The sequence below is a fragment of the Mchenga conophoros genome, linkage group LG6 (assembly GCF_057382185.1).
Source record: "Mchenga conophoros isolate Kocher_MC1m ecotype Shallow Benthic linkage group LG6, M_conophoros_male_GT1.1, whole genome shotgun sequence".
Classification (NCBI taxonomy): Eukaryota; Metazoa; Chordata; class Actinopteri; order Cichliformes; family Cichlidae; genus Mchenga; species Mchenga conophoros.
Window position 1 is genome coordinate 26,264,503 of NC_140531.1, and position 63,256 is coordinate 26,327,758.

At 41.8% G+C, this 63,256-nt stretch overlaps 3 protein-coding genes across 6 annotated transcripts; all 3 read right to left on the reverse strand.

Annotated features, from left to right (window-relative positions):
* Positions 1-14,737: 14,737 nt before the first annotated feature.
* septin3 (septin 3) lies at positions 14,738-35,063 on the reverse strand. 3 transcript variants are annotated; one of them, XM_085277090.1, is made up of 10 exons: positions 34,928-35,063; positions 28,394-28,795; positions 28,180-28,308; positions 24,002-24,083; positions 23,679-23,816; positions 22,627-22,744; positions 19,673-19,768; positions 19,348-19,444; positions 19,198-19,249; positions 14,738-16,915 (listed from the first exon to the last, which is right to left on the reverse strand). In XM_085277090.1, exons 2-10 carry the CDS (start codon positions 28,791-28,793, stop codon positions 16,786-16,788), a joined length of 1,242 nt encoding a protein of 413 aa, XP_085133216.1. In that variant the 5' UTR covers positions 28,794-28,795; positions 34,928-35,063; the 3' UTR covers positions 14,738-16,785. The 3 variants fall into 3 exon arrangements, with proteins under 3 accessions (XP_085133216.1, XP_085133214.1, XP_085133215.1); XM_085277088.1 differs by lacking the exon at positions 34,928-35,063 and adding an exon at positions 32,906-33,005; XM_085277089.1 differs by lacking the exon at positions 34,928-35,063 and adding an exon at positions 32,766-32,956.
* A 120-nt stretch (positions 35,064-35,183) lies between these two features.
* On the reverse strand, positions 35,184-37,444 carry LOC146572732 (uncharacterized). Its single transcript, XM_085278504.1, has 2 exons — positions 37,239-37,444; positions 35,184-37,152 (listed from the first exon to the last, which is right to left on the reverse strand). Exons 1-2 carry the CDS (start codon positions 37,442-37,444, stop codon positions 35,184-35,186), a joined length of 2,175 nt encoding a protein of 724 aa, XP_085134630.1.
* A 3,609-nt stretch (positions 37,445-41,053) lies between these two features.
* LOC146572733 (serine hydrolase-like protein) lies at positions 41,054-51,055 on the reverse strand. Of its 2 annotated transcripts, none has more exons than XM_085277092.1 (12): positions 50,896-50,982; positions 50,619-50,762; positions 48,790-48,903; positions 48,638-48,679; positions 47,622-47,641; positions 47,440-47,514; positions 47,189-47,295; positions 46,768-46,847; positions 46,639-46,673; positions 46,458-46,534; positions 46,230-46,314; positions 41,054-42,927 (listed from the first exon to the last, which is right to left on the reverse strand). In XM_085277092.1, exons 1-12 carry the CDS (start codon positions 50,951-50,953, stop codon positions 42,808-42,810), a joined length of 957 nt encoding a protein of 318 aa, XP_085133218.1. In that variant the 5' UTR covers positions 50,954-50,982; the 3' UTR covers positions 41,054-42,807. The 2 variants fall into 2 exon arrangements, with proteins under 2 accessions (XP_085133218.1, XP_085133219.1); XM_085277093.1 differs by having other exon boundaries at positions 41,718-42,927; positions 50,932-51,055.
* Between the last annotated feature and the right edge of the window lie 12,201 nt (positions 51,056-63,256).

Sequence of the window (63,256 nt, forward strand, 5' to 3'; positions counted from 1 at the left end):
AATGGACCACTGACTCGGGTAAGAAGACTGGCGGGGGGCTGTGCATCTATATTAACAACCTTTGGTGCACGAACGTCACGGTAACGGAAAAACTGTGCAGTACAGAGGTAGAACTGTTGGTGTTAAAGTGCCGTCCATTCTATCTCCCTCGGGAATTTTCTGCCGTTTACATCTGCGCTGTTTACATTCCACCAGATGCTAATGCTAAGCTACCGTTAGCACAATTGAGCAGCAGCATCAATAACAGCCTGGTAGCACACCCGGACAGTGTCTTTATTGCGGCTGGGGATTTTAACCACGCGGACCTGAAATCTGTACTTCACAATTTCCACCGTAATGTGAAGTGTGCTACCAGAGGAGATAGAACGTTGGACCAGGTGTACACCAACATGGCGAATGCGTACAGAGCCCAGGCTTATCCCCACCTGGGTCTGTCAGACCATCTCTCCCTTCTGCTACACCCAATATACACACAAAAGATCAAGAGCACTGGGATTACAACCAAAACCGTGAGAACATGGCCGCAGGATGCTATTCCGATGCTTCAGGACTGTTTCCACTGCACAGACTGGGATGTATTCAAGGTGCAGGACACTGACAATCGTGTCGCATTGGACAGTTATACCTCCACTGTCTTGGACTACATCTGTTTCTGTGTGGACAATGTAACAACTTGGAAACGATTCCGTGTGTTCCTTAATAATCCACCCTGGATGACACACAGAGTTCAACAACTTATTCGAACAAGGAACAACGCTTTCAAATCCGGGGACCAGGAGGCATACAGTGCTGCCAGGGCCAACCTGAGAAGAGGCATCAAGACTGCCAAGCAGCAGCACAGGAGGCGTATCGAGGCCAGGTTTGAGAACAACACAAACCCAAGGCAGGTCTGGGAGGGCATCAGGGCTATCACGGACTACAAAAGAAGAACACCATCACCCTCAGCCGACAGTTCTACTCTGGCTGAGGATCTAAATCTCTTTTATGCCCGTTTTGACAGGGAGAACACCGACCCTGTCCTGTCCCCTCTCCCCTCAACCGACCCTGCTCCGGTCCTGAGCACTCATGAGCTGAGGCGTGTGTTCCGGAGCATTAACACCAGGAAGGCGGCCGGGCCGGATGGAGTGCTGGGCCGGGTGCTAAAAGACTGTGCTGCGGACCTGGCGGACGTCTTCACCTCTATATATAACACCTCGTTGTCCTGTTCACTGGTACCATCCTGTTTCAAAGCAGCAACCATCGTTCCCATCCCAAAACAGTCAAATGTCACATGTCTGAACGATTTCAGACCTGTGGCACTCACCCCCATTCCCGCCAAATGCCTGGAGAGACTGGTCATTAAACACATCAGAGCTGCTTTTCCACCATCCCTGGACTCGCACCAGTTTGCATACAGGGAGAACCGGTCAACCGAGGATGCGATCGCCACAGTGCTGCACACATTACTGAAGCACTTGGAACACAGGAACACCTATGCACGGCTCCTCTTTGTAGACTACAGCTCGGCTTTTAATACCATTCGGCCATACAAACTCCGTCCCAAACTCCACCAACTGGGACTTAACTCCTCTCTGTGCAACTGGATTGTGGACTTCCTCACTAACCGTAGACAGAGTGTCAGAGTGGGTAAGAACACCTCTTCCACCCTTGTGGTCAACACCGGTGCCCCTCAGGGGTGTGTTCTGAGCCCTCTGCTATACACTCTCTTCACCCATGACTGTATTTCCTCCTGCGCGTCCAATCTCATTGTTAAGTTTGCAGATGACACTACAGTTCTCGGACTTATATCCAACAATGATGAGACAAACTATAGGACAGAGGTGCAACAACTAGAGTCATGGTGCCACGACAATAACTTGGTCTTAAACACCAAAAAGACCAAGGAGATCATTGTAGATTTCCGGAAGAGGGGTCATAACAACCATCTGCCTCTCTTCATTGGCAGTGAGGCGGTGGAGAGGGTGAGCAGTTTTAAATTCTTGGGGGTAACTGTGACCGAGGACCTGTCCTGGGGCAACCATATCACCTCAGTTGTACGGAAGGCCCAACAGCGCCTCTACTACCTGAGGAGACTGCGGAGCGCACACATTCCCAGATCTCTGATGTTGAACTTCTACAACTGTGCCATCAGCAGCGTTCTGACGTATGGATTTCTAGTGTGGTTCCCCAGCTGCACCAAGGCCGATCAGCAAGCACTCCAGCGGGTGGTGAAAGAAGCTGGCAGAATTATTGGAACAAGTCTGCCAGAGATCAGTAATATCTTCCCCACTCGCTGTCTGAGGAGGGTGCACAGTATCCTGCGGGACCAACATCACCCTGCGCGCCACCTTTTCCATCTGCTGCCCTCAGGGAGAAGGTACAGGTCTATACAGGCCAGAACATCCAGACTGGCCAACAGCCTGTATCCACAGGCTGTGAGGCTCCTGAACTCTCTGCCCCCCTCTCACGGACAATAACCATATCCAACTTCTTAATAGCAATGAACTGGTCTGCATTGGTGCATCATATCTTTATTCTCTTCCCCCTCCTGCCCCCCCCTCTTTCTTAAATAGATAACTATCATATCTGATATCATATCTCACAGTACAATAATATTGAATGGGTTGCATTGTTGTATTTTGTCATGTTTCTCAGGTCTTTGTCTGAATTTCTACGAACATTATTGCTAAGGATTGTCTTATTGCATTGGAGTCACACTGGGTTAAATATGTACACTTGGGTTTTAAGGGGTATTTATTATTTTCTTCTTTTTTTTGGGTTGTATGGAAGCCCCAAACGCAATTTCATTGTTCTTGACAATGACAATAAATAAATAAATACTAAATAAATACTAAATAATACTGATCAGTGGTCCATTGTGGCATCAATCAGACCACTGGTATAATAAAGCATAATCACAATGGACCACTGATCAATGGTCCATTGTGGCATCAATCAGACCACTCTCATGTAGCTGGGAAGAAGGCAAGAAAAGAACAGTTGCTTTGGACACAACCCTCCACACCTAGCCTTGGAAAAAGAGCCATGTGTCAGGTCAAACACAAATGCAAGAACAATCATGCCACTGTGCGATGTGTTCACTGCTACAGATACACATGTGGTAAATGCAGACTACAGATACCATGGCAGTGCCAGGATTGTGAGTGATTGCTGAAAATGTTGAAATGTACTCACTCACTTTTTATTATTATTTGTAAATATGTGTACAAATGGTTGGTTTTTTGTACTGTTTTTATCAATAAATCTCAGCAACAAAGGACATACACCCATGTGTGTTGATTTCTCCCTAAGATGGCAAACTGAAACACTCCAAGTTGGTGACTTTTGGAGATTTATTTCCCTGGATGATTGAGAATGCATCAAGACGAACACAAAAGGAAGTTCACAGCTTTTAGCAGCTCCCCCACCCCCTCATTCACACACCCCCACTCCCCTCCAGAATTCCCAGGTAACAACCTAAATTACATATGAATGACTAGCCAATTTAGCTTCCACTTGGCTGAAGCTAAAGCCTAGCTAAAAGCCTACCAGCCATTTGGCTGGAAGGTGGGTTTTTAAAGGTAGAAAGGTAGAAGCCTGACCGGCTGGTGTTAATATGCAAATTGTTATGACCATTGACTAATGGTCATGAGTACCAATCACAGCAGCGTAAGATGGTGTAAGATGTACCCTTTGGCCCCTTCCTCAATAGAGATTGAAAATGTGACGTCATTCAGGGGTAAAACCGCAAAGGATTCTGGGAACTCGTGGCAAGAGGTACTAGCGCACGCAGGCTTTCAATTGAAATCAGTTACACAGTGATAAAAAGAAACACAAAAAATGGCAAGAAGCTGTTGTATTATTAACTGCAATAGCCGGTCGCATGACAGCCACGGGAAGCCGACGGGTAAAGAGATCAGTTGTTGTCAGATTATGTCGTTGAAGAGAAATTGTTCGAGCCATGTTTCCGAAGTAACAAAGAGGCGACGGATGGCCTGGATTGCAGCCATTCGAAGACCAAATATAACATCCCAGAACACTCCAGCTCACATGTTAGTCTGCTCCAAGCATTCCCACAAAGGTAAGTGTTTTGTAGTAGTTAATACGTCATTTTTCTTAACATAATTGTTGATATAGTTTACAAGCAAGTCTGGCGCTGAACAGAAATTGTCGCGCTATGCTCCTTTGTTTATTGTGCATAAATAGTGAATTGTCCTGACACAATATTGCGTTTCGCTTCTGTTTTTACCATGGTACATTGACAAAAACATATACTTTTATTCACAGTATAAAACAGTTTTTTTTGTATCACTAATTGCCCAGTACGATTACAGCATACAATATTATTGTCACTGCTACATTTCTGTAATGCGTACCAGAAATTATTTCCACTACTAATTAATTACAGTTGAGCTCAAAGGTCCTATTAATAAATGGTTAACGAATGTGTATTTAGGAAGACGATTTGTGACACTGGTAAACTTACGTTTGTTCGTACGATGGTCTTTCATTCTACACGGTGCATTTCAAGGTCCTGTACCCATCTGTCAGTAAACTGTACCTGGGCTTGTTGCAGTGACCTGAACTTCATGAATGTATGCACTCACTCCAAGAACCGTATAATTATAAATATGAGCGTGGTGAAAGTTGGGCAGCACGCTAAGGTATTTTGTCCACTATGTGTGCTCGTAAGGGTCTAACCCTTTCACTCCTTTGATTTTTTTCCTCGTATCTTTTCTTTGACTTTTCATCAAGTCTGTCTTTGTATGGACCGGCATTGTTCTCCTTCGTTTTGTACATACCTTTTTTGGGGGGCAAAGAAAAAGCAAGAAGGTATTGGAACCGGAGAATGAACGTTTTGCGGTGCTGCAAATGCGGTATGCAATGCGCGAAAGTCACGTGGTCTGTCAATCTCTATTCAGAGATCGTCTTGGCCTTTTCACAAATCCCTCCTCAAATTCCTGCTCAAACCAGCATTCCCGTCATTGAAAGAGTGGCCACTGGCCTGTAGGCGTTATTAGGCTGCGAAGTCCTGCCCTGACGAGTTAGCTTTCTGTGTTGTACCATCCGCTTAGCCAGAGGTTGTTTGGTTTCCCTGATGTATAAATAATGGCCCTGAATATGCTCCAACAAGCCTGATCCTCAGAGGGCCCACTCTGCAACACAGTGATCCACAAGTATCAAGTGTCAGAAAACTGCACCATATGATTGGTGATTTTAATACTGTCATAATTTGGTTTATACACTACCGGTCAAAAGTTTTATTATTATTTCACACACTTGGCTGCAGCTCTCCCACTACAAGCCGCACACATCACCCACACACTCAGGCGGCGTGATGAGCCGATGCAGCTCCGGTGGGTCTGCTTCTACTGCAACCGCGCCACAACCACACCCGCCACATACCCCCATCGCCCAACTGAGGCCAGGGAGCCATCCGTCCGAACTTACTCCCCCGTGCACGAGCAGGAGAGGGAATCACCCCAGACCGTCGGTGCCCCCGGTCCCCGGCCCAGCGACAGGGATGTGTCCATTCAGGAGGCCAAACGCGTATCCAGCAGTGACGGCGAAGCTGGTCCGTAGGTCGGCTGCGTGGCAGGTGGACGTGGCACGGCAGACTCGGTCGTGAGCCCCAGCTCACAGGTGGCTGGACCGACGTCCGGCGTGCAGGATCAACTGGCGCACCGGCCTCTGATGAAGATGAAGCTGGTCTCGCCAGCAAGCCAGACTTGGCTTGGGGGGGCTGTCGCATGCCTCGCCCTCGGGCTCCGGTCGAGCAGGCTTCCCTGCTCCTGGCTGGAGCGACCCTGTGTGCCACCCCTCCACCACTACCACTCCCGGCTGGAGCAGTCACTCGCGCGGCCCCTTCTCCACCGCCGGCAGGCACGGACCCTCACACAGCTCCTCCATCTCCAGCAGGAGCAGGTCCTCGCGCACCTCGTCCACCTCCGGCAGGCATGGACCCTCGTTCACCTCCGGCAGGATTCATTTGTGGCTTTGGGTCTGCCAGACCTCTTCCTGTCAGAGTTTGCTGCAGTTTCCGAGTGTCTTTTGATGGTGAGGGAAGTTGACAACTTGACTTTCTTTGTAATTTCTCTGTAGGAAAGACCTACACAAGACCTAAGTGTTGTGATGGTCTGTCTCGCTTCCATTGTTACTTACCTTTTTCTCACCATTTTTGTAGCAACACACTACTTTCTGCAGTACAATACTGTTCAATTGATGCTCACAAGGGTATGGTACCACAGTGTGTTCCAACACTGCTTTTATTCAGAGGGGATTATTAGTAGGGATGGGTACCGGTGTCCGGTGCCATGACATAAACGGTAGTAACCAGACCGAAAAGCAGCGCACATTTTGGTGCTTTAGTTCGGTGCTTTTTTTTCCTGAGCTGTGATACACTTCTAGCCAATCATTTTACGTTTCCGAGGATAGTAGGCGGGTCCAGGTACGTACGCAAAATATGCAAAGTCAGCAGCCTGCAACAAGTGCTTTAAGCTGATACTGTGATACTGTCAAAGGAGGTAACACCTCGAATCCGATGAAACACCTGGCGACGAATACCGTTTTTTTTTTAAAAGCCGAGAAATGCGCTGTATTTGATAGCTTGCTGCGAGACCTCACACCGAGCACATCTACTGCGGGTGTGGTGCCTGTTATCAGACCCGGAGTTAGCAACATCCCCAGAAACACGAAGAGGAGAGTCCTGGCCCCTAGCCCTGCCACTGTAGCAGAAATGATGATGGCAGCAGCAGCAGCCGTTCTTCTCTGCGTGAGTAGCTTAATGTTGTTCGTGTGTAATTTACGTTGAGTAGGCTAACCACGTTATTACATTAATGCAGGTAAGGTGAATTAGCAAACACAGTCATAGCTACATGCAGCTGTCTTCTTGTTTGATGGCAGATACTCCCTTCACCCTGGCCAAAAAAGGCTAAAATGACCAAAGAAAAAGAGGGAAACGGCTAAACATGAGAGGTTTTTGGATAAAGTTTGTGTTTTTTCCATTGTTTAAGCACTGCTTCCAGCCAAGAGTGATACCATATATGCCCCATAGCTGCAGAAAAGGCTAACATTGTTATCTTTTTACAAAAACCAGCTGAACATGAGAGGTTTTTGGACAAAGTTTGTGTTCTCCATTCTTTAAGCACTGGTTTGAGCACCGTTTAAGCACCGGCACCGTTTCAAAAGTACCGATTTGGCACCGGTATCGGATAAAACCTAAACGATACCCATCCCTAGTTATTAGTAATCCAGAAAAGTTTTTTGGAAAAAAAAAATTAATCCAGTTGGACACCTGTAGCAATTAGTAGCGCCAGCTTTCAAGGCTTAATCAACCTCCATTGCTGCAGAACAGTTTTAAACATATTAATACATTTTTAGTTCCCTTTTTGCATAATTCTGAAATGTACATTATTTTTCAGTTTTGGGTAACCTTACCTTTTTTTTTAACCTCTGGCAATTCACCACTTACCTTTGTACCATTTCAAGCTATTCATTGGACTTGAATTGCAATAAATAACTAGAAAAATTAGGGCGTTCTAAAACGTTTGACTGTTTGTAGCTCAAAGACTGTGTGCGTGTGTGTATAATATATACCAGCGTGTTTGAATACAATATTTAAAGCGTGTGAAGCCATTCCAAAAACGAAAGTCATGACTGTATATGGTTCACAATTGTCCAAAATTTGCTGAACAAAGACAGTTCTTGTACCTTTGCCTCTGTACACGACCACAGCAAATCAGTCAAAATGTTTCTAAAGTGGCGACTTTCTGCTTTAATTCAAGTAGTTTAACAAAAGTATTTTATTGTTTCATTAATTGTGTAAAGAATTACAGTCACAGTCTCCCATTTTCAGGTGCTCAAATAATTAAACAATAGATTGACAAGCAGTTTCAAGGCCAGGTGAGCCCTGTTCCCTTGTAATATCATAATTTTTATATTTTTAAATGTCATAATTTAACAGATCATTTTGTATACTTCAAAGTCAATCACTGCCTGAAGTCACCAAATACCAAATTTCCTCTCTTAAATGCTCTGCTTGGCCTTTGTTGCTTCTGCCTTTAGTTGCTGGTTTCAGCCTTCAGTTTTGTCTTCATTAACTGAAAAAAAGCATGCTCTGCTTGTCTGCGAAGGTTCTCAGTCATCCAGGTCATCGTAGTCTAAGGAGCTTGAAAAGTAAAGCGTCTGAACTTCATAAAGTTTCTTCAAGACCTCTCATCTGACAACCTTCTTCAGTTCTAACTAGACTTGTAGTCAAGACTGCCTAATCTGAGACCAAGACAAGACCAGAGGGTATCGAGACCAAGACAAGACCAAGTTGAGACGAGACCAAGACTCTGCTACGTTTACTGGTGTCAGGCATATTTATGTGTTTTTGCTTTCGCACAGCCCTCCTCACCGCTGTCTACTGTCTCACTCACTTACTGAGAGGACAGACGCATGCTCCACTTGACTGTCGCGTCTCTCATCCTCTCTGTTTTTCACATAATGATATTATGATATTATCCTATATCCTCGCATGTGATTGGCCACAATATGAAGGGATTGGAGCATAGCTGAACCACTGTGTGAGAGCTGAGCAGCGAAAGGAAATTAATTGAGGGTAGAAATGACTGAAAGATTAATAGGCTCTGTTTTGAGTTTTGTTCAAAAAGGAATGACTTCATATAGGGAAAAAAAATTACATATGCAGGACACCTTAAACTAGTTTTTTTTAATTAAGCAGCAAGGCAGAACAAAGTCGGGACTGTATCAAGACACAGGGAATAAACCCCAATTCAACCAGACCCAGAACTGATCTGGAATTAAAACAGGACTACAACAGTTCAAAATCAGGAGTACTTAGGATTTAACCAAAACAGAACCAGAATCAAAACTAGATGATACTAGCACTAAAAATCATCATAGACCTGCACTACACTTATTTTTTTTAATTCTACCAAAGTCCACTATTTAGATTCAGTAAAGTTTATATAATTAAAAAATATAATTAGCCTTGTTGTGCAAACAAGCCTGCATAACTTAATAAATGTAGAATTTGAAAAGTAACAAATGGTATCTAAAAAGTTACAGTAGGTACTAGATACATGTTCTGATGAGTTTTGGCAAACAACCATTTGACTAACATGTGTGTCTCACCTGCTCTTGTTCCATCTCTGTTCTGTCCTCTCTCTCCCTCTCTGTTCCTCTCTCTCCCTCTCTGTTCCTCTCTCTCCCTCTTTGTGCTGACAATCAAGCCAAACACCAACATCATCAAATATACAGTGGAAACCAGATATTTACATACTCTTCAGATAAAAACACAAACACTTTTTTAATTGTAACATCAAATCAGACTAAATGTTTATTTTTTTAGATTGATAAATATAAAAAACATATTTGTTAACTTTAAGAGTAAAGAAAGAAATTTTTATGTATTTCTTAATTGCAAATGGCACCAAATTGTATTCAAAATTGAGCCACACTTATGGAGCTCCACAGTTCTTTTCCTGGTGTTTTGGTTGACATCTCTTGATTTTCCCATGTCACAGAAACAGGCTCTGTGTTTTGCCTTATATGCATCCACAGGTGTGCCACCAATTTACTCACATGGACTCTACTAACCTATCAGACTTTTTTTTTTTTTTTTTTTTTTTTTTTTGTGCCTGTCCCGTTTGGCTCTCTTGCCATCAGAATTGTTGTCTAAAGGCAAAGAAAGATGCCCAACGGATTTACTTTACCAAATTGACCATCCCAGCCTTGCCGTAATGGTCCATTTGATTCACCTTTTATTGTTTATTTTATTTTCACTTACTGAATACGGGACAGACTTGACTGGGGGAAAGAAGGGGAGAAAGAAAGAGGGAAAGAGAAACAGCTGAGAAGAGGGACGGGGGGGAAGGGCAAAAGACAAAAACCAACAGAACGGGCAGAAATTTTTTTTTTAAAAAATGCATATATCAATCACCTGGATCACCTGCTGAGAAAGAAAAAAGAAAACAAGCAGAAGAGAACAAGAGTAATAGAATAAACAACATCACAATGATATATGGGAATATGACAGTAAATACTAAATATTAAACATTATTGTGCAGCACATAAGATCAACAGAACACAGTGTGCTTTGAGGTAGGAGCCAAAAAGGGTGTAGTTTGTGGGTGTGATCACCCGTGTGTACACCTGTGAGCATGGACGCGTTTGTTTTTTTTGTTTTTTTTAAAAGGTTCCTTCAAGTAATGATCTGCTAGAGGGTGTGGGGGGGCCACAGCCCCGTCCTCCAGGGTATGAAGCAGGTATGGAGGAGATCAAAACTCCAGACATCCAGAGGCCCCCAGAACACAAGAGACCAAGAAAGACCAACAGAGGGGCAGCCGCGCCACTGTCCCAGAAAGAGCTGAGCAGAGTCCCAGATGAGGGCTCACCCAGCAGCCGCGGAGCAGAAGCCAGGGGGAGTTGCAGTGACGCGCCCGTGAGCTCCGCCGGCAGCCAGCCGTGCCTGAGTAACCGAGCCCCAGGCTGAGAGGCCGGGGGCACCCCACCTCCGAAGTGGCCCGAGCGAGCCCCAGGCTCCAGGCCCCGATAAGCGGCCGCCAAGGAGTGAGCTGGTGTGTACCTGGACGCCCATCCCCGGACACAAAGAACCACCAACGCACCGATGTCTGAGGGAGTCCGCCACTGGCAGGGGAAGTGGTGGTGGGGGGAGATAGGCCTCCAAACCTTGGAGGGCCTGAGATGTCCCCAGAGAGGTGGCGTCTGATACCCAACCTGACATATAGACACAGACATACAGGCACACACAGATACAAACATCCATTCCCACCCTCATGCTCTCATATGCACTTACTCCACACTCAACCAACGTGGATACAGACATAAAGAGACGCTGTACACACGATCACACTCCCCAAGCGTACTCTACAAACCGGGTCTAGGTACCCTTGCCCCTGGAGGGGGGAACTGCACCCAGACCCAGGTGGTGTTACCCTTTTCCCTGCAGTGGGGGGAGGCAGACCGCCCCGACTCCGCAGCAGCAGGAAGGCCCCACACTCCAGACCGCAGTCGGACGGCCAACTCCTCCTCCTAGCCCCCCCGCTCCAGCAGGTCGCAGAGAACGGGGGTGAGAGAAGACTCCAAACCTCCCTCCACCCGCTCATTGTAGTGTTGATGCATGTGTGTTCTAAGGTGCATTTAAAACCCAGGAGGGCATGGAGCTACCTGCCAGAGAGCAGCAGGTAAGCGCATAGCCCCTCCTGCTAGCCCTCAATGTCTACGTGGATTTAAAATTGAGAGGTGGGCAACGACGCCAGGGGTGGGGTGTACACCCTGATGGTACTTTGGATTCCGTGTATCGTGCCCACCCCCAAGATCCTATATGTATGTGTAATGAGAGTGTGAGTAATGTGAACGTCTAAGTTGTGGGATAAAATTGAGGCAGAGGCAGCCAGAAGGGGACAGGGGGGGGGGGTTTAACAGTAAAAAAAAAAAGTTTTTATGTTTTCTCCCTAAAGTGTATGTAAATATCTGGTTTCAACTGTGAATATACTGCTGTGTATTGAAATTCCTCTTGTTTTGCATAGATATACTGAACAACATACAAAGCATAATATATAAAATAACATCTATCTGAGTTTTTTCTTTGGAAGAAGCTCCTTATGTCCATTGTTGTATTCATCAGTACACAGTTGAAACCGATTTAGAGAGTTTGTTTAGCTGTTGAGGGTAACAACTGAAAATATGAAATGTGAGCTAAGACTCTCTAAAAAATCAGCATTGATGTTGTTCGGCTTTTTATTTATCCATTTGTTGATTCACTCAAAGAGCAAGTAACGCAACCAAGTGATCAGTTTGATATCAATCTTTTGTGATACACCATCATATTTACATTATTTAATCCCGTCCACACGTAAACGCAGAAATGAAGGAAATCGCTGCTATGAACATGCCAAAGCAACAGGTGGCGATATATTCCTAACCATGCAGAAATGTTGGCCAATGAGAAGTCTAGTAGCCTCGGTGGGAAATAGTAAACAAGGATGGGGCATAGAAGCAGAACCGAGTCGTATGTGTGGAGGGACAGTAACTGTGTGTGTGTATGTAAGCATTTAAACACTGCAGAGAGTACAATTAACAGTAACAGTATTATAGAAATTCATTTCACCGAAACAATAACGTGGCGCACAGTGTGACGTCAAAAAAGGCGCACACCTTTGACACTGCGTTTTCTGCGTTTTCTCTGTTTTTCTCGTCCACATGTAAATGCAAAAACGGAGTTTTCAAAAATATCCACCCTGGCCGGAGTTTTTAAAAATCTCTGTTTTCAGTGACCAAAAACGCCGTTTACGTGTGGACGAAAGGTGCAAACGCATAGAAAAATCTGCGTTTTCAAAAATACCCGGGTACGTGTGGACAAGACCAAGACAAAAGTCCGTTGAGACCAAGACAAGACCAAGACCACATAAAAGTGGTCTTGAGACCAAGACATGTCTGTAGACATTCAATTCTAGTTCTAACAGCAAATGGTGGAGAGTCCCAGATTTTAAGCCCTATGGGAGTGTCCCCCCCAAGGGGGTCATGGACCCCCTATTGATCCTCTACATAATCACACGAGCCAAGGTGTGAAAACGGGTGTAGGTCACAATCAGCCAAGGTTTCAGGTGAAACCATTGTGAAACCTACCCCCACCCTATCATGTGATTTCCTGAGGCCAGATGGCCCAGGATGTGAGTGGGCATTAAGGCGTCTGAGAAGGGATCTCAAAACTGGATTATAGATGGCAAACAGTTGGTGTCGTAAATCAGCGCCTCTGTTTAAAGATGGTCGTTCACAGTGGACATAGATGGCTTCTTTCACTCCTCTTTCAAACCATCTGTGTTCTCTGTCCAAATTATGAACATTGGCGTCCTTGAAAGACTGACCTTTGTCCTTTAGATGCAGATGGACAGCTGAGTCTTGTCCCGTTGAGGTGGCTCTTCTATGTTGTGCCAGGTGAAACGTCTTCATGAAACTTAAAGAAGTCCAGACGCTTTTCGTTTCCAAGCTCCTTAGACCACACTTTGCTTGGCTGAGATCAGATCAGGTGACTGAATTGGCCTTTTTCTTTGCCTTGAGAAACTCTCGGGTGTCACATGAAGGCTGTGTGCAGGCAGGAGTGGTGGTAAGGAGGATGTGCAGACACTCGGAGACAGAAAGTCAACTCAAACTTAGATTTATTGCTAGATGGCAAAACAGAAAATTGACTAAACTGAGAATACAGAAACTAAACTGAAAACACAAAAAAACTAAGCAGGCAGACAGAACACACAGCATGAAATGAGGGTTGATGAAGATCACAACAGAGACAAAGGAAAACACAGGGCTTAAACATGTGATGTGAATGACAATAAAGCTTCCTTGAATTCTTGAATCCTTGAAAGCTCTGTGCAGTCAGTTTTGCAGCATTTGGTGGAATCAGCAGAGAGTATGGTCCTTGCTTCTTCTATTGGCAGTCACATGATAAATAACTACTAGTGATCAAAAACTGGAAGCTGCAAATGCCCGTGCCACACTGCCTCGACTATGTTTGACAGATGACGTGATATGCTTCATTAAGACCTGTTTCTCTCATTTTGCACACTTTTCTCTTCGCATCATTCTGGTAGTTCATCTTGGTTTCATCTGTCCAAATATATTTTTTTTAATTTTCATTTACAAACTTGTGAAGGCTTTTATGTTTTTTTTTTAACCATTGGTCTGCACCTTGCTGTAAACCTCCTTTATTTCAAGGTGTCTGTTGATATTAGAGTTTGACAATGACACCTCCTCAAGTTTTGGACTTGATTAGATAATATAATATTGTTTTTAATGGTGTAAATAATTTTGTCACCATGCATGTACTGCTGAGCTGTTCAGTACGTTAATTCTTTTTAAGAATACATATTGTTGTCTTGATGCTCATCCAGTTAAGCAGCGGTCCCCAACCCTTTTGGCACCACGGATCGGTTTATGCCCGACAATATTTTCACGGACCGGCCTTTAAGGCGGATAGATACAACAAAATAAAACCAGTACCGGTACCGGAAAAAGGAGATTTATTCATAACACACGTGAAAAGACCCAGGAAAACCGAGTTAACGATAAAAACGATAACAAAATAACGCTGAAAACCGATAAAAACCCTGAAAACCATACATTTCACACCTGAGCCTCAACTCTCGCAGCCCGGTACCAAACGATTCACGGACCGGTACCGTTTCGAGGCCTGGGGGTTGGGGACCGCTGCAGTTAAGGACATCCTAGACAGCTGATTCTCTTCATTTGGACGGAGTGTTTTCAGTAGGAGAAATGTGTCGTCACTCATCCAAGTTTTTTCTTCAGTCTTTTTCTGTTTAATGATGATCTTCTTCGGTTGCACTTGAGATTATTTTTGGATTCATATTTAAAATTGCAATGAAAAGCTATAAAATAAAAATTAATCACTTTGAATTGACTTCATGTCTGCTTTATTTCTGATGAAACAACAAGGGAGCACCTGGCCATGAACTGCTTGTGAGTCAATTGTCCCATTAATTTTTAACCTCTGAAATTGTAAAACCTCTCAAATTAAAGCTGAAAGTCTGCATGTCAATCGCATATTGATTGATTTACAATCCACAGTGGTGGTGTACACTAAAACTATAAAAAGAGCATCTTTTTCCAATAAATTATGGACTTCACTGACACAGTATGTAACATCATTATAAACAACAAAGACAACAACACACAGTTGGTTATGTGAACATTCAGAAGAGAAATCATGACAAAATTCTAAGAACTTGATCATGTGTTTTTATTAAATAAAGAATAAGTTACAATAATAAGACATAATGTAAAAATAACTCCATACAAGACAGGAAATCATACATCGGTGTGTCACAGCAACTTTGTGAGAAGTTGTTAAATAAATGTACATTGCGAGTTTTCACTGAGTGACAGGGCTGGGTGATACGTGTGTGCGTGGGGGCCATCAGCTTAGTTTGGGGGTAAGACAGCAGCGCTTTACCTTATGATATATCAATTAAATTTACACATCACACATTCAGAAACACAGTAACTGTTAGTGGATGTGAAGTTGCAGGAATGAGTCAACCGACTGGCTGTAATCAAACAGGCAATATTAACACAAGCATGCACACAAACACAGGAACAATGGTTCATTAACACTGCTTCAGATTTCTGCTCGAAAACCTCTGACTGCACTAAAATCACGGACAACTACTACCATACTGTTGCACACACTTGATTTCAAAATCATACAAATACATATGATTGATTAAAAAGGCTGAATGGATTTAAAAAAAGATTGAGATATGTTAAAAGATTTGTAGTTTGTGTTCTAATGCAGACAGCCTGTGGCAGAATATCATATTTAGTTCCTGAAGAAAACCTGGCAAACCCCTTGGCAATGTTATAATATTATGAAAAGGGTGATATTATCAAAGTTTTTTGTAAACCCAATGTCTTTGCTGCTGACAGCAGAAGAGTAAACTTCATCAGAACTGGATGTGACATATTTGAGAAAAAAATCTCAGCAGTCAGAACATCTGGGGCAGATGGAGCTGCTCCGTTAAACTTCTTTAATGTGGCAGCATGCTGCCACCAAGTGGTGCACAGCAGGAATTGAATATTAATACAAATATATCAAAAATATTTCAATTCTCCTGCTCTCCTGTGTGCAAAAAAAGATGCGATGACCAAACCAGTGATGGGATTTCTTTCGGGTTTAATATAATATTTTATTGAATGGCTACTTGCCATGAATGGTAATGATAAAGAAAAAAACAACAACCAAAAATATTTAAACAAAACAACGTTTGCACTGATAGTAGTGGCTCTCAAAGACCAAAAACAAGTCATTCCAGCTGGGAAAGCTTGTATATGCAATTTGTTATAATTCCTGCATCTATTGCCTGTCAACTATTTAAACAGGAAACATCTAACAAAAATCAGTCTGAACCTTGATAAAATATGCATGGTGGAACTCCAAGAGCACAGCTCATTGCTGCAAGTGAACACAGATGCAGTTTCCTGTATGAGCACTGTGCTGAAACAAAACACGGTGAGCTGCATCTGCATGAACAGCTAAATTTGTGTTTGTTACCGTGAATCACTGAATCGGCAGCGAGCAGTCACTCACCATGTGGACTCCTTATAAACTGCATTTTACATGTGACTAATGCTGCAACTCTCAAAAGAAAGTTCATTATTTTCCTTCGTGGACTCGGTTATTAAAGAAGGCAGCACAGCTTGTAATGTTCGTTAAACCCTCTTGACAGTAAAGCCGCTGGGATTCTTCCTTTAAATGAACAGCTGCTGCTCAGAATTTAAAATCGGCAATTTCAACAGAGCCAGCCGCAGAGCCGGCTAATGCACCGTTGCTACACAGGAATTATGATTTTAATATTTAGAGCAAATCACTTTGTTTGTCTAAACTCGGCTGTCAGTTGCTACACAACACACAGGCTTAAAAATCAGCCTCCCGTACACGAGAGACACGAGCACTTTCCATGTACACTCTGAACAATGAGAAAAGGCGCTGGCAGTGGAAAAAACGTTACCGGCACTAAGTCTCTTTTACATTATGTCTTTCCTCCAAAGACTCACTGGGATGAATGGAAAATGGTAACAGAGGGGTTTGATATGCTTGGTGGGGAAGAATATGAAGAAAAGGATGGGTGGAGTTTGGGGATTAAATGACACCAATTCTTAACACATTAATTTTCTTTTCCACGCATGCAGCAATGCTGTGGTGATAAGGATTATAGTATTTTGTAGATTCATCTATTGGACTCATTGTTTTCACTCTCTCTCTGACTACAGGTTGCTCTCCTGGGTATCAGCGGATGATATGGGGTGCAGACCTCCGTTCTCATTCAGTCTCTTGGCACGGTACGTTTCATAGTGAATGTTATGAGTGACTTCCTTCAGATCCTGCAGGTGAGACCTTCAAAAGATGAATGTAAATACAGAGAGTGGGCGAGTTATTAGTTAAGTACGTTCATTTGACAGAGGAAGGGATAAGAGTTACTGTGTTTTGAAATACAGTATTGTTGTTCTTGTGTTGTGGTAATAAAATGGTAAAATCCTCCACAACAGCAAACACAAGAAACAAACGTTTTCTCACAATCAAAGAAAATTGCATAGTCTTATATTCAAAAACCGCTTTGAAAACATTTCACATTTATTATAATAAAAATGCTTTAATTTTTTTTAGAGAGGAAATAACTTTAATCGCTTTATCAAATAGCTGATCAGGACCCATCTTCATAAAACTATAATTAATTAATGTAATTTATTTTAAATGTGAATATTTGCTCTTTCTGTGATGTTAAACTATCCCAGTTTATCAGAACAAAAGTCCACCCTACAAATTTTAACTGTTTTTCTGACGTTTCAGAGACCAAATGGTCACTTAAATAAAATTTATACTCACTGGCCACGTTGTTAGGTACACCTGCTCAACTGCTTGTTAACACAAATATCTACCGTAATTGTTGGGCTATAAGCCGCTACTTTTTACACCAGCTTTGAACCCTGCGGCTTTTAGTCAGGTGCGGCTTTTCTATGGATTGTCCATGATTTTTGTCATATCGTAAGACGATTTGTTTTGTTTGTTCCGGTGTTGTACGGCACTACGTTGCCTGGCGGAAGGGCATGTGATCAGACACACAGTATCGGGTTCAAGAGTGGTATGTTGGTCACATGTCCATCCGCCAGGCAACATAGTGCCGTAAAAGTAGCGCGAAAAACAAACTTCAAAGTAGTGCTATGCGTTCAGCGGGAGTCGTGGATGATGTGCGGCGATAAACGTGCGAAAAGCAAGTTATGCCCAACTCCACCGGTGGAATCTGACAGCGTGGAAAAGTGTAAAAACATCCATGATCACCAACGGATTTCGAAGGGCTGGACTGCTGCATGATGGAGAGGAGGACACCGCCACGGCCCTTCAGAGGGTGTTCGACTCTGACACTGACAACAAAGGAAAGAAGCTGAGAGTGGATGACGTAGCCATCCTGAGCCTGTTCGTATCCGACACTGGAGAAGAGGACTTTGGTGGTTTTAGTGCGCAGGAAGATGGTGGTGAATGACTGACTTTTCTTCTTGTTAAAGCCGTGTCACTGCACCTGAGCCTAAAAGGTAGTCCAATCTATTTTTCTGGTGTGCTGTAGGTTATTGTTATGTACTACATTTGTTACTCATTTATGAAGCACAGTACATGTTTCCTACTTGTAATTACCACTACTTGTACATATACCTAAAAAGTTATGCAAATATGTACCCATAACTTGTTTTTCAAAATATTAATAAAAGTGGTGTGTCTCCAAACAGCCATCTCTTTCCTGACAATTCGATTTGTGCATATTCTCTTACATATGATAAGTCAATATTGAAACACCTGCGGCTTTTAGTCAGGTGCGGCTAATGTATGTACAAAACAGGATTTTCCCCTGATTTTAGCTTGTGCGGCTAATATTCAGGTGCGCTTTGTAGTCCGGGAAATACGGTAATTAGCTAATCACATGGCAGCAATTCAATGCATCCAGGCACGTAGAAGTTCAAATTGAGGATCAGAAATCATAACTAGAGTTTACAGAGAGTAGTCTGAAAGCAAGAAAATATCCAGTGAGTGGAAATTCTCTAAGAGAAAAAGGTTTGTTGATGTCAGAGAACAGAGGAGAGTGGCCAGACTGCTTCAAGCTGGTAGGAATGCAACATTAACTCAATTAAATAATTGTTACAACCCAGGTATGCAGAAGAGCATCTCTTAATGCACAGCACACTGAATCTTGAAGCAGATGGGGTACAGCAGCAGAAGAGCACTCTAGGTGTCACTTCAGCAATGCTAGAAACAGGAAACTGATGCTGCAGTTTGCAGGGGCTTACAAAACAATGGAAAATTAAAAAATGTCATCTGGTCTGAAGAGGACTGATTTCTGCTGTGACATTCAGATGCTAGAGTCAGAATTTTGGCCTTAACATCCTGAAAGCATGGATACTCTGCCTTGTATCATCAGTTCAGTCAGACGGTGTTGGGCAACCCAATACTAGCACTGTGTACCTAATAAAGTGACCAGTTACTGGCGATCAATACATTTGTGTTACTGTTAAAATGCTGAGAAAGTTTACTAATAGAGAAAAGTGATTTTTTTCTTTGTTTTATTTCATTTCTTTATTCCACTTTTTTTGCATTATTATTTAAAAAAATGCTTTAAAAGAAAGTTTTACCTGATCAGAAAATCTCTCAGCTGAGCAAACTCACAATGGTTTGGATTTTCAACTGCACAAAGCAGAAAAACAGAGACAGAAATCCATCAACATCAGTCCTGTGTAAAAAACCAAACAGAGAAACTCGTTCATGGAGAGCGTTTGACTCACCCTCCACAATTCCCCACGCTGTCTTCCTCCCCAGAACCCGTTTGCCGTTCACTTGATATTCTTTGTCACTCCCCACCACAGCAAAGGGCATCGCCTCCTGTGAACAGAGACATTTGAACATGGTTCAGTGTACCGAAGAGAGCTACGCGAGGTTTATGAGATGAAACAAATGCACCACATGCCCAAGTGCCCTGGCATTCTGCTTAGAGGACTCGCTGCATGTTTGTGAAAGAGGCTGGGTTAAAGCTGAGTATCAAAGATTCATTCTAATGCCAAGGAAGAAAATCGCTCCACAAATATCGCGTGAGACAAAAAAGCGACTTACTCTGATTTTATCGTTGTCACTCTTGTCTTCCATGTCATCATCAAACTCTTTTTGTGGGTAAAATTCAATCCCGCTCATCTCCAGCTCCTTCCTTACCTGGAGTGCAGACAAAAGCAAGGAAAAATGAATAAAAAAAAAAACATTAGTCACAACGGTACCCAACACTGCACAAAGGACCAAAAGTCTTTTTTAATTAATTCATTCAGTTTTTCTCTACTGGGAAACAGCCAGGACAGACTTTTACCAGCCCCTTGTGTATTTTTACTGGCCTACAAACAGGAAAATGATTTCATACATTGCTAGCTTAATTTATAAACCTACCATAGATTAATAATCTATTAGTAGATTTATATTTAATATTATAAATCTATGTCAGAAATGTAATTAGTAACTGAAACTTTAAAATAAATGTAGTGGAGTAAACACCGAATCCTGGGGTGGATGACTACTATCAGCAAAGCATACAAGAAATCTGGGAAACTGAATTGAATTGAATTTCTTAGCAAATTAAACTAATAGTTTATCTGCACACAGATGTTCTTTTTAACTCCTTCTTAATTCTGTTGCGTTGGATGGACAGGAACAGGTAAAAATACTGCATTTCTTCACATTTAAAACTATCTGAACAATCGGTTTGATGATTGATGACAAACAGCAGAACTCTCTGCCTGGGAGGGATGTGAGATGGGCAAATGAACTGAATCATTTCTTCAACAGATTTGACTCAGCCATGAGGCAGTCTGCAACATCGGCTGCAGACTCACCCACCCCCACTGCTGCTGTTCCACCTCAGACACTTCACACCTCCTCTATTCACCCTGCTCACTCCCCCCCACCCCCAACAACAGCATCCAATACACACTCAACACAAGGCTCCAGCCTGTCTCTCTCAACCACCCAGGTTAGGAGGGAACTGAGGAGGATTAATGGCAAGAAGGCAGCGGGTCCAGATGGCATCAGCTCGAGGGTCGTCAGGTCCTGCGCGGACCAACTGTGTGGGGTGATGGAGCACCTCTTCAACCTGAGCCTGAGGTTGGGAAGAGTTCCACAGCTCTGGAAAACCTCCTGTGTTGTACCAGTGCCAAAGACTTCACGCCCCAAGGACCTCAACAGCTACAGGCCGGTGGCTCTGACATCCCACCTGATGAAGACCCTGGAGCGGTTGGTCCTGGCTCAGCTTCGGCGCCTAATAAGCTCATCACTGGACCCACTTCAGTTTGCCTACCAGCCTGGCATTGGAGCGGATGATGCCGTCATTCACCTCCTACATCGTTCCGTCGCTCACCTGGAGACCGCTGGAAGCACTGTGAGAATCATGTTCTTTGATTTCTCCAGTGCCTTCAACACCATTCTTCCCTCGGTTCTAAAGGACAAGCTGGAGAACTCTGGAGTGGACCATCACCTCACTACCTGGATCCTGGACTACCTCACCGACCGACCACAGTATGTGAGGACTCAGGGCTGTGTGTCGGACAGGGTCGTCTGCAGTACGGGGGCCCCACAGGGAACGGTTCTGGCTCCGTTCCTCTTCACCATCTACACTGCAGACTTCTCCCACAATTCCACCCAGTGCTTCCTGCAGAAGTTCTCTGATGACTCTGCAATAGTCGGCCTCATCACTGATGGGGACGACAAGGAGTACAGAGGTCTGACCCAAGACTTTGTGGACTGGTGCCAGCTGAACTACCTCCAGATCAACGCCAGTAAAACCAAGGAACTGGTGGTAGACTTCCGCAGGCACAAGCATTCTCCACTGCAACCACTGAACATCCAGGGTATGGACATTGAGGCTGTGGACAGCTACAGGTACCTTGGTGTTCATCTGAACAATAGACTGGACTGGACTCATAACTCAGACGCCCTCTACAGGAAAGGGCAGAGCAGGCTGTACCTGCTGCGGAGACTCAGGTCGTTTGGAGTGGAGGGCCCACTCCTGAAGACCTTCTATGACTCTGTTGTGGCTTCTGCTATCTTTTATGGTGTGGTCTGCTGGGGCGGCAGCATCTCTGCTGGGGACAGGAAGAGACTGAACAGGGTGATCCGAAGGGCCAGCTCTGTTCTAGGATGCCCTCTGGACCCAGTGGAGGTGGTGAGTGACAGGAGAACGGCGGCTAAGCTGTCATCCCTGATGGACAACATCTCCCACCCCATGCAGCAGACTGTGACAGCACTGAGCAGCTCCTTCAGTGGGAGACTGCGGCACCCACGGTGTGGGACGGAGAGATTTCGCAGGTCTTTCCTCCCCACTGCTGTCAGACTCCATAATAAAGACTTTAACTGATCAAGCACACACATCCATACATATGCAATAATACTAAGTGCAATAATCCTTTCTGTCATCGTTGTATTTTTACTCAGTTGTATATAGTATTTGTATTTGTATTCTATTTTTATCTTATTGTATATTTATTTTATTTTATTCTACTGTATATAGTATTTTATTCTATTCTGTACAGTTGTGTACTGTATTTATTCTTATTGTATTCTAATTTTTGCCTCATAACTTTTGCACTGTCCACTTCCTGCTGTGACAAAACAAATTTCCCACGTGTGGGACTAATAAAGGTTATCTTATCTTATCTTATCTTATCTTATCTTATCTTATTGTTGGTATTTTCAGGTGTATGACTTGACAGGTAAATCACTGTCTCTGGGCCAAATTGCTAGTGGCTGGCAAACAGTTCGCCCCACATTCTGTGTTTACTGGCCTTGGGATCATTGAATAAGACTTAAAAATTAGTGCCTGAGAACATGAAGTAATCAGAAAAAAGTTCACTGAAGGTCACTGAGGTTCTGGATGAGAAGTCAAATCACTGAGAAAACTTTTTAGCTGTAGAGTTTAGTAACTTGGATCCACTGCTGGTATAAAATGTTTATTACAGCAGCTTTGCACACTCATCAGTAAATATCTATGAAGAAAGACATTTTGAAGTCAGATTATTGGTGAAACTCACCCTCTGCTTGAACTCCTGTCTCTCCTCAATGGTCAGTGTATCTGCTTTGGCAATGACGGGAATAATGTTGACCGAGTGACTCAGGCGCTTCATGAACTCAGTATCTAGCTGTCGAAGACTGAAGCAGAAGGACAAATAATTACAGTGAGTCATGAGGGCAGATATAGGAGATGTGGAAGCTCATAAACACTGAATAAAAGAAGGAGGCGTCTGGAATTCATTTGTCATTTCTCATACGTCTCATTACCTTTCCTTGGCCTTGCAGCGATTACAAAAGACTTACAGTGAGAATCTTTTTTTTTCAAGTGGGCTTATCATTGAACAAAGGTTGTGTCCCAGCTCTTGTTTGCTTGCACATAAGACATCCTGTCGGTCTCAATTACCCTGGCTAAGAAAGATGAGATACGCTGGCAGTAATACACAAAAGACTGTATCCACTTATTCATTAGAAAGCAATTTCACACTTGTCAGCAGGAGCTAATTGTGAAAAGGAGAGAGAGGTGTGTGCTGTCTGCAATATAAAGTAGCACACTCAATTTAAGGCTTTGATAAAGTGAAATTAAATGTTTTTTGAATAAAGAGACATTAACACTGTGAGCTTTGTGCGTGTGTGTCTCACCAGCCAGCCAGCCAGGACTTTAATGATGTTAAATAGCGTGTTTCTAAGCGATTTGAAGAAAAAGAGCGAACATGTGTAGATTCAGTCCAGACGGTTCTCATATTTCCTCTGTTTTCCGAGGTCGTCATTTAGGAACGTGGTGGGTAGCCGAAAACGTAATATGGTGACGATTTGTCACCTAGCGTAAAATGTTACGCTTTGGGAGTGAGAACGGGTTGCAGCAGCAGCATACAGTGTGTGAATGTGTGTGTGAATGGGTGAATGACTGAATGTCTAAAGCACTTTGGGGTCCTTAAGGACCAAGTAAAGCGCTATACAAATACAGGCCATTTACCATTTACAGATTACTTAAAAAACCCCACATCCCTTAAAGAATCAGATACTTAAAGATGGTCTGATTGATTTACTTCCATACAGCCAAAGCTTAACTTACGAGTGTCCGGTTGGGGAGATAAAATAGAGACAGCAGTGCACCCTGGTGTCCGGGATTCGCTTCTTTCTGGTGATGTTGACCTCCTCCTTCAGGAACTTCTCATACTGCTCATTGATGTATTTGGAGATGGGCTCCCAGCTGTGGATACAACAGAAGCAAAACATCACCGAGGCAGGAAAAAACATGTTTGAGGGAGCACTGATTCACTCCTAAACCTTGAATACAGTTTTTAAAGATGAAAGGTGGAGATTTGTCCTCGGTGATATAAGGCAGTTATTATGACATTTATGATGCTTTAACAGTGCCGGAGCTGGAAATCTCACCAGTTGTCGTTATTGATTTGGTCTCCGAAGCCCGGAGTGTCGACAACTGTCAGCTTCATCTTCACACCACCCTCTTCAATAACTAAAAAACAAAAAAAAAACAAAAACATGTTCACACAAAGAAATCAGCAAAATAAATAATAACAGCTTCAAGTCTTCTGGGAAGGTTTTGCAGAAGGTATAGGCCTGTGTTTATGGGAATATGTAACCATTCTTCCAGAAGCACATTTGTGAGGCAGTGCACTTGACATGCAAATCTTTCTCTTCTTTTTTGAACAATGGCCATAGATACAAGTGATACAGTGAGAGATAAACATCATATTTAGAAGTTATTTTAAAACTTAATTATATAATAAACAAATTATTTGGAAAAATAAGGTACATGATTTTCACCTTGAAATTTTCCAGATTATGTACCAAGTAGTGGAACTAAACCTCAGAGATTTAGGATGTTCTACTATAAAAATAAAAAAATCTACAAGTGGCTACAAGAAATTCGTTTGTCCAGGATCAATCAATCTATCGCCTGAAGCCAGAGTCAAAACCGACCCAAAAACTCCACATACAGAGGCCCAAGCCAATCAGTGAGATGATTTCACTAACCACTATGCTGCCCATAATTTAAAATCTCACAGAGCTGCAAAATTTCATCACAGGATTTGCAGGTAAGGTAGTGCATGCACCTCCATGAAATGCCTGCCAGGAAATAGCTTCTGCTTTTCAAAGAGAGCATCAGAGAAAACTGACTGTTAACCAGTGGCAATAAAGGCAAAGACCAGCTCTTTTAGATAAACAAGACAGTGGCGAAAGCAGTTTAGGAGATGTCCGGGGTCTGGGTAGCGTCTGCATCATTTCAAAGTGTTCTTCAGGATGTGACGCAGTCTGTGCAACTACCAATTCCTGCACAGCCAACATCCTCTAACATCCAATAACTGAAGGAATTTCACATAGAAAGTTGCAGAAAGCAATTACACACCTACAAGAAGTTATTTATGCTGAAGGGGGCAAAGGTAGTGTCTAAACCAAGGATGTACTTACCTTTACCACAGAAGAAGAACACATTTAATGTTTTTATTTAAAAATAAATAAAAACTTGAATATTCAACATAATGACTGAATGTTCGTGTTTGCCATAATCACACAAACAGCAAATACAATATTAATAGCATGGCCAGAATTTTTTATGCTTCGTCTCCTGGCATAATAATATCAGGGTACTGTCATCCGCAGGCAATGGGAGCATGATCACGTAAACTGTAGCAGCCCACAGGCTTGACATGTCCCTACAGTTTCCTCGGGAGCTCATAAGTCGTCAAGGACGTGCAAATGGCAGCTAGGTCCCAGAAGGCATAATGAGCACAGGCTTGAATGCTACATAGTGAGCTGTCTGCCACAGTGAGGATTTGATACTAATAGTGGGGGAGGGGCACCAAAATACGACATTTTCAAATGTTATACAGAGTAGCTGTAAATAGCGATTCGTTTGGGCTGCACTGTGGATAATTTAAAACTTTATTCAAATCAAGCACACGGCTGACTGTCACTGCTTGCCCCTGTTACCTGAGTGGAAAGCTTCTCAGTTACACAGATGTTCTACAAGAACAGCTTTCTGATTCCTCATCCTGTAACTTTGAAAGTGAGCCACAAATTGAGCTATGTTTACATCTTTGCATAAGCTGTCAGGCTGATCTACGGTTGTTACCATGGAGACATAACTCTGAGCTCTGAGGTTATCTCGCATTTTACTCACAAATACTTTGGGCTTTAAATTGGGTCATGGTTGGTCCTAGCTTTGATCAGGCTCCACAAACTGAGTTCAGCGATGTGGTGCTTTGTGACTCCTGTGAAATATGACCGACTGCCCGCACTCTCAGAAACTTCACTGAGGTTAAGTAAGACCCTTTTAAACCCCCAGTCAGTCAAACACAAGTGAAATGAAAGCACACGCAGCACGCCAGCAGATCTTAAAATGATAGTGAGCAACACCCTGCAATATGTTGGCCCTGTGAGGTCAAATGCACTGGAGCTTAAAAAAACACTGTTATCACTCATCTGCCTGCTATCCTGGGTGTTCAGCTGCTATGATCTATACTTTTCAACACATCCACTTTTCCAATGCTGTCAAAGTCAATACTGATATCATTGCTCTTTCCCAATCATCTTCTTGCTTGCCTTCAGCGAACCAATAAGCCTGCATTCTGCATACTTTAAATCTCGGCAACCCACTTCCTCACCATTTCAGAGCTCCATCCAAGCCGTCATCTTCATCCTCACCACCACCAGTGTCTGGACTCTGGATGCTGGCATTCTGCTGCTATGATGGGTCTAATTGCCAAATATTATAACTGATTCTGTATCTCAAAAAAAATCATGTTTAATTCTTCCAAAGGATTTCTTCTTAATTAATCTGTGTATTGGAGAAACAATTACAGACAGAAAGACAGAATAAACTATAAGCAGCAGCAGACCAAACAAATCTGCCATACAATCTAAACGTTGGATAAGAAAATAACACAAAAAAGTTTTAATACAAAATTGAAGCTCCTTTTTAATCTGTCAAACTCCAAACAGTCCATCATAAACGAGATGTAAAAAAAGTGTAGAAATATCAGAAGCCTGTTTTACTTGATGTTGTGTTATAAAACATGATGACCCAGCCTTAAAAGGTAAGCTCACAACTTCCCAAGTCTATCCTAAAACACTATAGCTATTTTGTTTTGCTGAAGTTATTCCACCACTATCACTGTACTTTCAAAGTAAACAGGGCGGCAGCAGAAATCTGCAGTCTTTAGTAGCAAAAACATATTCAAAGGATTATCTTAAGTGTGCATGAAACTCCAGCAGCCTGAGATTGACAAATCCAATGGATATCCACAAGGCAAAGTATTTTCTTTTTTGCAACAGAACACAAAATATCCAAACAAACAGTTTTAGTTTTCTTTTTTTTTAAGTTGGCTTGAACATCAAAGTCAACCACAAACAGGAGAGGAAGCATAAAATAACAATAAAGATAAAACAGTTTGTTTTGTATATTCTTACTATTGTCTTTGTTGCAGAGGCTAAGCTAAAGGACAAACAAGCACAAACAGCAGTGACCACATTAGAGGTTCTTCCACATGCTTTTAACACTGCCTCCTGGTGACAGCATGCAGCAACAACATGTAGACATGTGTGCAAATCTCTGCATTGAACATCGACTACTCAAGTACCATGCCAGGATCATTCAGCACCACCTGACCTCTACACCTCTGCTGCCAATCAGCTACTATCAGATCTTTAGCCTTGGTTTTCCATCATATTTCTTGCTACATGTTCCTGTCAGCTTGTTTTGTAAATGTTATTATTATCTATTTATTTATTTTTGGATATTGTACCTTTATAATAATAATGCATACTTTATTAATACCGTAGGGGATTGCTTAGTCCTCTGCACTTAACCCATTCATTCAGTGAAGCAGTACGCAACTACCAATCCAGCGCCCAGGGAGCAGTGTGTAGAGACCCTTGCTCAATAGTACCTCAGGGTAGCCGTTCAGTGGATTTGAACCCCCAAGCTTCCGATCATGGGGCGAATACTCTACCTACTGAGCAATCCCTGCCCTTGATTTTGTGCCTGTCTTTAATGAAAAACGTTTCTACATTGTAAATATTGCCTGGAAACCCACAGTGTGCCCAACTGTGCACTGGCACATGACAGCAGAAAACTGAGCAGAGATCTGTTTGCTGTTTTTCAGCCATCTCTGAACTGAATTTCAGCATCTGTTCATTTTTAGAGATTTCACCAACAGACAGCGATGAAAACCTAACCTTCTTTTGACTTTGTCTGTACAGCTACAAAACGCAAATAAGGTAGGTCTCAGCATTGATTTATTTATATGACACATAAGAGAGTTATTACAGAGCAGCTTGAAAAATTAATTCATGACAATTAAATTCCCAGCACACGGACAGTCGAAAACAACAAGTGATCAAAAGTGCCTGCAGGAGAGGCAGAAGTTGGCCCATCCTTCAGCTGCTTAGATTTCTTGGCAGCTTCCAGGGTGCACTGATGAACTATAAGTAGGCTATGTGGGACTTTTAAGAACATGGCCAAAGATTGTTCATTTTCTCTCTTTAATTAAGTGCTATATAAATGCCTGGCTCTAAAGAAAGAGCAGCCTCTCTGTCCTTGCACTCACCATGAGACACTGCCTTGATCTCCACAGTTTTGGGGATCTTCTCATCACGAGCCCATCCTGCACTCCTCCTGCTCACTTGGGACTTGAATAAGGTGTTCACCAGGGTTGACTTTCCCAGACCACTGTGACCTGAAGTGAAAGGCAGAAGAATTAAGGTTGGAGCACCATACAGGAAGAAAGTGTCCAAGCATAAAGCAAGTCTACTGTGACGTACCTACTACCATGATATTGAAGTCAAAACCCGTCTTCATGGTCTTCTTCCTCATCTGCTCAATGATGGTGTCGATACCAATGTATCCCAGCAGAGTGGATCCCCCGCTGGAGCTGTGGGAGCCACCATGACCATGACCGCCGCTGTGTGGTGCAGCGTGACTTCCAGCGTGACTAACGCTGTGTCCTATGCCATGACCCACGCTGTGACTGCCACCATGGCTCGGACCATGACTTCCAATGGGAACTGGAATGGCGCTCGGTGGGGGAGCAGAGATGCCGCCTCCTCCGACACCCAGGCCCTGGGGTGGGAAGGGGCTAGAAGGAGAAGGAGCCCCCACGTTTGGGGGTTTGGCAGGGACAGCTGGTTTGGGTCTAACCTCTGGAGGAACGATGTCTGACATGTCTACAGAAAAGGAAGGAAGATGAAAATAAGTCACACTGAAAAAATGACGAGGAAGTAGGTCAGTGGATCAGCCGAGGCCTCTCCTCTAGTTACTCGTTCTACATTGAAGAAATGGGTTATTGCAGCAGGCTTCGATCACCCAAACAACAGAAAAATCCTCACATTCATCTAGTCAGGCAAACACTGCTTTGTATAATTGGTGTAGTTGTATAATTTGCTTCCCAGATTTTGATGGTTATGATGAAAGGTGCTTGTAAAACAAACGTTTTATCTGTTTATTTTAAAAATATGAAGCTGGAGCTATACAAACATTATGAGGTGAGCAAAATCAGATGTTTACAATAAAGTTTTCCTTGAAGAGCGCCTACTGTGCTCATGTCCAACTCCATGCTGTTATTCTTAGACTCTACTAGAGTAGCTTTGCATGATTCACAGTTCAGAATAATGTTTCTTTACTTTAAAGTGAGTCTCAATTACCTCTTATTTCATCCACTGTATGAAATACTATTTTAGCCCTATTCTCTCCCATAAAGTCTTCTTCTCATTGGCTGCCCCTTGTAAACAAAAGGGATTTCTGTTCTCATGTCTGAGATGAGCATATTAGGAACATCTTCTGTTTTTGACATTATACCGAGGCATTGAAAAAGGACTGAAAAGGAGAATACGTTATGATCACAGTTTATGAACTCCTCCCCTTCCTCCTTCCTAAAAAAATCTGGTACTGACTGGAGCTGTGGTACTCAAGGCTAGCAGACACATGGAGTTTACGTATGAAAAATGTAATTAATGCATAACTGTCACTTTCAAATTTCATAACCATGTGAATTGTATTAATGAATGAATGAATGAACTAGCTGATTAAAATAAAAGTTAAGAGAAGTTGAAGAGACTTAAATGTGGCTAACATTTATTTTTCTTTGTCAGTTATGTAATAAAGTAAATATCTTTGAGTTTTCAATTAAACAAATCAAGACATCTGAAGGTCCCAACATGGACACAGATGTACATTTCAGGAGGGATCCAGTCCACTGCCTCATCCGACCCAAACCCCACACAACAAAAGCACAAAAGAAAGCTGATGACTGAGAAGAAAAACTGCTATAACATCATTTGTTTCTTTTTTACCAACAGATAGATGTTATGTCTGCGCTCATATTTCACACACATCCATATACAAAAAGAAAAGCTGAAGAATATGACAGAGATGGAAGGAAAAGGGAGAGGGAGGTCCAAGTCTGAAAGCAAAATAGCTCTGAGACACAGTATTTGAGTTTAGCAGCATAGTTTCTAGTTTAAAAATAAGATTCATCTTCGGATTAATGCTGCCTGTGCTTTTTGAGTTTGCTTCAAAGGTTGAGATAAACCTTATTCCTAAAAGTGTGCAGAATGTTTTGAACATAAGCAGAAATCTTGATGAAACACAGATCAGCTGTTAAAGTCCAGGGGTTAATAAATCAATTTATAAAAAGATGACTCATGCACAGTTTGAGCTTGAACATAACATATGAGACAGAACTGAATCAACTCGTTATGCTCACATCTAACCACAAGAGTCCACACGGCCCTAAGCATTTAACTCAGCAGGTAGGAAATCAAATGAGAATAGCTGAGAATAATGACTGGAGAGTTAAGCTGTTATTATTTTATTAAGTTATCACATATTACACAGACAGTGTAAACAGTAAAATCCACTATTGGTGTGCAGAAGTGCCTGACAGAACCTGAAATTAGGGCACTGTGAATAATTTAATTGATTCCTGGAAATCTAGCATTTATAATCGGGGAAGTTCTTGCACTAATGAGTAACAACTACCCCGAAAGACTGCAGAGGTGGGGCAGCATCTGACCTGACCTGAGTTACAAAAGCGCTGCTCTAACCTCCAGCCTTCATCACACCCAGGTTGCCCATCTATTATTTCTATCTGCTCAACACAGCAGAGTATGTCTCAGCCCTGATCACCCCCCAAGTGTAGAAATCAATGCCTGACTGAACAAACTCAGGTCTTCTTAATAAAGGTGTCCTCCAGTCAAAACAATGAAAAATCATTTACATTTCATTTTAACCCCCAAAACTGAACTAACTGTTCTTTTCTTTCACCTTTTCAATGTTTATACAGTGGAATTACAAATACCTGTGAAAGCAACTCTGATGTTGATTCGAAGATTATTTTCTTTTTTAAAATAAAAGAAATTATTATATTTTACAGTGTGATACTTAATAAATAGTTGATACTATAGGGGCAAAGATAATAGCCAGCATTCTTAATATTACGTTTTTTTTTTCAATAAAACTACCATATTTACAGCAATTCAGAACGCCTAAAAGTGTAGAAATCTAACATAAAACAGAAACATATATAGAAATGTCCCTGTCTAAAAAGGCTTTATTTATTAGTTAGCCTAGCAAACTTGCATTTAACCAAAAATCCATCCAACAATGGACACACTTTGCTTGACAAATATACCCCCTAATTCAGAGGAAGCTAAAGGCTCAGTCAAGAGTAAAAATAGGACGACAACCTCCTTGTATAAATTCCCAAAGCTTGAGCCTGTTGTACATTCACAACTACTTTTGATCTCAAGGTAAATGCACAGGTTGTCTAATACGAGGCAAACTTTCTGCAAACAGTCACAGTCTGACTTGAACTGACTGCAGTCACTCTTAAAGAGATTGTCAAAGGTTTGCTGTCTAATTGATAAATGCAGATACATTGCCAACATGTTATTATCGGTCTGAATGAGTTGATGTCAATTTGCACAACTCAAGGGGACTCGACTTAGCTGGCTGTCAGTCAGTTCTGGTTATTCCTATAGACCTGGAAGGTTGTTGAGCTTAAATGTAATAGTTAAATGTGAATTCCTGCTGATTTAAACAACAGTTAAATGATGTATTATTGCAGATCGCAGATGTAACTGCCAACTTCACTCCATTCAATCCCAGACTGATCCCAAACTGATAGCAGACTGACTCTATCTGATATTGACAAAGTTTAACTTTGAGGGCATGATTGGCAATTTTTGTTATTGCAATGCTCAGCGTAGATGTTAAAAATCGCAATGATACTGTATCGTGAGTTGAGTATTGTAATTATATCGTCTGGTGAGTCCCACCTCAAGTTTTAATCATTAAAAACGAATGAAAACGAAACTAAAATTTGCACTTTGGAAAAAAGCAAAACAGGAAACTAATTGGAAAAAACAGATATAATAATTCTGGCAGAGAACCACGGATGAAATTACAATCAGCTGTCTTGTCTTTGGGTTGGCAGCAGAAACGTCAAACATGGGACACAAAAATCTCAAAAGCCTGGCCAGAAATGCAAAAAAAACCTCTGCGAGCAAGGCTTTGACACCAGTCGGGTCTAAGCAAGAAAAGATGTTTTTGTGAGCTCAGCCTTTAAGTGAAGCAAGCAGTGCAGGCAGATGGTAACAGTAACAGGCAGCAGGCCGAGCCAAGATGTTGATGAGCTTAGTCCTTCAGGGTGTACAGCCTGCTGCCATGCTTTAAGTCACAGTCCTAGATACATGAGTCCTGATCATACATACAGGTCACTGAGGCAGAGGCTGTCACTTTGATTCATTCACTGGCCATGCAGCTCTGCCCCCTCCCTGCCTGCCCTCACAAGCCCACACTGCAATGCAATTATTTCGAGCTACACACTACAGCAAATGTAGGAAACTGAAGCGTACGATATCTGAGGATGCTCTGGCTACATGAAGGCTAAAACTCCCTTTTTTAAAATCCCTGTTTGAAAAAATAATAAAATGGCCAAGCTCATGAAAGTTAAGAGCAAACGTGCTTTAGCATATAACATGAATAAAAGCGTCCTTTTCTGCGTGTTTTAAGTGACTACCCAACGTTAGCTCTACCAAAGCCTGTCGCCCTCATTGTTTCTCTCACCAGTCACGCTGGATAATAACGTTAACGGCTAGCTGCTAGCGTGCACCCGCTAACGGTCGTCACACTCACCAGCTCCCGTTCAACTGACCAAACGAGCTCGTGGAGACAGCGGGCGACCTACAGGCGCTCTGAATTCGAGAAGCCGTAATATCTATCCACCACACTGATAACAATAACAGGAACGCTCATGTAAAGAGGAGTCCGGGTACCTCTCCTTCCCTCTGGCCGTGAGCCCCCTCCTTTTCCGTTACCAAGGCGACAAGAGGACAGGGAGTGGGGAGATGCAGCGCACATGCGCAATATGACTTTATCTCAAAGGGACTTTTTTTTTGGGTACAGTGTCTTCTGTCAGAGCTAGAGTATTTATAGCGAGCAATTTGAATTGTGTTATAATCAGTGTCAAGTCCAGACATGGGAGATGATCTTTAACAGTGTTGGTGGATAAAGAAGATGGATCCTTTACTAATAATGTTGTGAAAAAGTACTTGCCCAATTCCTGATTTATTTTCTCTCTCTCTCTTTTTTTTTCCATATGTGCAACATTTGTCACACTTGCCTCTTAAATCGTGAATTATCTGTTTTTAATTCTGTGGCCTGATTACTGCCAGACCTGCTGAATTGAGAAATCACTTAAACAGAACCTGCCTGACAAAGTGATGTAGGCTAAAAGATCTAAAAAAGAAACACGCAATGCGACAGTCTACAGAAACAGATTTGAAACAAAGTCATTGACATCTATCGGTCTGGAAATGGTTACAGAGCCATTTCTAGGGCTTTGGGATTCCAGCAAATGATGGTGAGAGCCATTATCCACAAAAGGAGAAAACTTGGAACCTTCCCAGGAGTAACTGACCAACCAAAATTACTCCAAGAGTGCATTGGTGACTCAATTGGTGACCTAAACTGAGACAGTTTAGGTCAGTGTTCGCGCTTCAACAATAAGGGACTGGGGAAATATATGTATCCATGGGAGAGTTCCAAGGAGAAAAAGGTCGCACAGGCTCGTTTGACATTTGTTAAAAAACAAACAAACACCCAAACATCTTGATGATCCCCAAGACTTTTGGCAAAATATTCTGTGGACTGTGGACTTTTGGAAGGTCTGAGTTCCAACAACATGCCAACAGTCAAACATGGTGGTGATAGTGTGATGTTCTGGGGCTGCGTTGCTGCTTCACGACCTGGACAACTTGCAGTAATTAATGCAACCATGAATTCTGCTCTCTGTTTTTCTATATAGTCTTTACAATACTCATTTTTGGGTCACTTTAGGAAAAGTCATCAAATTTCAAGCTAAAAGAATGATATTGGATTTTTTTGATTTTTTTTGCTGCGGTCACTATCAAAATGAGTCAAATTTGACCCTAAACAGTGTGTACGGGTTAATGTAGATGCAAAGCTTAACAAAAACATTACTGCTATGTGGGACATTATTACTGCTGCATTATCGTTCAAGCAGAAAGAGCTTATAGCTTTAATGGCTTTGCACTGGTACATAAACAGGCTCCTAAAGTTTGAAGTCTTATCTGCAAAGTAACAACTGCATGTCTGCTAAATGCACTGTTTAAAATGTAGAAAGAAGTGCAGTATAGAGAAGTTTTCCCCCAAATACATTTTGTCACAGCAGGAAAACTACAGTGCTGAATAATTAAACTAATGATGGCTGAATATGTAGACGTTGTCTGTATGTGCCGCGCTTCCTTTTCTGTGAAGAGACACACTATCAGCTGTGACATGCCGTGAACTAAAGCACTTCAAATTTAATGCAAATGTGCTCTGATGTATCCTGCCACCGGTGGAAGCTCAGTGTGTAATGATTAACAGCGAGTGTAACGGGGCTTTCTGAGCGGTGGAATCCCACGAGAGACCCTGAATCTGAGGGTCTTGTAAGACAGAAAATATATTAACAGATCTAACTGCAAGAAATCTACTAATGAAGACTCCAGATGAAGCTGTTAGTTTAAATTTTCTTTGCTCTGTCAAATACGCCTGGTAGTTTTTCCCTTGTTGGGCCTCAGAAGCTCTCATTTTAACTCATAGGCATACAACATCCAGGCAGTGCTGAGGTACTATGTGTGCTTTGTTTTTTAATCTCTACCCTGCTATGTTACGACATGATTTAAGTTTGACACATCTGTTAGTCTGTACTTCCCAGTGTTTGTGTGATATTGTGTTGTTATTACTCTTTAGGTGTTAGAGGAAGAAAAATACAGCTGCAGCACTGTACTCACACTTTATCTCCGAGCTGCTCTCCTTTCGTCCCGCCTTCCTTTCTGCATGTTTTCAGCGTGTTTTAGTGTAAAACTGCTTTGGCACGTCTTCCTGTGCTATTCACTTTGAAACAGTCTGCTAACCAACTTTGTCACATCTCTCCTCGCCACGTCTGTTACTCTACTGATAAGAAGCGCTGCCTTTAGTCCCTCTGCTATCCTCTTTAACCACCCCCTCATCAGAGTTCCCACCCCCCCTTAGAAGTTAGAAAATTATTCAACTCCCACTCCAAATAAAAGCAGGGGCATCAAAGAGGCGCTGTTGCTGGGTTTGTTCTGTTAAAATCTTGCAGGTGACTTGGATATATTTGTACTCACCCACATAAATTGAGCCTGGGTAATACATCGTGACGTAATAGGGGTCTTCTGATTCCTCTGAGAAAAATACTTTGCCTGTTTCAGAGTCATTCAGCTGATTTAGTAGACTGGAAGCTGTTGTTGCTGTTGTTGTCTTTTCCAGGCTCTGGTATACTCTGTCAAAGACCCCCTTTGAGCTTAGGCCAAAACTGTCTGTGCTGAATGGGCAGTGTGCTACAGACGGGGGCCAGCTTGCAACATATTTCTCTGAGGGATGTTCTGGTAGCTTTGCTGGCACCCCACGGAGGTCAGGTGGTGCTAACATGTCTGTTTGATTCAGTCCTGTGCTGCTGACCTTCATCTGTTTTTCAGGAGGAGACTGTTCCTGATCTAAGCCACATCTGTGTGACTGAAGGTCAGGTTTCAAAAAGGATCCCCTTTGTGAGGTGGTGCACACACCAGAGGGAGGGTGGGAGGCCTCCTGGGTCTGAGGTGCCACCTGACATGTCTTAAGCTGATTTAACCTGTGTGTGCACTGGGAAGCCTCCATTTTCTGATCAGCTTCTCTTGACTGGCAGCTGTAATCCTTTGATAAACAGTGAGACTGACTCACTGCACATCTTACATCCACAGTTTGACTCTGTGCCTTCGACGGGAACCTGAGGGGTCTCTGTGGGGACTTGATGTTTTGAGATGCACCAGTTTCATGAAAGATTTTATGAGAGTTTCCTGCAATTGTCTGATTATTGTTTTCTTCCTGCTGTTTCCTGGGACGAGAAGCTGATAGAAATGCTGCTTCTGGTCTTGTTTCACTGTGCAGGTCGAACCGTCTCCTCCTTGCCTCGATGCTTGGCGAAACGCCTGACTGATTAAAAAGAGGCTCAGTGGAAAAGGATGTTTGAGAAGTCACGGGTAAAGCTGCTTTTTTCTCAGAATACAGTTGCTCGTATGGTGGGTAAGCTGAGGTAAAATGTAAGGTCTGAGAGTAATTGCTCTTCTGAGGGTAGTTTTTATATTTTCTTTGAGGACCTGACAGAGTGGCCGGTCCATCAAACACTGACGGAGACTCCTGGTGATCAACGTTAGCAGACTTAATGCCTTTAGAGTTAGTGGATATTTGTGTTCCTGTCATTCTACTGGGTTGAAATTCCTGGTGCTGATTGATGTTCCACTTTGGTTTAGGTAATGCAGTAATGTCTGTACTCCTTTGCAGAGCCTTTGCTTCATCTTTGGCAGTATTGTCTTTTTTACTTAGTCCAAGTTTGCTTTGCAGAAAGCAAGGATTCGAAGATGTGACCGGGCGTCTGTAGGATTCTGAGTAAGTCTGATGTTGAGACTCTCTGTTCATACGACCTTTTCTCATCTCAGGGTGAGTAAAGTCCAGTAAAGCATCCTGGTCAAGAATTTCATGCTTTATCTCATTTGATGTCTCCGCTTTGACATTACAGATGGGAATCGATTTAGCACGTCTTTCTTTTGCAATAGGAGAAGGCTGTTTTACTGGTGGATCGTCTGAGCTCGTCCCTTGGCAAAGGGACATTGGAGATGGGCTTAGCCTGGGTGTTGGGACTGTCAGAGTTGGAGATACACTTGGCTTTGGTGCTGGCTGGTGCAGTAATGGAGAAAGATCACTCGCCTGTGAGGCGGGAAGATGAAGAGAATCACTTGGCTTTGGTTTGACAGTGGGAAGAGTGAGAGAGGAATTTGGCTTAGGAGAAGGAGAAATGGAGGTGCTGGGTTTTGCAGAGAGAGACTGAGAGCTGCATGTTTGAGGTTTGGTCCTTGGGAGGGTTGAAGCTCTTTCTCCATGGTTTCTCTGTGAAAGCTGACATGATTTACTCCTCGAGGGCGGGCTTGGTGTCTTGGATGTCCAAATTGAATCAAATGATCTGGAAAGAAAAAAATGTACCAATAATTACTAGATTATGTAGCACAAAAAATCCAAGACAGAAAAACAAACCTCACATTAATTTACCTGTCCGCCGTGTACAGCTTTGTGTTGTGTTTTTCAAAGATAAGTCCCTTCTCATCAAATGATGGGATGTGAATGGCTTTCTTCTTAATGACGGGAGAAGAAAGAGGCAGAGGAGGTGACAAACACACTTTTGGATGCTCCTTTGTTTGTCTGCTGGAGTCAGGCACTCGTGGGATCAAAGGTGCCAGACGGTTAAAAACACTCATTCTGTTTTAGCAAGACAAAGATGCAAAGAAAGACTAATCACATGATGAGAATGAAGAAACTAAGAAAAAATATAACTTGTTTTATATGAATAGAATAGAATAGAATAGAATAGAATAGAATTCAACTTTATGCCAAACATCATTTCTATAAACACTGTCCAAATTAATAGAAAATGTGGGAATAACATTCTTAAAAAAATACTCAAATTAACTGAAGTGCAAGTTTCAATTAGATTTTTTCCTATTGAATTTTACTTAACAAGCAGCACTTCACAATATTAGACCATACAGTGTTAGAGGTAGGACCCAAAAATCAGATAATCAATGTAGAGAGAAACACGGCAACAGCGGGGAGGAAGAACTCTCCACTTAAGGAGAAGCGAGGAAAGAGAAACATAGAGAGACTGCAAATGACAAACAGGGCAAACTTTTAATAAATATTAAAGGGGTAAGATAAAGAACAGAAATATCTGCAAACTACACTTATATCAAAAGTTTGAAAATCTTACTGTAGTTCCAAAGGAGTGTTAGATTTATTTACTTTAATGGTTTAATGTCATCGATAAGTGCAGGTGAAGCGAATCCAGTATTAATCTGTTTAAAAATAAAAACACGTCTAGGAAGTCTAAGCCAATACACCACATTTTATCAACTGACTATGTTTTTATATATATATATTGAAATATTGAATAAGCACTTATGTCTGTACAGAAAATATGTAGTAGGGCTTAAGTACCACATAATTGCATAAAATCGTAGCACTCAAGTTATGTAAAAGTGCAGCACTTTTATGAGTGCATTAAATTACTTTTAAACACTGCAGTCTGAGGCAGCATGGCTGGTATGCACCAACACTGAAAATACCAGCACAAAACAGTGTTTACTATGAAAAAAACAACTGTTTTTTATTCTTTAGTTAGAGCTGCAGAAAAAGACACTGACCTGACGTGTGGCGATGATGCCCCGTGTCTGCTGCTGACAGACTGAGAGAGTAAACAAGGCACAGTGTGTGAGACTTGGAGCAGAGCAGTAGGAAGTAGTGGGCACACAAGTGCCATTCTCTCCATACCTCGACACTGAGGCTTCACTGTTGCACTCCCACACTGGTGTCTCATTTGATTTGGTTCGTGGGACACTGTGAAGCTTGTCTGATTATAGCGCAAAATATGAGTGACAGAAGCACTCAGATCATTAACTTATGTTTGATGCTTTTATAGAGCCTAGTCACAAAAACATTAATGTCACAGGTGAAATGATGCATCGCATACTTCAAACCAGATTAAGCTACTACATCGTCCTCAGCTGCAGAGTCTGGGCAGAATAGTAACAAGGTACTATAGACAAACAACCCCACACCTACAAATGCATTTCATAATAATGTGAATGCTCCTCCTCTGCTGACAACTACACTGTCAGAGTTTGTTTTTTTCTGCATTACAAGAGAAAATATGAATATCTACGCATGATTTCTGTTGCAGAGCTAGTTTTATCCTTGAACTGCCTTGAATGAAAAAGCCTCTTCATTACAGACTCTACGCACTCCATGAGTGAGTGACCTTCAAACTCGAAGCATCTACTCTGAGCAGAGTTTAAAGGGCTTTTCAAAAGTGTAGGTGCAGTATTGTAAGCTTTTTTTTTTTTTTAAAGCTGAAGGTATATATAAAAAGACTGCACTGTAAATGAAAGTCCTACATTCAAATTTACTTACAAAAATACAGAAAACATGCATTTCAATCTTTGACTGAAGTGCAGATGATATCATAGTTTTAATATTGCTGAATCAAAGCATAAAGAGTATTTTACTGCTCTGGGCTGTCATATTATTTGACTTGAAAGGCTTTCCAAACCAAGGGTTCAACCTACAAAAGAGCCAGGTTGAGATTTCTAAGGAGGGCAGAAAATCCAAAGCCCTTTGCTTTTATCTTGTCAGGGCTTAAAAAGTCAGGTAACTTAAAACAGTTTGAGAAATTTTGATGGAACTGCTGACAGTTTAAAAGGATTTATGTGTATATATATATATATATATATATATATATATATATATATATATACACACACACATACACACACACACGCACGCACACACGCACACACACACGCACACACACACACGAATTATTTAGAAGCACATAAATCTTTAGACTATATATTTAGGGTGGATATTCATGCAACAGCAAATACAAAGAAGTGGGGACTGAGCAGTTTTATTTTTGTATGAACAAAGGAAGCATATGATTCTTAAAAGAGGGTCGTTACACACCCACAGTTTCTCACCATGCTGTCAAGTAAAAACAATGAAAACAAACAAAGCAAAGAAAAAAAAAACCCTTTACCAAATACTAGGCTATTTGTCAGTCGTCTTGGTCCATCTATGATAATCTTGGCACCTTAAATGAATCAGTTGCATTTATTGGGTACATAACAGTTTAAAGTAAGTCACGAATAACACACCGTTTTGGCACAGCGGCACTAAACAATCCACATGCGTCTGAGCAGCTGCCACGCCGACTTCAGAGAGAGGATTAAAAACCCTCCCCGCTGGCAGCAAAGTCATTGCACTTATGTCGCTCACTTCAGCTAATTAAATGCACAATGTAAGTAAACTTTATGAGATATGCAAAGTGATTGTCAAAATTACAAAATGCATGTAAAACTTGGCACAAGTATAGGATGGCGTGAAATTTACAAACACATTTCTAAAGGGCAACACTTCCTCCAATCACCTCACGATCTCTTTCTGGATGCAGTCTTCTTCGCATTGTGCATCTGGATTTTTTATTTTTCTTCTTCTTTTTTTATTTTTATTTTTAAGAACGTTAAAAACACCTCTGCTTTACTTTTCTCTCACCTCTACAACGAAAATCAGCAGAGATCAGAGAAAAGTTGGAATGATATAGAACAGGGTTTGCATTATCAGACAACAGATAATGTTCCCCTCCTTTCTCGTCCTTTCTCTCCCATTTTTCTTCCACGGTCGTTTGGGTGTTGGCTCCCATCCCACGGGTGTCCCGGCGGCAGCACCCCTGTCCAGATGGTCAGCCGCCCTCCCGCTTCGCCTCGCCCTCTTGATCATATCAGGGCATTGCTATCGTCATCTCTGCAGTTCACACTGGCCACCAGCGGGTGATGCCGGACTGTTTTGTTGCTCCACTTGTGGGCATCCTGCAACCCGGGCTCTAGGAAGTACAGGCACGCTCCGAAGCCTGCCAGCACCAACACCGACACCAGCAAGTAGAGTGGGACGAACCAGTCCAAGAACAACCACGACATACCGGCTGTCAGGGCAAAAAAGAATGGGAAGGGTGAGGGAGAAGGAGGGTGAGGGTGAGGAGGAGAGGACAGGGAGAGAAGCAAAAGAGACGAGATCGTGGGGAAGGGTGGATGAGCAGAGTTGTTTAAACCTTCCAAATACGCACCGCTAACTGCATCTCCGAGAAAGCTTTCCCGCTCCCTTCTCATGACAGAAAAAAAGACACTACAGCGACTAAACAGGCAGCGGGGCTTTCCATCATTACTCCTCTCAGTTTCACAATCATTAGCTGGCACAGGTGTTTTTTTTTTTTTTCTAAAAATAGCGCACGGGAGTAAATAGAGGCACCACGCTTTTACCTGCAGACGCTGCTCGATCGGTGGCGATTTTTTTAAGCGACGAAGAGCAGCCCAGAGTCCGAACCTCTCATTAGATGATCGCCGTCGCTGCAGCAGCTGCTCCTCCTCTGCAAAATAATCACAGGTGCTCTCTGAGAGGCACGAGATGCTGAAGCTGGATGCGGCTTCATCCTCCAGCTCCCGGCTCTGACGTTCAAAAAGGAGGGGTGGGGGTTGCCATGACGACGGCGGGAGTGGGAGGGAAACTTATATAACTATAATCATTTTTGAGGAGGGTGGGTAGGTGTGGGGGTTTTGCTGGTGGAGGGGGACAAGCCCTTCAGATGTCTGTGGATGCTCGCTGCCTTGCTACGCGCTGCGTAAAATCAATTCCACTCCATTTAACACCAAGGCCATCACACAGTTTATGTGACATTGAGAGAGAGGGAGCCATCTCTGTGTGAGGGACTCCTTTCATATCTGCTCTGACTGACAGCAGCTGAAGTGTTTAAGACAGTCAGATTTTATTTTTATTTATTTATTTTTTTAAAGTCAAAAAATCTGAGCAGAGGGTGGCCTACATATCCAGTTGTCAGAGGATGTCATCTTTTTTAATGACTGCCATTTTTAGCATCACTCAGCGCCGCCACCAGATTCATGAAAAGCAGCAGTTAAACAGATCAGCCTCACATAAACAGAAGCGATGAACTATGACTTCCTCGCTGCATAAGTTACACGCAGAGGATTTTTATTCAGTTCGGGGCTTTTTACGCACATGCGACTGCACTGAAAACTCAAGCAGACTGCCACAAAACCACAATGCATGGCAATATGTTAAAACGTCTAAATGGCTTTTTGTTCCCGGCCCCATGTTTTCACAGTCGGCTGATGCTCATCGAGATGTAGATGGCATTCAGCGCCTGACAGAAGCAATACGACAACAGAACAAACTACTGCCGAAGTATTTACATGAAAAAGAAAATTAAATCAGAAGATGCCTTTATATGACAACAACTAATCACAATCAAAAAAAGGTTGACGTGAGGAGGTGTTAAATGACTTTACAAAGCGTTGGTGTCACCTGGACTGGCTCATTTTAGGATCCAGTCCAGCCTAGCCACTGCATGGCTTTGCAAAGTGCGACAATCACAGAGGAGGGGGGCATCCTCTTTGGATTTTTTACTGCACCAGGAAGAGTTATGTTGCAGGAATAATGGGTCACATCATGAGAGGGTTAGGTCTGAATCACCATCAGATTTAGAGCCTTCTTGCAGACAATGGCATTAGTCACAGGCTGCAGTACCACTCCAAAGTTGAGGTGGTTAAGCCAAAGAGCCTAGCCGCATCTTTTCTTTGTAATGACACTTGACGGGCTGAATGAGAGAAAACTGATATATTTTGCTGAAATTGCTGTTATTTTCTTGTAAATGGATGGATTAATACATGGAAACATTTCAGGAGTGCTTCTTTACAGCGACATAAAGAGAAACACTTCTGTCCTGGTCCTTTATATAACTAATGAGCTAGATACACCATTTCTACAAAAACTGCAAAAGATTGAAAAAGTCTAGTTTCATAAATCATGTTTTTTTTTTATTATTCAGTATTATTATTCCAAATGACTCTCCAGTTGGGTTTGTACAGAGCAGAACAAATTACTGGAACAATTTTATGGTAATGTGAGCTCTAAGAGAGACGAAAACAGTGCACTGAGACTTTTGAAGTGTGAAACTTCACATGGAGAATGTGAGTGTGTGATGGTTACATCTTGTCCACTAGGCTTTCACCTGCTGTGAGAGCACTTTGGTCTGCAGGAAGTCACAAATAAATGGAGCGACGACTTCAGGATTATCAAGATGCACATGATGACTGCCAGGTACTCTCACCACAGTGTCCTGAGAGAGACAGACAGACAAACAGGGTAAGAGGATTTAGTAGTAAAAGAGAAGAGTGTTGAACTGTGAAAAAGAAAGTTTTCACCGAACTCTGTGCAGGTCAGTAAAATGCCACACCCTTACAGCTTCCACAGGAATTAAGAGAATACGATGCAGCCAGGTACCAATAATCAAATGCAGTTGATCAACCGGCAAGTTTGATCTCCTCTTTGAAAGCACAGCATTTGGCAGTTTGCTGGTCGGGAACATTGTGTGTTAACACAATCCCACAATCTTCCAAGGAGTGGCTGCCCCAGAAAATTCACTTTCAAAGATCATACCATGCAATTCTCAGAGAAACTGGAAAACCCCAGAGCTACAGGTACAGGGCTCAGTTAGCATGTTACGGTGAACATTCATGACAATACATTTAAAGAAAGACTGAACAAATACGGATTGTTTGGCAACAGAAGTCTCCACCAAAGTGGAGATGTGTGGCCACAATGCAAAGTGTCACATTCAGCACATACAAGCTGTCAAGCACAGTGATGGAGGGCTGATTATTGGGCTTGTTTTGCAGCAACAGCACCTGCCATTGAGTGAGCCTTGAAATCTCGCATGCCAAAGTATTCTAGAGTCAAATGTGAGACCAGTAGCTCGGCTTGGGACAGATTGAATTATGCAATAGGACAATGATCCCGAGCACAGCAGAATGACTAAAAAAAAAAAAAAAAAAAGTCAAGGTGTAGCAATGCTCCTGTCAAAGTCCAAACCACAAACTTCAGAGAGCTCAGCATAAACAAATGTATGCTGATGAACATTGTGAAGAAGAGCGGACCAAAATAATGATGTGAGATAATAATAAAGTCACATAAAACAGGTTTATTTCTTCAAGCTATTAAAATCTTTCCTTTTTGCTCGACTCCAAGTCCGCAATTACATTTGAAGATGGCTGCTGACCAAGGTTATAATAGTGAACTAAGTGTTTTTTTTTTTTTTTATCCAGTTTTAGTTAAGTACAATAAAAAGTGTGCAGATTTTACACGCTGTCATTTGTATTTGTTTAATAGGACCCTTCTGTGTTTTTTATTAGCAGATCTTTATGAATCCTGCACGTTTTATTTTAAAACTATAATATGGATTCAGCCGTGATTGGAGGCATCTGACTGCTGCAGATTCTCTGTTTTGGGATTTCAGGTGTACACTTTTTAATAAAGTTGTAAAACATTTCTAACTAACGCGACTTAATGCATGAATTAATATGCAGGGTGCGTCACGGATCCTGTTAAGAAATAATCAATTGGCTTTATGTGGCTAGTTAACGCCTCATAAATAATCATTTAATGAATATTAATCGGGTTACTTACTATTAGCTGATATGCCATCCAATTAGCTGGATTCCAATTACACAGCGATAGAGCATCTGCTCTTTGAAAGCAGAAAATGATTGTTTCTCATACAGATCAGCCTGCTGTCATTTTTAATCAAACCGTTTGTCTGCAGGACCCAGTGCTTCATATCAGTTACAGTCAGTTTATTTTTTCTAATATAGCAATAAAACCAAGAAAAACATTTGTAAATATGACACAAGGATCATTAGTTGCACCCTGACATTTTGTTGTTTGCATCTGAAATAAATACTGCCTCCATGTTTTTAAGTATTTTGATGTTTCAGGATGTTATTTTATTTTAAGGTCCTTTGCGGTCTTGCTTTGAGCTCGGGCGTCTTGGTCCAGCAGCTCAGAGCCACATGCAGTTCTTCTGCCCGTCCCCGGTGGCTTCCTGTGGCTCTGATAAAAATAAATAAAAATAAATACTAGATTCATGTGAATAGTGCCCTCTTAATTTTGCTGAATCTCAGTAGTGGTGATTAGTATGGAGGCATAAACATGAATCTCTTATCCTAATAAGAGAAATCAAAGTCACATTTTACAGTGCGTGGGCATATTTGACTGTGTGCGCGTACCTTTTTTTTTTTAACCACTTGTAAAGCCATTAGGCTTATAAATGTTTTATTTATCACCAAACTAGGCTTCTTTTACTTTGATTTATTTGCTCAAACCTAAACAGATTTATTTTATTTTTTTTACTTCCACTTCACAGTTGTTCTTTTTCCTTAGTGAGAAAAATACATAGTTTTCATCTTCTAAGTTCTCTAATTTCACAAATGCAACATAAAAATTGGGTCTTAACCATCCATCCAGTTTCTTCTGCTTTACCAATTGAGGTCGTGGAGGAGCTGGAGTCTATCCCAGCTGCCACAGGGCAAGAGGCATAGTAGATCTTGCACAGATCATCGATCTGCCATAGGTCTAACACACAACCTTTGCACCTATGGGCAATTTAGAATCAACCAGTTAACCTAATCCCACTAACTGCACGTCCTTGGACTGTGGGAGGAAGCTGAAGTAGCTGGACCGAACCCACAGGGACACAAGGAGAAGAGGAAAACTCCACACAGCAACACTGTCTTACTAATGTATACATCAGTACAGATCCTCATGCAAAGGTCTTTTGCAGTTAGCCTCTTCAACAATGTGCCTGAGGAAATCAGGTTGGCATCCATCACTTCCTTTAACTTCCCGAGACCCTGAATCCTCATACAGGGACATTAAAGTTCGGCTTTTCTGCACTTTATGCTTCGTTTTCCTCAGTAAAATGATTTATACTTGATCAAATATGGTGGCTTTAGTTTATTTCACAGCATAACTAAATAATTGCTTCCATATGAGGACAATGAGGATGACTTTTTGTTCAACATGTGCTGCTTTTACACTCATCAGTCTGACTCATGGGAGAAATTAAAAGTGGATGCTCAGCAATAGCTCAGATCTGAGGAGGTTAAAACAAACTTTCATGGGAAAGCCTTTCCTGACTTTTGGTTTTATTTTCTAATTTTACTAAAGTTTACTGGTAATCAGCATTTTTTTTGGCACTATTCACATGAAACACTTCATAAAGTGGATTTCGAAAAAAGTGCTACATAAAAACATTTTAAATATTTGATCTAATTTGGCTCCGGCTAATTAGGCTGCACAGAAAATTCAATAACTGATGATGCATCAGGCAGTAAGTGTGTCCTGTCTCCTCCCCTCACCCACAAACAGTTGCGACAGATGGCCGCCCCTCCCTGAGCCTGGTTCTGGCTGAAGGTTTCTTCCTGTTAAGAGGGAGTTTCTCCTTCCCACTGTTGCTGAGTCTTTGCTCATAGGGACTCACCTGATTGTTGAGGTTTGGTCGTTTCTCTGTGTTATTGTAGGGTTTTTTTTAATCATACAGATGTTAGTAGAGAGTGATTTACTCTTACATAAAATTAAACTCACATTTCTTTCCTGATAGACTTGGAGGAGTTTCGAAGTGAGTTTCTGGCTCGATTCTCTAGATGCTGGACTGAAACCTTTGTCAGCTCTAGAAAAAACACAGATTGGTGTTACATGTTTTTTTTGACATGCTTTATTTTAAAGAGCAGAAATCATTTAAACCGCAAACAGACATGTCCACGCTGTAAAATAAAGTATACTGTAATATCAGATTAGTGGTAAAAATCTTACAGGATAAGTAAAACAGGAGCTTGAATCAGTGACTGCATCTCCAGGCTCTGCTCCAAAGTGATCCGCTCTATGTTTTTCTGCATAAAACACAGCAAATGTATGTGAACTGAATGCCAAACCTCTGTTGGAGGAGACACAAAGTGGGATGTGGTGAAGTTTGGGGAGGTTAAAAGTGACTCACAAAATTAACTCGGAGGTCTCTGGAGAACACAAATCCTGATGAGGAGAAACACATTCAGCTGCCAGCAAATGAGAGAAAGCAAAGTGAGATTATTCCTCGCTGACAGGAGGAGAAGCGATAAAGACATACCTCCTTCAACTCGAGTCAGGCCTCGCTCTAAAAGCGTTTGAATAGACCGTTCAGACAGAGTCGGGTTTGCAGCCAACAGCCTGAAGGAAACAAAACAATTTAGTCAAAACTGCGACTCAGTTTTACTTTCTTCTGTTTCATCCCTCTCTGCAGTTTATTTTTATTCCACACAGCGAGGACTTCTGCTGTTTGAAATAAAACAAATTGATGTGGCAGAACAAGAGGTGCTCCCCCTTTTTTAAGAAAACAAACTAACAACAAAATGCAGTTCACTCTGTCAAAACCTGATGCCAAAATTACCCACAGTGATTGCCAGCAGTTCAGATGCATGAAGAAAGCAGCAGAGCTTCACTTCACTTCTGAACAAACACATAAACAAAAGGCTTACTCCACTTGAATTGGCTATAAAATAAAGCGATACCTCTCCACTGCCTTCTCGTACGTGTAAACCCTCTTCTTCTCTTCTGCCTTTTTTTCAAACTTGAGCATCTCCTCCATCCCCTGCCTCATGATTCGGGGAATTTCTTTCTGCGATAAAATGAGAGGTGAGAAACACAAACACAGACAGGAGTGGCTCATAAAGATAATTTAATAAAGTAGTTCTGCATCTTTCCAACTATTAGATTGTTGTTGTTTTTTCCCCAGCAGTGACGAGAAGTAGTGCTGAAGTACCGGATCTGTAGGTACAAATCCAAAAACGTCCAGCACTATGATGCCATCCACCATCTCAGGATACAATGCGCTGAACTGTAGGAAACACAGTGAAGTCCCTGCTGTGATCACTTTGAAAACGCAGTTTATGACACATATTTCATAAAAGCAGCGATTAGATGAACGTGATGTGTTTAATTTACCATGACGGTGATGTTGCCACCTGTAAGGGAGTGAGCACATCGTCAAATTAACACGATCATTTTTGTGACACCTTGACTTTAAAACAAACTCTGGCTGAAAACAAGTATTGTTTTCTTTGTTTACTTTCTTTAAAATGACAGAAAAAAAGCAACAGTGATTCATTTCATTAGTATTCCCATTTTTTCTTTCCCCAGGAATTCCAGTAAAAACTTTACAGCATCAATTTTACTGGATTGCAACCCTCACCAGCCACTTTATTTGGCACCTTTCTAGTACCAGGATGGCTGTGTGGGAAATTGCAAACAGAACAGCAGTTTCTGAAATAGACCAGCCCATTTGGCTTTTAGTATTTACTTAAATCAACTTTCTTATCCATTCTGATGGTCAGTTTGAACTTTAGCAGATTGGCTTGACCATGTCTATGTGCCTAAATGTTCTGAATCGCTGCCATGTGATTGGCTGATTAGATATTTGCAGAAATATGCAAATTGTTCAAATTATTTAATTTCCAAATGTTTTGTTTATTGGAAACAGTATTGATAAAGTAATTTATAAATGTTTAAAGTAACATTTCATTATACTTCTTTCTATTGTTTCAATGTCTATGTGCATGTCTGGGAGATTAGGATATGCAGTGATGGACCGTAGGAAAGGATACACTAGTTTATGTGAGCACTGTCACCATTATGCATAAAAATAACAAAAAATATGCTCGGCATGAACAACTTGTTTAGGTTTACTTTGAAGCACCAACCAGAACACGTTTTACCATTTAGGCAATTGCCAGAAGATTTGGAGTTCTCTGTTCCCTTGATGCGTTGATTAAATCACTAATTGTTGCAGCATCGCTTTGATTGGTGGATCCACACGCAGCACAGCAGCACGTTTAATCAGTTAGACCTTAGTTTAGATAGCCACTGTGTTCCTATAAAAGTTCTTCTTTTAAATTCAGACTTTCCAGAAGATTAAATGCAAAAAACACAGCGCAGTGTCAGTGTTCATGCCTGTGACTCACCCATGCTGTGACCCATGATGGAGAACTTTGTCCAGCTGAGACCTGCAGGGGTATGACACAGACAACTCATCTGATCAAATCTAGCTCGGCTGTTGTAACCAAGAGATTGGAAGTGCAGCCCGGCTACTGAGAGACGAACAGGTCCCACTCACTTTCAGCAACTCTGCGTACGTCTGCTGCATACGCAGGAAATGAATAGAAGACTCCAGGAGGCCGGTGAGATGACAGACCGTGACCTGGCATGTCCACTGCCACATATCTGCACTCTAAGCAGGAGCAGAGAGAGAGAGACAGAATGCTTATCCTGGGCTGGATCACGGGGGCAGCAGCCTAAGCAGAGAAGCTCAGACCTCCCAGCTTGTCTGGGGGAAGGCCAAGGTGTTCCCAGGCCGCCTGAGAGATCAACGTGTCCTGGGTCTGCACCGGGCCCTCCTCCCAGTGGGACATGCCCGGAACACCTCAACCAGCAGGGTGCCCAGGAGGCATCCTTGTCATCTGCCCAAACACCTTCAACCGGCTCCTTTTGATGTGGAGGAGCAGCGGCTCTACTCTGAGCCCCTCCTCCTGGATGGCTGAATTGCTTGACCTGTCTCTAAGGGAGAGGCCAGCCACCCTTTGGAGAAAGCTCATTTCTACTGCTTGTATCCGTGATCTCATTCTTTTGGTCACTACCTGCAGCTCATGACCATAGACGAGAGAGGGGACGTAGATCGACCGGTAAAATGAGAATTTCGCTTTTACACTCAGCTCTCTCTTCACCACAACAGACCAGCAGCATCAATAATATTTAAAATGTTTAAATATTAATAATATTAATTCACCAATTAAATAGTTAATTTAAATAATATTAATATTAATAATTTAAATAAATTAATAAATATTAAGTCAATATTAAAAAATAACAAAATAAAATGAAATAAATGAAATTGAAAATAAAAACAAAAATATCACAATGAAATTTGTAAATATTTAACAAATGGAAAACATTTTTATAAAATAAAATAACGCATAAATAAAAAGCAATAAAATAAACTTAATCTTAAAAAACATCTGGAGTGGAGACGGTCACAGCCGTGTTCATCTGCCTGTTTGGTTCAGACTAAGGCAGCTCGATAATGGCTATTAACTTCTTAACCCTAAACCTGACAAGCGTTTGGATTGGGTTTTGTTTTAGCTGAATATTAAACATGCCAGTCAAATAAAAAAAGCCATGCAAGTCATGAAATACGAATTAACGCAATTGTAGCTACAGGAGAGTGTTTAGAGTGAGCTACCAGAACATTTTCTGTAATTTCTGTACACATTTTCACACATTACTGCATTTTTTTAATCATATAGAAAAACCGACGTGTATTACTGTAACTGCACTTCTTTTTTCTTATATCTAATGGCATTAAATGTGTAGTTAAACATCTTCACACTGACAAAAAGCGGAGTTTCACTGGTTTGGGACAGTTAGGATAAGGCAAGCTCTATGTAGCTCCTGATGTAAAGTGAGTTTGACGGTCCTTCCTGGCAGTATTTTGACTGATGTTCTGCTTTTGGATTTTCACTTGTGGTTTTAAATAACGTGGCTTAACATCCCCTGACCTTTTCCCGGCATTGTGACCGTTATCATTTAATAATGTTTGTGGTTTATGACCACAAGCCTACAAAACCAAAGTTATTATGATTTAGCAGCAGATATAAACCACTGGTGGATAGTCTAGACCCCCCTCCGCTAGAGGTATTTAATTAATAAACTAATGATTGCCACTTGATTGTTTATATAATGTCCGTGGTCAGGATTACTGTTGTGATGTTACTCTTGAGCTCACACTGGATGGTTGCACTCTAGCCTTGGTGTGCTGGGAATACAGAGTACGAGGCAATAAGGCACAAAAGATAATGATTCACACAGGCCTGACAGCCACTTACCCACGGCTACAACAGCCCACAGGTGACAGTTTTTCTCACCCTTGTCCTGTCTGTGGTGAATTACCTTTAGGTAAGAAGGGAATGAGCGTGTTGAATGAACCGCAGTTATCTGCCCAGCCATGCAGGCACAGCACCGGGTGGCCGTGTTCAGGACCCCAGGCTTTGCCTCTGATCTCTCCCCATGGGACCGGTATAGAGAGCTCTGAAACTAGAGACAACACAGCACAGCTTCAGTCAGTCGGCAGTACAAACACAACAATCTGTCAGACATTTGATGATCAGTCAAAGGATTTCACAACAGCAATGAGGGCTGAAAGTGGTAAAAAAAAAACCAAACAAACCACCATCTGGTCTCGTTTTTTGTGCAGATATACTACCTTCTTGTTTCACTGATGACATTTCAGTGTTCAGTTTTTGACTCAGGGAAACAAACGTGCAAAGTTCAGTAAAGTAAACAAATCACACAAACTCTTTCAATTTTTTTTTAAAGCAGGAAGTTCCTGACCTTTGGCCAGCGATTTTATTGGATGTTCAGAATGACATGCTGCAGCTATGGCCAATCCTACACCGCAGGGGTGTGTTTCACCTTTACACACACCGGGTAAAAGCATGCTACTTTTGTTCCAGTCAGTAAGGCCTGCCGGAGTGCCGGAGGACAGCGTGACCTATCAGCCCAGAGCACTTTCTGTTTGTTCCACTGTGAGGTCAGATAAGGTGAAGCCATCAGAAGTTTAGGAAGCTAGAAACAATTAAGTCATAAACACAGGAATAAATTTGGCCAGTGGCCTGTTTTGTCTTAAAGTAAACAGCCTGTTTGGTGTCCGGAGCGTCAAGTGAAAGATCACATGTGCATCACGGGCTGCAGGGCCAAAAACTGCAGGTCCTTTAGTGGCTTTAGTGACAGACTCCCATATGTTAAAAATGCTAAATTTTTAACATATAGGAGCATTAAAAAGCATCTTTACCAAACAAAAGAAATAAACAATATATTAGAGGCTACTGAATCCTCCAAAATCAGTACAAAGTCTCTGCCATCATATTGTGGACATGAAAAATTAACTTAACACATCTCTTAACCATTTCCAGCTGTTGTGACACCACTCCCTATCACCATTTCTTACAGTCTGCTGAGTGTGAAACATTCAGCAAAAAGGGTGTCTGCTACCTAAAATGGTTTTGTCTCTTAATAGCATCAAATTTAGTGGAGCTGCAGCTGAATTTGCAGAACGAGTGCAATAAAACGACACCGCCGAGTCGTTATTCTGAGCCTCTAAGCGCAAACATATTTTTCTCTATATTTGTTTTTTTTTTAGCTCTCACTTTGGCCTGATGACAAGAGTATAAATTTCATATTCAAGGTTGTTTTGTGTGTTCAGTCACAGTTAATGACTTTGTTTTCTTAGATGAACATTACTTAAAAAAAGAGAGATTAAATATTTAAACATCAGTGTAGTAACTTTTAAATATTAACAACTGTTTTAAAATGAAGCATACTTATCATAGCAACAAATCATTTACTCAGCATCATTTACTCAAATGAACCATTCGAGCACAATCAGACATGAATACGTCTGGATTTAATGAACCGGCATTACTTTCACTCCATCCCATTTGCAGTCCTTGGAAAATGAAAATACAGCCTCTATGAATTTCAAGTTTTCGTGTATCGTGCGATAATAAAAATAATGTGGTCAATGCTTCTATGGGATTTTAAAGGGGAAGCAGCAGCCAGGCATTAATAATCAAATGTAGCTGATTAACTGATCATCAGCAAGTGCGACCAAGCGAGTGTTTATTAACACAACACCACAATTTTCCTAGGAGTGGATGTCTGAGCAATAGTCAGAGAAACTGTAAAAAATCAAAGAGATCAAAGAAATCACAGAAGTAGTTTCTTGCTTGAGTTTTTGGGTTTTTGTATTTCTGTGTTTCTACAACAAAACTGCCTCTTTTAGGTAATCTCTTGTCTCCAAGTCCTACAGTTGGGTCCTACTCTTACTGCCACACAGCAATCAATCAATCAATCAATCAATCAATCAATTAATGAAGGCTTTATTCGCCACGTGCAGGTTGTCCTGCAGTGAAATAGGACCCCCCCCGACCTCACACACACAACACAGACATCACATGGGGATACAGGTCGGAGATCAGTAGCGTTACAGAAAAAAAACACTGAAATATACACTACGATGGGAAAGTACAAGAGGAAAAGAAGAGACCTCTACTCATGCTGGGCTCCTGGCAGGACAGCATGAGAACAGGAAACAAAAAAACTCCTCTGCACAAAAAAGCACATAAATGTCCACAGCACAACATAATGGAACACGTGACAAGCCACAGGGTCGGGTGGGGGGTGAGGAGTAATCCGAAGCAAACACAGCAGCCATCCTGCCCAGCGCTACCATTCCAGCGCGGGCTCAGACCCGCCGTGTTCCCCAGTAGGGAACAAGCATCGAAGGCTTTTGGAAAGGGAGGGGGATGAGTGTGTGCATATCAGTGTATATGTATGTGTGTGCGTTTCCAGAGTTCAGCTGAGACAGTGTCCTTCACCCTGCTAAGCTAAGTAAACAGTCTTCCAGCCAACCCAGGTGGCCTTGCATGGAATGGGAAGAAAAAGACTAAACACAGTCGTTATCAGGGTGTTTTTGTTCGGCTCCAGCCTTGAGACCGCAGCTGGCGCCGAGAGGGTATCCGCATGAAGTGATGGTGCTTTTTACTTTAGTGCGAACAGCTCATATGAATTTCAAAGCTGTTTTAACAGTCCAACACTGGTCTCTCAATCTCCCGTTGGAGAGCCGTGAGCTTCTCCATGATGTTATCAAACTTGCGCTCTGTGATGTTGTCATTCTTGTGTTCAAAGAGCAGATTCTGAGAACTCACGACCACAGTGAGCCTCCCAAAATGTAATCCAATTTGCGCTCAGAGATGTTATTCCGAGCGAGCCCCTCCAAGGTGTATCCAGTCTGCACTCAGAGATCTTATTCTGAGTATTCACAGCAGCCGTAAGCTTCTCCAAGATCTTATCCGTGCTGCACTCAATGAGCCCATTTTGAGAAACTCACGCCTCTCCCATCGTTTCAATCCCAGCGGGCAGCCTTGTGGGGGTTTGAACAGCCGGTTACGCTTTCTTAATTCTTCGATAAGTCAGGGCCAAGCCAGCTCCGATCAGCCAGAACCCTGTTACTATGGTTCCAAATAGGTAGATATCTTGAGCACTCAGGCTCACCCGAGCCCAAACTTCTCATTGAGAAAGGGGTGTCAATTGCATTTAGGGACCAGTTGATCAAATCCATAATTCCTCTTTTAGGTTTTAGAGAACAGACTGTGAGAGAGTGTTCCAGGGAAAAGTAATACAAAAAACTCGAGACTAGACAAGGACATAAGAGGCTAAGCAGGGAAGCTAAGGGAGAGGAGGAGGAGGAGAGGAGAAAAGTGGGACCGCCTTCGTCAAGAGCAAGAGCAGACCTGACATCCTGTTGATTTTTGGTACTCTGCTATCACGTGTACATTGTATTTGGTTTTGATTCCCATTCCAAGTCTTCCCGACTAGTTCCAGCTGTGTTTCCTGGTGTTTCCCATCGTCCTAATTACCTTATATGTGTTTATAGCCCTTATTTCCCCTTAGTTTTTTGTCGTATCATCCTGTTCCTGTACTGTTACTGCTCCCGTCGTCTCGTTTCATAGCTCTCTGTGTGTCTGTCTAGAGTTCCTGTGATTTCTCATGGGCCAGGTTTCCATCTATAACATGTGACATCAGCCTAGGAGTCTGCATTTGGGGTCCTCCATCACTAAACCTGACATGCAGTTGCTTTTTTGCAGACATATTCACACAAACATGCACACACGTGTTTCTGCAACTTCTCTTCTTCCATTTCTTTTTTAAATTCTAACTTTAAATTCATAAATAAGTTTGAACTTTCAGGCTCAACAAAGATGATATTCCATATACATAATTATTATTTCAATGGGATGAAGCAGAATAAAGGCTTAGTGAAGACAGAAATTTAGAGATTAATCTCAGCTTCTAACAGGTTACAGATTTTTTGCAGGTTAGTTTTGTTGTATTAAAGCTGATCATGCTGTCAGATGTCTCTGTGAACATGAAAACAGCTAGAATAGTTTCCTCTTTTAGAAAAGCAGTTATTCTTTCATTGCTTCACAACACAAGCTTCTCCTTCCTTCATCGAATTATTGATGGAAGTCTTATTTGAAATCTAGTTTCCTGTTTTTGGCACGTTGTTTCTCTTACTCGATTGCACTTTGGAGCCTTGTTCTGAAAAATGTGGCACAAATTTGATAATTTATCATCACTATTGTTTGACATTATTCTGGATTATTCCTCCTCTGTAACACGACAGAATTGCATTATCAGTCATGTTTCTACGGCAACTTCGTCCTGTTTCCATCCTTGATTCAATGCTTCTGCATGACTCTGCATCCACTTCAAACAGCAGAGTTCACGCTGGATAATCGCTTCAAATTAAAAACACAGCGGCGATTCTTCAGACCAACATTTGCTTCTTTTACACGTGAACATATTGCAGTGCAGCATCTGCTCTGATAGCACAAGACAATCTGGATAGAAATAAGGAGGTATCAGCTGCATCAAAGGCTTCTGACAGACTGATGAGAAACCATCACATCAGGATGTGGTGCAACGTCCAAAGCAGACAGCGAGTAATTTACAGGCAGTGATGTGATAAGCCTCCTAAGCCCGAGTGAAAAGAGCCTCACACAAAAAACTGGAAATGGATCCTGTAAGTTGAACGTCAGTTGGTGATGCGAGATGTTTCCAGCAAACGACAGGCTTCAGAGACGACGCTGCAGTCATTCATTATCGAGTCTGCACTTTGGAGTGACAGAGTACGGGCGGATTTTCACACCTGGGAAGATGGAAAAAGGAAGATGGACGTGTCTGAGTGCATAAAAGGAATTCGGTGTTCTTTAAATTCAATTTATTTTAGAAGGTGTGGGGAAATTGAAAGTAATTATTCATATTTGACATAGAAAAAGAAAATCGGGGGGTAAAAAAAACATCTATCCTGTGCCTTCTCTGGATCATGCTTTGGAAAAAAGAAACACAGGAAATATAACATTAGGTGCAGATTAGTAAGGTAGCTTGAGAGGAGAATGTAAGCAGAAGCAGCTACAGATGTACGCATGTAGATGTTGCATGTTAGATGCATGTCTGCAGCTTCCATCTTCCTTAAAAGGTAGTCTTTGTTTTAAGCTGATTTAATAATATTCTGACATGAAATGTAGCCACCACTGGCTGAACACACTGCCTGCTTTTGTAGCAGGAAGTGATTTTTGATACTATTGATAGAGATTTTTGTCAGTCTGAGACAGTAATCATCGATATATTTGAATGAGCCTTATTAATATCCTCAAATGATTCACAGTTCAAAATAATCCTTATTTATCTTATACTGAGCCTTGGTGACAAGAGCAGATTGAGCTCTTCTGCCTTTTACCCAATGAAACCTAAAATATGAAGAAATTAAATATCAAGCATGAGTTTTACTCTATATCATTTTTTGCTAAACAAACAAAAACAAAAAAGAGGGTTAAGAATGAAAAAAAAAATACACTCATGGCAACACCCCCCTTTAGCCAGTCTTCTTCTGATTGGCTGCTACTTGCAAACAAACAGGTGGGAGGGAGAGAGCTGTATGCCTGAGATGAGTACATGAAAGACGTCTGCGCTCACTCACATCATACAGAGCCAAGGGTAAAAGGAACAAAGTCTCTAAAGCAGTCTGAAGTCAGCGCTGACGACTCACAGGATTACTTGTATGTAGTGACGTCATGTACAGCATGCCATTATAAATATATGACAGAAACTTGGGAAAAGCACAGGTCCCCTTCAACTTTTCAAAAAGCTGAGGTGCTCCCATCGTTTTTGACTCAGCTCCTGGGAGAAACGAGGCTTTAACTCTTGTTTATTCCCAGTGTTGTTAATGTGGGCAAGCCAGTTTGGAAACAAGTAAACCAAATGTCACCACAAAGGTACAAGTTTTTCTTTTCACATCCAGTTTGTGAAAGAACCCATAAAGTTCAGCATTACTGTTGCCCCAAACAGAAATCCCCTGCATTAACATCCTCCAAAGTGACGTGTCGTTAATGATGTAAAACATTAACCTTTAGGCTAAAGAAGCAGCTCCTCGTTCACTCACCGCAGAAAAAAATGATGCTTTTCACCACCGAGGCCCATTACTATAAAATTATGCAAAAACACTGCAGTACAAACGCTGCATTTCTTCGTGAAGTGCCAGCTCATTAGTCTGTACTCCCATTAGTGTTTTTTCTGCATATTTAATGCTGGAGCTCTTTAAGGTGAAGTTGTTTTACCTGTTCAGTATCTTTTATATTATTTGTGAGCTAAAGGAGATTATTTGAATACACGCCGCAGTCGAATCAAAAGGCACCTGAACTGTGAGGAGAAGCAGGAGGGTTACACGATAACCGAATTCATAAAAGCTTCATGTTTAATGTATTGAATCATATAAATTAATGTAAAACTTGGTGTGAATTGGCTAAAGTTGTCATAAAAGTTGTCTCTAAGATGTGAAACATCACTAAAAGTAATATATGAGAGAGATTGGGGTGTTAGATAGTGATAAAAGGATCTTAATAACTTTGTTACAAGATAATCTGTACAGCATTGCTCATACAGACTTTTTTATTTGTATATTAACAAGAGATCCACTTAGAAGATGAGATGAAAGCAGGAGGAGATGAGCCTGTCATTGGTTTCATTTACCTTTGTGTTTGATCATTTAAAAATTCCATTATCTACAAATCTACTTGAGCTAGATTTCTGATGTTTGAGGATGAATATCCGGTACTATAACTAGATGAATACTGACTGTGGCCTCAGGTTAAAGTCTTGAAATCTCTAGAATATTTGGATGTCCGATCTCGGCAGGTTTGGAGGCCTATAGAAATCCCAGCTTCACAGGCTGATATTTTATTTACAGTTTCTCACATACAAGGCGGGTCAGGGGGGGAATGATTTCACAGATATTAAAGCTTGAATATTAAGAAAAGGAAAACACATTTTCAGCCAACTTCAGTGTGATTTTCCAATGATATGACACAATATGCACCTAATCCAAATTAACTTTTTCAGAAAGAGCAAGCTCCTGTTAATATTACGTCCAAAATTCATGATGGAGTTCGCTCAGATTTTCTCAATGTGAATTTCTGAAACAGTCATTCATGTACGGGAGCCAAAGATTGTTTGAGAAGCAGAGTAACAGGTTTAAATTAAATTTATGCACCGTCATCATCCAGGATGAAGGCTCGTGCTTTGAGCCTGAGCAGATGTTTACCCTAAAAAACCTGAACGATCTTCTGAGGCTCAAGCTTTCCAGATAAAGGAAAATATTAAATGGCCCTTCAAAAATATGATGCTAGAAAAACTTCTGAAAAACACCCTGACTTTCAACCCTTGGAATACTTTTTTGAGAAAATGAAGGTTAACACTAACCATCTGTGGTGACACACAGAAACAATCTGACCTCTGACCTTCCTTTGTTCCCCCACAGTCAGTACTTCTGTACCTGAACTGTGAGCGGTCATTTTGGATCACGTGGCAAAATTTTAATTACCCCTTGTGGATAAATAAGTGGGTTTTTTTTTTTTAATTTTTCAACCAGTTACAAGAAAAGATTTTGACCTGCAAGAGCTGGAAAAAACACCAAACATTTGTCATGTTCACAGAAAAAGAGCTTTATGTTGGACTTTTATTGATTTGTCCTGCATCAACACTGTGCCCAGAAACAGGCGGCGACAACAGCAGCGAAAGCATCTGACTTGACGGTTAAATGGCTCGAATAAGGAGGCGGTGTTTCCCGGTAATTTGTAACAGGAACATCTTTTATCAGCACCAAATGTGTCGCAGGCAGAAGCACAAAGAGACAAAGGCTGCTTAATTCTGCTGCTGATGCAAGCTCACACAGCGCAATACAAGGAGATGTGAAAGTGTTGTCACAGCTCGGCTCCCGAGCCCAGGGAAAAATAGAAAGAGCACGACAGCTGACGGTTATTACCGACTTTTATTGTAGCTAATTAACAGAAAGAAAGAGAGCCAACTGAACCATGAAGTGCGCTCATCAGCGGTGTTGGATGCAGGTGTGTGTGAAAAGTGAGGCGCATTGCCAGATCTTCACCAAACTCACAAAGAGTGCACAAAGAGGAGGCTCTTTTCTTGCTCTAATTTGTGCCTCCTCGTCTCCTCCGCCCTCCTGGCTGAGACCCGGAAATCAATTTCAATGCACCATCTTGGAGGGTGACTCAACTCCTAAAAGGCATCGTGGGGCGAGAGGCGGCTTTTTTGGGAGACACATGAAAGCTGGAATTCACAAACCATTTGTTCATACTTCACATCTTGTACATTACTTTTTTAACAAACTTTTCTGCTCTCAGGTGTTTCTGTGTTTTTGAAACACTGGAGGTCTCATCTCGTGACTTTGCAAAAACATCACGAGCATCTGGGGTCATGAGCTCAGACGCTCAAAATGATTCACGGTGCAGCTGTGTCATTCTTTCCTCGTATCCCTTCCTCACCTCCCTCACTTGCATTCCTGGTGGGATGGACTGAGAATTCATTTGTAATCTTGGAAATGAGAACAGGGGAGAAAGCGAGGCTGAGCTCTAAGCTCAGGTGCTTTTATCCTGGTGGTGCCACATCCAAATCAGCTGATAACCATGGCTTTGCTTAGAGAGACAGAGCTGTAATTAACTTCTGTTTACAGACTCTGTTAGAAAGCGGACATCTTAGAGTGTTTATTAAAATTGCTTGTTTGCGTCGGGGTTACTTTTCACCGACACGTTTTCTGTAAAGAAGAAACAAAACATGGATGGAGATGGATGGAGTGATCAGATACAATGCTCAGTCTGTGGTTTAGTAGGTGGGGCCCAAAGAATGCCAAAAACATGTCACCCACACCATTACACCACTGGCAGCCTGAACTGCTGATACAAGGCCGAATGGATCGACGTTTTCACGTTGTTTGTGCCAAATTCTGATCTTACCATCCAAATGTTGAAACACGTTTTTCTGATCTTCTGATGTCCAGGCATGGTGAGCCTTGTTGGACTGCAGCCTCACTTTTATGTTATTAGCTGACAGAAGTGGCACCACAAGGCATTTTCACCCAGAAAGCTGCTGCTCAGTGGATGGTTTCTCTTTTTTAGACCATTCTCCATAAACCCGAGAGATGCCTGTGTGGGAAAATCGCAGCAGATCAGCAGTTTCTGCAATTCCAGCCCTTCTTCACCAACAACCATGCCACGTTCAAGGTCACTGAAATCAGCTTTCTCATGCATTCTGATGCCCTGTTTGAACTTCAGTAGGTCGTCTTGATTATGTCGACGTGCCTGAGGTCCTGCCAAGCGATTAGCTGGTTAGATATTTGTATTAATGAGCAGCCGAATAGGTGTGCCATTAGTTACAGTACAGAGATCATGCAAAACAACTAAACAGTAACTTGTAGCCTCAGCTGCACATGTTTGTGTTGCTCCAGCATCTTAATAAAGGAAATAAGTAGATTAAGAGAGAGGAGGTGGTGGATATGTTGAATTCTTCAAAAAAGTTAGAAGCAACTTAGAAAATTAATTTATGCAGCTCTGGCAAACATAAATCCTGCTCAGGAGAAACACATTTGGCAGAGAGATTATTTCTCAGTGACAGGAAAAGAGGAGCTAAAGACAAACCTCATATAACCCGAATTAGACCTCACTTTAAAACAACAGCCTGAAGAGAAATAACACATTTGGGTCAAAGGCCAACCATGCAGACCTCTTTATGATTCTCCTGAATGTAAAATGCATTTTGTTTTTTTTAATGCCAGAAAAGAAAATGAAATGATGAAACAAAAACGTCTGATAGTATTGGAAAGTAAAGCTGATTTTTTTTAAATAATGCCATATTTTAATTGATAGAAATTCACACTATTGGAGCACAAACACTATAAGACTTTATTACTGGATGAAGTGACAGATTAGTCATTAAGATGCAGACACATTAAAAAAGAGTAATTTTATAAACATTAACATTTAACCAGAGCTGCAGCCAAACTAAAAGACCTCACATTAGTTCCACGCCGTGATCACAACCCCTGTCCTTCCAGTAAATCATCATTTAGCCATTCGGTCCTGTCATTTTGAGAGTTGTGAATCATTTCGTAGAAATATTGATATTTTTTTGTTTTTGTTTTAGCAGCCTTGGTGTGATGCACTAGGAGGAACCAGCATCCTACTGCCCTCCACTGAACACCACAAACCCTCAAAGCTCCAAAGTCTGTTTTTGAGGCTAATTTTAGCATTTTGCATGATTATGCCCTTTTTTATCACGAGCCTCCGCACCACACATCTTGTCCTACATAACCGAGATCACGTCTCAAAGACACAAAGTACTATTTAGAGGGTCATTAGGATTTTATTTGACTCCTCTCATGTGCTGAACTGTGCACAAGAAACAGGCTCCCGTTGTGTGAGCACAGTAAAAATGAAGGACATGTACGCATACAGACGCAAATTAATCTTTGGTCCAAGTATTTTCCTGCACTTTTTTTTCCTGCTCCAGTCTCCTCCGAAAAGTCTGCTATCCCACGCTGCGAAAATGCCTTTCATTCAGGGCTCTAACATCACCACATCAGACTAAAGATGCTCCGCAGATGATGCTCTTCAGATATCTCCTTAAGAGCTGTTATCGTGTGACCCACCGTCTCTCCTTTTCTATTCAGCCCAGTGTTAGTATCCAAACATGTAGCCCAACAGCAATGAGTGTGCTTTAAAGTTGGTTTCGCCACAAAAAGGAAGGGGAGGTTAAAAAAAAAAAAAAAAGCATTTATGGGAAGCACAGACGACAGTTCCGGTTGACAGATTAATTTTTCTTTCTTTTTTTTTTTTTAAACTTCACTACAAAGACGTTCTTTGTCTGTTTGGACTTTTGTTTCTTTTCCAGCAGGGACAAGGCTAAAGGACCATCAGCACAACAAACAATAGGCCAAATTACTGGCTGTTCCACATATTTCAACCCCACTAACTACAGCATGCAGCTGTGGGTGTGCAAATCTCTGCAGACCCATCAGCAGTCCCAGCACCAAACTGGGACCTTCTGTGTGATCTGAGAGATCCACTCGAGAGGTTTTTATCTTGCAGCCTTTGTCTTTTCTCTATCATTAACTGGCACAGAGAATTCTAGCTTTACTGCCTATAAGCTCAATGAAGATGCATCACATCTGTGGAGTCTCACATCCCTCTGGTTGTTATACACAATATTTATGTGTTTTTCTTTGACTTATTGTGTTTTTGTTCTTAGATGTTGTTGGAAATGTGGTGGGGAGAGGTTTTCCCTCATGATAACAAGGAGAATATGAGAGACTGCATGTGTGTACAAGTCTTGTTCTGAAGGCTGTCGTCTCACAGGGAGTATTTACACTATTCAGCAGTTTGTTTCCTTCAGACTTCAACACATTTGAATAGATCCCAGATCAAAGACTCTAAAGTAGAAGCCTCGAGGTCACCCAAAGAGTCAGGTTGTCAAGTTAAAAGAAAATAGGTCTTCTGTATTTGACCTCTTAAGCCTTGAACAAATCAGGGGCAATGTATGATAACAATGTGTGCATATGCTGCTAAACTTTTTTTGACTGCAAAGGTCGACAGGGACTAAGTTTTCTGGGGGTTAAATTATGGTTCGTATATAAAATGTTAGATGTGCTCATATTTGATTACATTCACTACAACTTTAAACAAGTGTGGCATGTTCTGATGAATCCTGGTTGGTGGAGCTACAAGGACTGGTTACTTACTTCAGGTAGAGCCACTGTTCATCAGTTTGGTGTTGGTTACTTAAGTAAAATGAGCTTTTTTTTTTTTTTTTTTTTTTTTTTTTATAAAAGGTTCAAGTTATCAAATAGAGCTGTTTGCTCAAAAATGGCAGCTTGTGACTGTGAACCAAATGCTCACAGACCGACCCTGAAAGACCAGCAGCAGACTGGACTGCATCACTGTGAGTAAAATTTAAAAAAAAAAAAAAAAACACAGGCGAGAAGCAGGAAGCAGGACTGTTTCAGAGATCGGTGAGAATGACCAGATGCGAGTGAGCTCACAGGCAATTTGAAATCGGATCAGCAGGTATGGGTACGGATGATGACTGATAACAGAGGAAACCATTCATGTGCTTGACGACAAAGACAGGCAGGATTAAATTTGCAGAGGAAGACAGGATAACAAGCCCATAAAGCAAATGTCAAAGTCTGGGGCTTTTTGGGATCAATAAAGAAGCAGACATTTCAGTGGGATAATAATCCAAAGCAATGCCTGCGGAAGGAAAGGAAAAAAAAGCTTGCATTGGTCTTACCTGCGCCAAATCCAAGAGAACACCTGTGGGATACCACGAAGAAAATGAACTGAGAACTTGGCTGACTGAAACATGGAGGAAACGCTCCCTCAGTAGTTTGTTACTATCATGTAGTTTCTTGTTTTATGTGGCTTCTTTTTTACTACAATACTTCTTACATAACTTTGCAGTACGCAGTAAAATGGCTCAATAAGCATTGTCACAGGATTTCAAGGTAAGACTATAAATAAACCTCAGGCTACAGTTCCACGCACTGACACAGATTCCTGTCCTAGCGGGAAACACCCCCCCAAAAAAACCCACCAGCTCGCTCTCTTTTTTTTTTTTACTTC

Excerpts from the sequence above, each read along its gene's own strand:
- septin3 (XM_085277088.1), bottom strand. The coding sequence starts at position 32,990 with ATGTGCGCTGCATCTCCCCACTCCCTGTCCTCTTGTCGCCTTGGTAAC. Across the intron at positions 24,084-28,179 it reads GATCAAGGCAGTGTCTCATG|TTATTGAAGAGGGTGGTGTG; the intron begins GTGAGTGCAAGG and ends TTTGTTTTTTAG. Across the intron at positions 23,817-24,001 it reads CAAATCAATAACGACAACTG|CTGGGAGCCCATCTCCAAAT; the intron begins GTGAGATTTCCA and ends TTGTATCCACAG.
- LOC146572733 (XM_085277092.1), bottom strand. The coding sequence starts at position 50,953 with ATGTCATCAGTGAAACAAGAAGGTAGTATATCTGCACAAAAAACGAGA. Across the intron at positions 46,315-46,457 it reads GCTCCTGTTTTACTTATCCT|AGCTGACAAAGGTTTCAGTC; the intron begins GTAAGATTTTTA and ends TGTTTTTTCTAG. Across the intron at positions 42,928-46,229 it reads AAGTCTATCAGGAAAGAAAT|GACACTGTGGTGAGAGTACC; the intron begins GTGAGTTTAATT and ends TGTCTCTCTCAG.
- LOC146572732 (XM_085278504.1), bottom strand. The coding sequence starts at position 37,444 with ATGAGTGTTTTTAACCGTCTGGCACCTTTGATCCCACGAGTGCCTGAC. Across the intron at positions 37,153-37,238 it reads AAGCTGTACACGGCGGACAG|ATCATTTGATTCAATTTGGA; the intron begins GTAAATTAATGT and ends TTTTCTTTCCAG.